This window comes from Tiliqua scincoides, chromosome 13 (genome assembly GCF_035046505.1).
Source record: "Tiliqua scincoides isolate rTilSci1 chromosome 13, rTilSci1.hap2, whole genome shotgun sequence".
Taxonomy (NCBI): domain Eukaryota; kingdom Metazoa; phylum Chordata; class Lepidosauria; order Squamata; family Scincidae; genus Tiliqua; species Tiliqua scincoides.
In genome coordinates this window covers 5,983,017-6,053,428 of record NC_089833.1, presented here as the reverse complement: position 1 = coordinate 6,053,428, position 70,412 = coordinate 5,983,017, and the positions used below count along the sequence as shown (strand labels likewise).

The following is a 70,412-nucleotide window of genomic DNA, read 5'->3' as shown; positions in this document are numbered from 1 at the left end:
ATGGCACACTGACAAGGCAGTTATGTTGTCCCAAAAACTGACGGTGTGCCTTGACAATTGACAAGGTGCACCACACTACCCGCATGGGGCTCACATCTCCCCGTGGTCCTACTAATGCCAAGTCTGAAAACCTTTATTGGCATTAACAGAAACAGTCAGCGACACAAAACAGTAAAGGTCCTTCTAATAAATGGCCCTCCCCCAAATTCCCACAGCAAACCTGTGGACCCAGCATTTCAGGGGAGGAACAGTCACGATGGAGGTGCTGTCCACCAAGCCTCACATCCCTTAACTGCTTCCCAACCCCTAGCGTAGGCGTTTTATGGGCAAGATGTACAGAGCACAGCCGCCCGCACCTTTTTACTGAATGCCGCAAAGTTAATAGAACCGGTGAAGGGAGCGGACTCTGCAATCTGTCCTTCCTCGCTGCTGCCAATGGCAGAGAGTTAATGAGTCGATCAGAGGTTGAAGTTCCACGGTGTGCTTGTAAGACGTGGCTGCAAAGCCCAAATTAATGCGTGGAAGGTCACCTGTGACTTCTGACCAGACTTAATAGCTCATCTTCCCTATCTCCTTATGCAACAAGAACATAAGGCGCTGGACCAAGACGGAGAGGGGGGGGGGGAAAAAGAGAGACCACATGGTTAAGATTTGTAAGAATCAAAAAGTGAGGCACACAATTGGGTTAGGCAGTGGTTCTCAAACTGGGATGTTGCGACCCTGCAGCCAGAGAGCCCTGGCCTCTGCCCCCTTAAGGGGTGGGGGGAGACAGTGACACGATTGCCAGAATCACGTCGCTTTGGAGGGGCGCAGGGGAGCCCCGCGCCAGCCTCCACAAGGCTCCCCAACATGCGGAGAATGCAAAATTAACAATCGTGACCCACTTCCGGGTGATTTTGTGATTGCAAAACCGAAAGTGGTTTGCGATGGTTATTTTGCCTGTCTACGCATCTTGGGGAGCCCTGCGGAGGCTGGTGCGGGGCTCCCCGCACCCCCAGGAGGCTGCTGCAGGCTATGGTAACTCCAGCCAAGCCCCTCCCCCCCCTCCAAAGCGACGCAATCCTGGTGATCACGTCGCTGCCTCCCCCCCTCCCCGCAAGGACTTACAGCGGGGCTCCAACTCCCTGGGAGTTTGAGAACCGCTGACGTAAGGAGTGGGAGGCATCAAGGAATGCCCCAGAACAAAAGGTCTTCCTCCCTCGCTCATCACATTCATTTTAATGGGGGGGGGTCACCCAATGAAACTGATGGGCAGGCAATTTGGGGCAGACAAATGACTTCACATAGAGCAGGGGTATCCAAAGTTTTTGGCAGGAGGGCCACATCGTCTTTCTGACACTGTGTCGGGGGCCGGGGGGGGGAATAATTCACATTTTAAATTTGAATAAATTTACATAAATGAATATATTAAAGATGAACTTATATGAGTGAATGAAGGTCTTGCAATAGCTCAAGGCCTATAAAAGGTCTTGCACAAAGCAAGGCTGGCCTTTCCTTTGCTGCTGCTACTGCATCACTGATGTGAAAGAAGAATCAGTGGAAGGAGCCCTCATCCCACAGCTCACGTGAGAGGTCAAACAGTCACACTCACGCTGAGAGCAGTTGTGTCGGGCCAGTGTGGGCTCCAACAAATCTCTGGAGGGCCAGAGTCTCATTGGAGACTGTGGACTCCCTGAGGGCTGCATTGAGAGGCCTCGAGAGCCGCAAGTGGCCCCAGGGCCGGGGTTTGGGCACCCCTGTTCTAGAAGGATCTCCAAGCCCTCTTGATTGGATGACCTAAGGTAGCAACCCACCTGATGGCATCTGGCCAAGAATCCATGCCTGCTGGACTGCCCTATTTTCAGTGGTCGCACCAGACATTTGCTCCAGGCTGGCGGAGGGCTTGCTTCATTGCTGCTCACCCCACAGCTCACGTCAGAGATCACGTGAGAGATCAAACAGTCACACTCACGCTGAGAGCAGTTGTGTCAGGCCAGTGTGGGCTCCATCAAGTCTCTGGAGGGCCAGAGGATCATTGGAGTCTGGGGGCTCCCTGAGGACCGCATTGAGAGGCCTCGAGGGCCACAAGTGGCCCCAGGGCCAGGGTTTGGGCACCCCTGACACAGAGTGTAATTGCTGGATTTGGCTGCCACAAGATGTGGTGAGGGCCACTAGCTTGGAAGGCTTTAAAGGGAGATTAGATTCATAGAGGAGGTCTTGTGAGGACCATTAGTCACAATAGCAGGGCTGGGCCATCTACAAGAGGAGGTCAAAGGGTGGCTTCAGTAGGAAGGTGGGCACACCCTGTGCCTTTGGGCCACATCCTGAGATGCTCTCATTTGTCCCCATTCACCTTCTCTATTTGCACTCTGCCTTTCCACATTTTGAAATAGAGCAGCACAGCAGGGTTGGAAGGAAGGAGAAGCCCTGCCCCACTTACAAAAGAGGGAGGGAAAGACTCCTTTTGGAAGCGGAGTAGCGCTCTCTTGGCTTCCTTGTTCTGACAAGCTTTTGCCACTCTGTTTCCAAGCAGTGAGAGATGGAGGAGGAAAAAGGCAAGAAGGGACAAGGACTGGCAAGTTGGTGACAGAAGCTCTGCTCCACTGCTGAGGATACCCAAATGGTTGGCAACCTTCAGTCTCGAAAGGACTATGGTATAAGCCTACAGCACCCAGTATTCCCAAGCGGTCTCCCATCCAAGTACTAACCAGGCCTGACTTTGCTTAGCTTCCGAGATCGGGCATGCGCAGGGTAACAGTTGCTGTGTTGACACCATCCCATGGCCACCACTTCTGCTGGTTTCTCTACACTGGTCAGGTGTGTAGGGTGGGGGGACATGGTCAGTTCAGTGGAAACAGCAGTGTGGGTGCAAATGAAGATGCCAATCAATGGGGCATGTGGAATTCAATTGTAGCGTCAGATGTTGTCCAGCTTGGGCTGGGCCCTCATGATGACCGTGTGGAGCCTCCATGTTAAGAGGCAGTATATCATTTGCTGTGGGTAGAGGGTGGGGGTCACAGTAGGGGAGGCCTGCTGCCTTTTTTGCACTGCACATGGGCTTCCCAGAGGTATCAATGGACCTTTGGAGGTCCAGGGTGCACTTTGCTTTGCCGGGGCCCTCAGGCAATGACCCTCGATTTCAAAAGAGGGGTCTGATATATGCAAAGCAGGACAATCTTGAGCATTTGTGAAACGTAGATAAGGTCCCTGTACCGCCACCCTGAAACAGGAAACGGCAGAGGAGCTCAGCTGCAAACAGACTTACTTCTAGGCGAGAGACTTTGGAAAACATCCAAGCAGCCTAACTGTGATCCATCGCTTATCCGGTTCATCTGTAGTTCACGCACGCATGTGCGAGAGTGCATGATACCCTTAAAAGGGAGGACTAAGATGCATTATTTGAAGCCAGAGGAGCTACAAGGCTTAGAGGGAAATCAGGCAAAACACTTATTGCTGCCTTAGTAGCCACTCACTCGGACAAAAGGCTCTTTTGTGGACTTCCTTTCCAAACGGATGCTGGGAGACGTGTCTGCTTGAGAGATCTGGGCAAAGCGGGCAGCTTGCCCCAAACTCAAAGATTCTCAACGCCCACCTTCCCGGCCCCTTGAAGCAGACTTGAAAGACGCCTGCCAAAACTACAGGTCGATCAAGGTTTGGTAGCAAAGGCGGAAACGTGAACTGACAGTCGCGTCTGCGCCTGGATGACAGTGGGCAGGGCCAATGTCAGGGGTTGGCCCTGTGCTTACTTCGGAGCCCTGGGGTTGCGCATGGCGTTTTTGTCCCACTGGTAACTGCCACAGGATCAAAACTCCTTTGTGCTATTTGCCCTCCCTGGTACCAATGGGGCTAAAGGTTAGGGTTATTCTGTTGTATTCTGCTGTATTCTGCCACTAAATTCTGCAGACTTCCTGCGATAGTGCAGAATCACAGACAGCTTCAGAAGCACTGCAATTGGGGTCCAGCTTGCATAGCATTCCCTAGGACTTTCAAGACGAAATACCTCTTTCCACCACCCTATGCACTTAAAATGCAGCCTTCTGCCAAATCAAACCATGCGCCCACTGGTCTATGACAGTGATTCTCAACCTGTATTCCACAAAGGTGCACAGGGGTGCTGTCATGAATATGTACAGTTTAGGCCTAGTAGCATTGCAAAGCCTGAACCAAGCTAAAACAGTAACACAGAAGTGGCTTGCATTTCCTAGCTGCTAGGAATTTACAACTCAATGGAAGGTGATTATGTAGCACCTAGGCAGCCAGAAAGACGCCCATCAAGGATGGAATGGCCCATCAAGGATAGAATGCAGCTGTAGATCTCCAGGGGGGAGGGAAGAGCTGAGAGGGCGAGCTTCCAGCCCCACTTCCAGAGGACAGGGGCTTTGGTTTTTGTCTCTGGGTGAGAGAGGTAGTGGGTGCACATCCTGCCCTGCCAGGACCATGTGGCCATAGGTAAGTGGCCTGAGGATCTACAAAAGAAGCTGACCCAGGTGAGGGTTAGAGAATAATAGAGTTAGCCAGTTAACTTTGTTGTTTTATGCTGATATGTTTCCTAGAGGTTTTTATGCCTCTAGCATTTGCTGCCTTTTGTAACTTTTTGTAACCCTATGTACTTAATAAAGTAAAAATCCTTTTACCATGTTGGTTCATTGTCTGTTGGGGACAAAGGTTCAGAATCCTGCCTAGCCGCTCAGCAAGCTACCAAAAATCCTCATTGTGGACTAGTAACTTGAGGACTGAGACTTTAAGTAAAGAAAGTGCTCAGTGCCTACAAGGGATATAGTTAAGCCTAGAGGGTCTCGGTGTCCCTGGACTGAGACACTGGCTCTTACAGGGTGGTGGCAGTACTACCGAACAGAGGTCTTTGAGGGCTCTAGGGTTCAGAACCAACAACTCTGAGCACCCCAAAACCCTGGAAGTGAGATCAAGTGTACAACAGGTGCCACAAGAGTTTGGTGCATAAAAGTTAAAAAAACTCTTTAGGGTTCTGCGACTCTATTTCTAGGGCAACTGAGCCTGCAGTAACAAATTAGTCTGTCCCTCTTCTTCTACGGGCTGTGCGACAATTTGTTCATACAGGCAGTTGCCCCAGAGGCACAGAACCCATAAGAGTCTCCCGGATGCCGTAAGTGACATCACAAGAGACTAAGACTGGAGGGAAGACCAGAGAGCAGTGGTTCTCAAACTTTTTAGCACCGGGACCCACTTTTTAGAATGACAAATCTGCCAGGACCCACTGGAAGCGATGTCATGGTCAGAAGTGACACCACCAATTTAGACTTCAAACCTAAGCCACAATCAGCCAAAGGTTCCATTGCACCGTGTGCTTGTGTTATTTTGTACAGCTCTGAATTCAAACACGCCAGCTCAGAAGTCAAAGCAAGAAAACAGACTCGGATCCTTCTCCAACCACACAGCCCCCCCTCCTTTCCATCGTCCCATCTTGTCACCTGTTCAGGGCCACCAGCACTCCACCCTGCCCAGCAGTTCGGCACCCTGTATTTTCAATGGCGGCTGAGTAGGCCATTTAGTTATGTGATTTTTCTCTGTAAACCGCTTTGTGAACTTTTAGCTGAAAAGCGGTATATAAATACTGTTTATAATTATATAATTATAATCGGTTCGACGCGACCCACCTGAAACAGGCTCGCGACCCACATTTTGAGAAACGGTGGCATAGAGAACAGAGTGCCAGGAGAAGAAAAACATTAAAAATTGCTGGTCCACGCGAACTGGTGATGGTTTTCCCGAGCCTCCGGCAAGAGACTTCCCACCATTTGGTACCTGATCCTTTTAACTGGAGGGAGTGAACCCAGAGCCTTCTACACACCAAAGCAAGTGCTTTCACCTACAGCTCCTCCACAATGGTCTGACATGTCTTTATCAAATTGGAACACTCTTGATTATGCTCTATAGCAGGGGTGTCCAAACTTTTTGGCAGGAGGGCCACATCATCTCTCTGACACTGTGTTGGGGGCTGGGGAAAAAAGAATTAATTTAAACTTCAAGTCTGAATTCATTTACATAAATTAATATATTAGAAATGGAACTTCTACGAACGAACGAAGGTCTTGCAATAGCTCAAGGCCTATAAAAGGCCTTGTGCAAATCAAGGCCGGTCTTTCCTTCACTGCCAATGCTGCATCACAAATGTGAAATAGCAAGTAGTGGAGGGAGCCCTCAACCCACAGCTCATGCAAGAGGTTGAACAGTCACCCTCATGCTGAGAGCACTCACGTCGGACAAGCATGGGTTCCACCAGCAAGTCTCTGGAGGGCCAGAGTCTCATTGGAGTCTGGGGGCTCCCCAAGGGCCGCACTGGGAGTCCCCCGAGGGCCGCAAGTGGCCCCCAGGCCGGGGTTTGGGCACTCCTGCTCTATAGGGATCATTACCTAACCCAAGACCTAGTGCTTCAGCCACATTACGTAACCAAACAAGTTAATGAAAGGCCAGCGTCCTTCTTTCAAGGAAAGCTGACTTGCAGCCTTTCCTGTTTCAGATACTGCTGTTGCAATTCCATAAAAGCCTGAAAACATTGCTTATCATTCCCAGAACCTGGGCTACAGGAGCCAAAGGTGCGCTTACGAAACCATCATGCCATTTCCCTGATAGACATGGGATCAAGCAAACGGTGTTTGATTGGAACCTCCTGGGGATCCAAGAGGGATATTGCATTTCAGTCAGATGCCGGCAGAGTCTAGAGTTGCGGGGTGCTTCTAAGTTTATCTTGCCTGGAAAGCGAACTCCAGGGAGGTACTTAACATCCTGGAGGGCACTGTTAAAAGAACGTACATGGTCGCTTGTTAAATGCACAGGTCTGTAACATTTCCCCCAATGCGGTCACAGACGCCATGGTAGCATCAAGTTAATCTATTCAAAATAAAATATTGAAATGAATGGGGACCCGGCTGAAATTGGCTGGTGACCCACCGGGTGGGTCCTGACCCACAGTTTGAATAATACAGCTCCTTCTGTCCTGTGGCAGCAGTCTCGCCCGGAAGTCTGTTCTGCAGTAGTGATACCAGGACCCTACAGGCTTTCTCCCAGTAACAACTCAATCCAAAGAAAAGTTCTGTGCTGTGAGCCAAGCAGGGCCTGGGCAGCTTCTGCTGCATCGGGGTATTTATCTCCTTACCCCGGGTAAAGCCCCAGCAGCTTCTATGAGGCTTCTCAGATCCACACCAGAAATAACGCTGGTGCCAATGTAAGCCACCCCGTCAGGGGAAATGGCTCTGGAGGGATACGGCAGAGACCTCCCCTCCATTCCCACCCCTCTCCCAGGCCTGATCCACCCTCCCTGGAATGCTAACCCCTGCCCCCTCTTCACCCCGCCTGCCGGCCAGCACAGCACCTATCTGCTTTGGTGGGTACTAGCCTCTAAATGGCACTGGTAGGCCAGTAGAGGGCTTTCCACTGGTGCCAGGCACATCTGTGACAGCGTGGAGGCCTGCCCTGATGGCAGAGGCCAGCACAGGATTGGGCCATAAGTCTGTTGACAGGTGCATGTTAGGTATGGCTGCAGGTTGACCCATCCACGAGTGAGGTGGGCCCTCTATAGCCTACCCCTTTCCTCCTCACTGTTTCCCACCCATCTCTATTTTTCAAAGCCAAGGAGCTGGAGGACTGGTAGAGGCAGCAGCTGTTGTGCTGCTGGATAAGGGGGGGGGGGGAGGAAGAGAAGCATTTGACCTGCTGTCTCAGGTGCTAGGAGATCTTGGGCCAGCCCTCCAAGGATACACAACATGAGAGTGCTCATTGCATATGCACCCAATGCATTAAAAGGAAAAGGCTGCTTTACCTGAGATCAGAAGAGCCCTGCTGGATCAGGCCAAGGGCCCATCTAGTCCAGCTTCCTGTACCTCCTCATTGTGGCCCACCAGATGCCTCTGAGAGCATACAAGACCCTCCTGTGGCCTCTCCCTTACACCTGGCATTCAGAGGGAGGCCATCTCTAAAAGCCAGACGTTGCATCAAAGCATTGTGACTTGTCACCTGTAATGAGCTCCCCCTCCAACAATTTGTCCAACCCTTTTTTCACAGCATCCCGGCCAGGCGCCATCACAGCATCCTGTGGCAATGAGTTCCACAGATTAATTACATGCTGGGAAAAGATATTGCTTTTGCTTTCCGCCTGTCTAGTCTAATTTTTCTCCCCTCATTAACATGCTTTTAACGGTTGGTGGACGATTAATCTGTATTACGTGATCTGGAGTTCGCACTCTTGCTTAAGGGAACATGGGAAGGATGAAATCAAGGTTCACATAGATCAGGGGTGTCCAAAGTTTTTGGCAGGAGGGCCACATCATCTCTCTGACACTGTGTCAGGGGGCTGGGGGAAGAATTAATTTACATTTCAAATTTGAATAAATTTACATACATTTACATAAATGAATATATTAAAGATGAACTTATATGAATGAATGAAGGTCTTGCAATAGCTCAAGGCCTTTCCTCTTCTGCCACTACTGCATCACAGATGTGAAACAGCAAGCAGTGGAGGAAGCCCTCATCCCACAGATCACACAAGAGGTCAAACAGTTGTCCTCATGCAGAGAGCAGTTGCATCGGCCAGTGTGGGCTCCAACAAATCACTGGAGGGCCAGAGTCTCACTGGGGACTGGGAGCTCCCTGAGGGCCACATTGAGAGGCCTTGAGGGCCGTAAGTGGCCCCAGAGCCAGGATTTGGGCACCCCTGACATAGATCAGCATTGCTTGCAAGAAACTCAGCATCTGCCATCAGTAATTGGCCAAAGCTCGCCTGGCAGACCATGGTTTACCTTTTACCAAACCTTGTTCTAACCTATGTAAACTTATTATGTAATTATAATAAAACAGAATCAGACTAACACTAAAAAATAACACCAAATTGCTTGTCGATCACCAGGGATAAGGACAAAAAGGAAGAACAGAGAGCATAGCAGATGCTTTGCACAGAGGAGATCCCGGGTTCAAGTCCAGGTATCTCAAAGGTTACAGGTATCTCAAAGGTTACAGGGATGAGGAAGACACAGAGCGAGATAGATCAGTGTTGTCAGATTCACTACGGCAGCTCTGAATGCTGAAATGACCATCAAATATTGCATGTTTTATCTTTAACATGACTAAGCACAAACCGGATCAAAGTGCAGTCTTACAAGTTTTATAACACAAGGCTATTAATGTGACTATAGATATGGTTTTATGACACACGGCAAGATCTTTCTAACCTGTGCTGAGTAAAGGGTTCCTTTCTGCAAGTATGCACCCCCCCCCCCAAATGGTTTCAGCCAGACAAGGCAACCTGAGTTGCAAGCAGAAACCTTGTTTACATAAATCTGCTGCCAGAGAGCGACAACAGGGCTCTTCCCATCCGGCCCTGGAAAACAAGATCCCCTTGAAAGCACAAAAAGCATCACAGCAACACTAACCGTACGACTGTCAGTCTTAGAGAAACTGGAGACCTTGATGTTTCTTGCGAGGAGGATCAACATCTACAAAAGCATAGGGAGTTTGGGGGGGGGGATTCACTGACAGTGAGAGAAATCTCGTGGGGGGCCTCGCCGCCCAATGGAGACCCCAGCTGAAGGTGTTGTTTATGGGAAGAAAAACACAAAAGTGGGGAGAGGTGGGGGAATGAAAAGAGGAGAAAGGACACACAGCAAGGAGAGCAGGAGAAAGGACAACATACAGTACTGCCAAAAAGGAGCATTCAAAGGATGGGGTGCCCCACAAGCCCCCTGAATGCCAAAATTGATGGGGAGAGGGTTGGAGGTGGGGGTTAAAATTAATCACCTGCCACATAAAAGTGGGAGCAGTATTGAAATAAGGACTGCAGGTGCTGAGTTTTCTCCTTATCAATATCTCCTTCCTTCCCGCCCCCCAACACAGGAAAATTGATCTTTTTCTGCCAGGAAATAAATAACAGGGAATCCACCCCACCCCCCCTGTGACTGCCATTGCTACAAATGCTCAGTGTCCTACGTTGTCCTATATGCACAAACAACACTGCTAAATAACTAATTCCCCAGATCGAGACATCTACGCTCTCATTTAAAAACAAGCTTCTAGTCCTCAAAATGGAAAAGCAAGTGCGAGAGCAATACCTGAAGATGCTCTTTTTCCAATATAGGGAGCAGAAGAAGCTGAGGCTGGTACGTCAATATCACCAGGTAAGGGGGGGCAGCACCTGGCATGCCTCCTCAGGTGCAGGTGGACCTGGACACTAGCCAGTAGCTCCTTCCTCTGTTCAGTCAATGGCCGTGGATGAAAACCACAATGTATTCAACAAGGATTACCTCTCCTTGTAGATTAAGGGAGAGTTGGGGAGCACACAGGTCATTTTTAATTTTGCATTCCCTAAGGGTTAATTAAACCAGAACTAGAACTGCCTCAGACCTACAAGGCAGTGGGCAGGCCCAGATTCTCATTTGCCTTCATAGAAGGTGATTCATTTACCAGCTACATGGATGTGCAGGGCCATCTCACCTACCTTTACTCAGAAGTGGTGCTGCTGCGTTCAGAGGGCTTTAATCCCAAGTCAGCACAGCTCAGTGCAGGAGCACTTGCTTCACACACAGAAGGCTCCGAGTTCAAGCTCTGGCAGCTTCTCCAAGTAGGGTTGGCCAGGAGCAGAGCTGCCAGTCAGTGTAGGTGATACTGAGCTATGGGTAATAGTCAGTGTGGGCGATACTGACCAATGGGCTCATCTGCTCTACAGCAGCTTCCTAGGTGGGACTGCAGCCCAATTCTGTCCCAGCGCCTGCCTGAACTTGACATTTCTGGGAGGGATGGTGAGGAAGGTCCAAGGAAAAAATGGCTAAAGCTCTCCCATGGCTTTCTGGGGGAAAGCTCTCCCATGGCTTTCAGCACCAGCACTCTATGGGAGGGACACACAGAAATATTTGGAGAAGGGTGCTGGAGATGGGGGGGGGTGCCTGGATGGGTCAGGAGGAGAAACCAGGCAGCTGGGGGGCATGCAGGGGCAATGTGGGAAGACACCCCTGGAATCAGGTGGGTGGGGGGAGAGAGAGACATCCAACATTACTTAAAAAAATGGGATGTGGAGAGGAACAGTAGGAAGGAATCTCCCACAGGTGATGGGCCTGGGGAGAGGATGGTGCATGATGCTGGGACGCAAAATGAGGCAGGGGACAGAGTGGGTTGGTCCCCTGCAGTAAAATGGAGCCCAGTATATAGGCAAACAATGGGGCAACAGAAAGAGATTAGCAGGGGGGTGGGACTGAGTGCCCAGAATGGAACTGGTGAGGATGGAAGGACCAATAAGAGAGGCAGGGGACCCTGGAAAGATGGAGAGGAGGGGTAACAAACCCTGAGCAAGCCCTTCAGGAACTGAATAGGGGTTTAGGAAGAGCCAGATTGAACAGCCCCTCACCCACCCCAGGACAGACAGAGGTGGGTGGGCTTTTCTAAATAGAGAGGGGTGATGTTAAAGACATGGGGGGGGGAGGCAAATAGCGGGTAAGGAGCTGCAGAGCAGGTTGGAGGGGACACACTGATGAGATCACCTTTCCAAATGAGATCAGAGAGAGGGGATGCAATCATGGAAGGGGGGAGATTAGGAAGGGACCCCTAGAACAGGACAGGAAAGGGTGGGTGGGTTAGTACTGCATCGCCTACCAAGATGCAGGGAGACTAAGAGCCCAAGCCGGGGCACGTCTACTGAGAAGTCCCATCATAGTCAATGGGGCTTACTCCCAGGTTAGCGTTGATAGGATTGTGACTCAATGCTCTTAAATTAAAACTACATGCATGTTTCAGAGTGGCTGGTATAAAAGCCTCTCCATCAGGGATCCTTGGAGATTGCAAAGGGGGGGAGGAAAAAGAGCTGCAGCTGCTGCATTCAGACACCCCCCCCCCAATCCCCACTCACCGCCTCTAGGCAATCACCGGCTCGCTCCAGTCTCAGCTACTAGCCTGGGAGAATCCCCTGCCTGCTCTGGGGGGCAGCCAGGCTCACAGAGGGCTCGCTCGCCGAACGCGTCGCAGCCAATGGGGAACGCGTTCTGAAGGCCCCGCTCCGGCGCCGGCCAATGAGAGCCACCGCTGACGACACACCCCCTCCGGAGAGGGGAGGAGTGAGGATAGAGGGGACCGGTTAGGAAGAGCTTGTGCGAGGGGGAGGCAGGGAAGGACTCTACCACCCCAGCATTGGGCTTAGAGTGCTGCAAAAGGCTTTTGGAGAAGGCAGCCTCAATGATGAGCGGATTGGATCTTTGCAATTAATTAAACTGCATTTTTAAACTCCTCTTTGCAACTTTTTTTCATTGCCAACTTTTAATTGCCAACTTACAAACATTGGTGCAGGCAGAGATCAACGTTTAAAGAAAGCGAGTGGGAACTTATGAGATGGTCTGGAACGCGTGCTTCTGTCCTTGCACATGGGCACGGTTATGTTTAACTTTAACCCGGAGCAAAAGGTACTTTGAACTTACTCAGGCTAGCTTCGGGCCCAAACCTATCCAACTTTCCAGCTCTGGTGTAGCCATAATGCAGCCCCCCAAGTTAAGAACGTAAGAACAGCCCCACTGGATCAGGCCATAGGCCCATCTAGTCCAGCTTCCTGTATCTCACAGTGGCCCACCAAATGCCCCAGGGAGCACACCAGATAACAAGAGACCTCATCCTGGTGCCCTCCCTTGCATCTGGCATTCTGACATAGCCCATTTCTAAAATCAAGAGGTTGCACATACACATCATGTCTTGTAACCCATAATGGATTTTTCCTCCAGAAACTTGTCCAATCCCCTTTTAAAGGTGTCCAGGCCAGATGCCATCACCACATACTGTGGCGAGGAGTTCCACAGACCAACCACACCCCGAGTAAAGAAATATTTTCTTTTGTCTGTCCTAACCCGCCCAACACTCAATTTGAGTGGATGTCCCCTGGTTTTGGTGTTATGCGAGAGTGCAAAGAACATCTCTCTATCCACTCTGTCTATCCCCTGCATAATTTTGTATGTCTCAATCATGTCCCCCCTCAAGCGTCTCTTTTCTAGGCTGAAGAGGCCCAAACGCCGTAGCCTTTCCTCACAAGGAAGGTGCCCCAGCCCCGTAATCATCTTAGTTGCTCTCTTTTCCATTTCCACTATGCCCTTTTTGAGATTTGGAGACCAGAACTGGACGCAAAACTCCAGGTGTGGCCTTACCATCAATTTGTACAATGGCATTATAACATTAGCCATTTTGTTCTCAATACCTTTTCTAATGATCCCAAGCATAGAATTGGCCTTCTTCACTGCCGCCGCACTTTGGGAACTGATGTTCCTTTATCTTGAAGAGGCCTTCCAAGACCACTGCCCCCTCACTGCAGGATGCAGTACATGCCCCATTGGCATGGCTGCATTGGCACTGGATTCTCCAATTCTGGTCCAGCTGTGTCAATGGGGTGTGCACTCCTCAAGGTATGAGAATATTTGTTGCCTTGCCCTGGGGCTGCATTGCAGCTGCACCAGTGCTAGAAAGTTGGATAGGATTGGGTCCTTAATGCCTAGATACCAGGGAGACACAGACTGTGATTTGTCTTGTGTGCTCCCTAAAGCACTTGGTGGGCCACTTTGAGATACAGGAAGCTGGACTAGATGGACCTTTGGCCTGATCCACAGGGGCTCTTCTTATGTTCTTTTAGTTGGCAACCTTCAGTCTCAAAAGACTATGGTATCATGCTCTTATGTTCTTAAGCTCTGGCTAACTGACTGGCAGGCACACAAAAGAGGGGACATGAGGCTAATGATTGAGGCTTGGTGATGGGCAAAGGGAGGGGGTTTTATAACAATTCAGCATTCTTACATCACACTGAAATCACCACACTGAAGGCTATTGCGGTGGACTCAACTATGTCCCGTTGCAGCTGATGAGGCTAGAGCAAGCCTTGTAGAGCAAGCCACATGCTTGTCCTTTTGTAACCCTCCCAGCTATTTCTGCTAGGCCCCCTTCCAACGAGGTGTGCAACTGGCCTTGCCCAGAAGATCCTAAGAAAGTCACATGAGAGCAGAACTGAATTTGCTTTGAAAAATCCCCTCCAAATTTATCTTCCCCGTATTTTGACGCTCCTCCCCTTTCCTGAATTCTCAAATACCTTGGAATAATTCACTGAACATTTGATACCTGTTCTTGACATTAAAAATAAAATAGTATTTTGAGACCAGCCTTCCTCCAAGGATCTTGGGGTAGTGTACTTGGCTCCTCCCCCTCATTTTATTCTCATAATAAAGCTAACACTTACTTGGGAGCAAGTCCTACATAACCCAGCACCACTGAGTAGGCGTACGTAGGATTGGGCTCTAAGTGAGCTTCTTTTAATTTCCTTTCCTACTCAGCTCAATTTCTTTGGGCTACTGGAAAAACTTCTGAGACATTTATGCAGTGCTTAAAACTTGGTGTACTTTTCCCAACTTGTGGGTCGTGGACCCACCAGAGGACCCACCTTACAGACCATTCCTCTATAAGGGGTGTACCCCAGATATGGGTCAGCAATTGCAGCACTGCGAGGAACAACAGGGTTTCTTCCTTACCTGGGGGTTCATGCCAGCCTCCAGGAGGGTCCGAGACACTCGCAGCCCCCCTCTGCGGACCACCTCGATGCTCACAATTGCTCCAATCAGCACACTTCTGATCACCGATTAGAGCAATTTTGAGAGAGGTGGGGGGGACGACAGCTGCAAGTCTCCCAGACCCTCCTGCAGGCCGGCATGACCCCCAAGGTAATGAAGAGACCCTGTTGCTTCCAGTGGTGACACGATTGCTGTGGCATCATTGGAGCCTCCCCCCGTTTTTGTCATTTGTTACATTTTTATTAGATATTGACAGCTGCCCTGGACATTTTAAACTGCAAGCTGAGTTTCTACATACATCAAATAAACCAACTGAAACCGAAATGTCAAGGAATTCCCCCCTGCCCTTTCACTGCATGCATGGCACTCTAGCCTCAACAGAATGAAATCTGGGCTTGAGGGGGGGTCCTCTGAAGTGAGTAGGAGGCGTTATTAAGGGTCAAAGTGAGGAAGCTGAGCGCAAGATGGCCAAATATAGCCAAGGCAGGAAGAACAGGAGCCTGAAAAAGAGCACAGCAGGAGGAGAAACACAGCTGGAGTCTTCCGACTGCTGAGGCCGATGAACAAAGAATGACCTAGAAAGCAATACACAGTGGGAATGCCAATCCCGAGAGGGGTCACTTATCACACCAAGGCTGCGGATAAGCTCCATCCTTACTCAGGAGGGATGACCTACACTTAGGCGTGTCCCACATACTTTTATAAACAAGGGAACGCTTTCTGCGGGATCTCGGCCAAATAAGTCTTCTCCCAGCCCCGCCACCGTTTCAACTGGAGATACCAAGGGCCAAACCTGGATCAGGATCTGGGAAACCGTCTTCAGAGTAGCCCAAACTTCTCCACTCCTCTCTGCTTTCTGGAAGAGAAGGAGCAGGTCTCTCTACTACAGGCAAGAAGCTGTGTGTGTCCTATTCTGGTACTGTTCACATGAATGTAGTTCAAAAGCAGAGGTGCATCCCCTCTATTTGAGGATTTGGCACTTAGGGTCCAATCTTAACCCACTTTCTAGCACCGACATAAGGGCAATGCTGCTACGAGGTAAGGGAATTCCCTTACCTTGAGGAGGCCTTCGTGACTGCCCTCCAACTACAGGATGCAGCACATGTCCCATTGGCACAGCTATGTCAGTATGGGAAAGTTGGTTAGGATTTGGACCTGACTATTTGTTAGCAGTATATTGCAATCAGTGACTATGAAGATAATATGAATATGAAGTAAAGGAAACAAGGTTCCCTTACCCCATGTAGAACAAAGGTTCCCTTACCCCCAGAACTCCCAGCAGCTGCTCTGGCCCAGCAGGATACGGTGGTGGCCATTCCGGTGCCACTGTACCATGTGGCATCAGGGCACCATAGGACTGAACAGCCCAACAGATTTATCTAGGATATTTTTGGAAGCTTCTATGTACTGAAACCTCTTTTGAGAGTAGCCTGGCTGAAAAACTTGTCAAAAGAAAATGCTGCCATCTCACACTCAGGATGTACACAAGATAATTTCAGCCCGACTAGCTACCTCTTAGTACAGTGTATCTTCACCATTCTTCTGTGCTTGCAATCTAGCTAGATAAGAAGTGAGGAAAGGGGGGGAACATATGAACCTGCAACCCCAAGTCAAACCATCTAGCTTAGTGGTTCTCAAACTTTTAGCACCGAGATCCAATTTTTAGCATGACAAGGTGTTGGGACCCAAGGGATGTGATGTCATTTAACGTGGAAGTGATGTCATACCTGGAAGGCATATCATCAGTTTAGGTTTCAAACTTAAGCCATGATCAGCCAAAGGTCCCATTACAGCATGTTTGTGCTGTTGTTTTGCGAAGCTCAGAATTCAAACAATCCAGCTTGGAAGTCAAAGCAGAAGGCAGACTTGGATCCTTCTCCAACCACACAGCCCTCCCCCTTTCTAGCATCCCATCCTCCCACCTATGCAGGGCAAAACACCAGGTCTCTCTCTCCCCCCAGGAGCCCATCCTGCCCAGCAGCTCTGGACCCTGTATTTTCTATGTAGAGTGAGCCTGGTGCTTTATGACCCACTTGAAATTGGCTTACTACCTACCTAGCAAGTCCCGACCCAGAGTCTAAGAAATGCTGATCTAGCCCACAATCATCCACTCTGATGGGCAGTGGCTCTCCACAGTTGCAGGCAGAGAGGTCTTTTCCCAGGATCAGACACCAGATCCTTTCTCACCAGAGAGACACTTTCTCACCAAGAGACATTATATGATCGTGGCGCGCTGTATTGTCATTTCAGCTGCACTGGTTGCCCATTTATTTCCGTTCAAGAAATGGATTCCATTCATCTTGAAAGCTATGAAGGGCTATGCAAGTCAGATCATTCCATTCGATCTCCCAGGGAAGCCCTCCTGCAGCATCCAGTGTCTAAGGCTTAGCTCAGGGCTTTTCAAACTGGGGCATCGCGATGTCCCAGCCTGTAAGCCCTGGCCTCTGCCCCCTTAAGGGGCGGGGGGCAGCCTGGTGGCAGGGAGGAGGCAGCAGCCCGATCCCCAGGCTGCAAGTACTTAGTGGCTCTCAAACTCTCCCAGAGAGTTTGAGAACCACTGGCTTAGCTGATGGTGACTTCCACAAGGATTTTTTCTGCGGTGGTCTCTAGGATGAAAAACTCCTTGCTGAGTGAGGTTCCACTGAAGGTTTCCCTGCTGGTGTTTTGATGCAAAATTTAAAACTAAGCTGTTTTGGAAAGCTTGTGCTAGTTCACTGCAAATTCTCCTGCTGCATTTGGCTTTTGTGTTCCTTGTGTGCCCTGCTAATTTATCACTGCTAGTGGGTTATTTTTCCTGGGATTTTAAATCGATTGTCATAAGCAGTCTTGAAACCTCTATGGAAAAAGGTGGGTCATACATTTAGTCTAAATAAATGTAGCCCAGCACTGTCTACGCTGAGGAACAACTGCTCCAGAATCTCACACCGGGGTCCCCTGAACATGCTGCTCGTGATCCTTTCAGCTGGAGATACCAGGGACATGACCGTGGAACCTTCTGCATGTGCTCCGGAATGGAAAAACATCCCCTTCTCCCAGTCTATGCATGCTCAACTTGAATTCTAGGAAGCATTAAGACCACATGGCTACTTTTTATGAGAAGGGGCAGCCCTTCTTTCTTGTTCCTTCTCTCCATGGACCGCTGTGCAGCCATAAAGAGGAGTGGGAGAATCCTTATGCACAAGCAGCCCAGGCCAGTGAACTTTGGCTAGTCTGCAGTGCTCCATCATGATCAGAGTGACATCTAGTGGCAAACCATTAAAACATCTCTGAAAGCTTTGCACATTTTCCCATGGTATGAAGACATGGGCGCATGCTGACAGTGTGATGATCGAAGAATTCAGGTAAGTCACCTCTTTGTAGGGGCATTTCCAAACAATAAAATATCTGAGTAGCCCCCACTGCCCAGGCAGGAACGTTAAAAAGATCATTCAAAAGCAAAACATCTCAAAGTACAGCCAGAAGATGTCAACAAAAATCACCTGCATGATGGTAACTGTATACTTTCATCCTCCAACTGAATTGTGGCATGTTTTTGACAGAGAATGTAGGCAAGTTTGTATATTCAATGACGCCCCCAGTCTGGGCTCTGGCACCAGGCTGCCCTCAGAGACAAATTAAGGGAAGAGAGTTTACTATGTCCACTAAACCCACTTATAACCACTAGCTGAAATTTGGGGTGGGGGTGGGGATTTGCTCATCCTCAGCACACAGCTGAGTAGAAAGACATTAAAGAAATGATTAAAATTTTGCTCTCCAGCCTTGCCTTCCTTCTCCCCCAGTTTATAGCCATTTGATTTCCTCTTTCTGGACATTTTTGAGGCCCATAACCCTATTTCTCTCCAGTAGGATGCCCAGAGAATTCAAGTCATCCCAGAGGTTCCTGATTCAGGGGTGCTTCTTCACAGGAAAGTTGTTGTAGGACAAAGAATTCAGTACTCTTGAGAGTTTTGGCTGGAAGGATGTTTTCCAAGGATGAGTAGATCCAGAGTAAGGCTGAGTAGGAATCCAGGGATGGGCTTTTGATGCCTCACAGGTTCCTTGATCCTCTCCGCATGGAGCAGGAGCAAAATAAGCAAGCCATGCAAGTTTGCTTACAAGTATTCCAGAAGCCTTAGCATTCAGCTTTCCTTGCCTACAAATCTAGGTTACCTTGGACCAGAACTTTGAATTTTTCTCACTGCAGACACGGCTTTAGGTCCAGGTCAGAAAAACAGAATAATGACTTGCAGAGCAGTCTCTGTGCTAGTCCATTGCAGCAAAAACCACGGAGAGTTGTGTGGCTTTTGAAAGTCTAACAGATACACCAGGCACTCAGTCACCAGCTGGAAGCCCATTTTCTGAGTCCCCTTTAAAGGCTTTTCTCCAATGCTGCCAGCCCTCAGCAGGAACGTGCGCCAACAAAACACAAATCAAGTAGAGAGTGGAAACTATTCCTAAGTCACCACTCACCTGAAATTGCTGCTATGCATAATCTGCTTTTAAACACAGACCCGAACTCAGTTTGGTTTCTGCTTCCATTCAGAGGGAGCATTTTGGACAGAACCCTACAGGGAAATTATTCTGTCCAGGAGTCAGTACAAAAACCTTCAGTCTCCAGGGGGCACACTTTCTTCCAAAGCCACATCAGCAGTAATCTTCCACAACTCCTGTAAGCGGAGACAAGATTTTCAGAACTGATTTAGACCTTTTTAATATCAGCAGGATTCTCATCAAAACAGACTATTTACACAGCGAGCACTCCCACAACTTGGGACTCCATAATGAATGCATGACTCATCTTGTGTGTAGAAGTTTCCTTCCATTTCACATTTGCTGTGGGGGCTTTAGGCTTTGGAATTAAAACACAAAGAGCTTAATCTACCTCCTCCTACGAGATCAAGAGAAGTTGGACTTCTCAGTCCGGCAAACTGATTGAAATGAACCACCGTTGCTGTGTCTTCCGCTAACATATCACTGGTTTTCACACAAATCTGTTTTTTTGTGATTTGCAAAGACAGACTTGCAAGGATGTTTGGTTAACAGATGCGGGCTGGAACTCTGAACACCCATACTACGTATGAAGAGTCTTGCTGAATCAGGGCCAAGGCCTATCTAGTCCAGGACATTGTTCCCCAGAGGCAGTCTAGTAGCTGCCTCTGGAAAGCCCAGAAGCAGGAGAGAAAGGCAGACCACTCTCCCACCACTGCTCACAAGCAAGTAACATTCAGTGGTGTACTGTCACTGAACATGGAGGTAGTAGACATAGGCATCATGTGTTGTAACCACAGATAGACTTGTCCTCCCGTAATTTGCCTGGCTCCCTATTAAAGTCACCCAAGCTAGTGGCCATCACATTTTGTGGTGGTCAATTCCATGGATTACTTATATACTCATGAAGCACTTCTTCCTTTTGCCTGTCCAAAATATCCTACCAATCCGTTTCAGGCTGCAATCCTATACACACTTTCCTGGAAGTAAGCCCCACTGAAGACAATGGGACTTACTTCTGAGTAGACAGGTATAGGATTGAGATAAGGGATACAGGCATTTTGGATAAGGCGATACTAAACCTGTACTACTACTATTTTGAATTCAGCCAGGGAGGGGTGCACAGTAACAGAAATTCTTCCGTTCTGATTCTCTGCACGGATTCAATGGTGATCTAATCAGAGGGCAATTAAGTCTGACAGACAGCAGTACCTACCAACTGCTCAACACGCTCATAAACAAGGTGCTGGGGAAAGGAGAGCTGAACAGGCTCCACGGTGTAGCTCACTCTGCCACCTTTGACGTTCACCAGGTCATTCAGGGCTTCTCGAAAGTGACTGTATGCTTCGCAGGCCACATCCATGTGCCTCAATGTGAAGTTGAGCCTGGTAAGGATACATTTCGAGATGTTTTAAATGGACATCACTGCACGTCTTATCTCTACAGGTAGACCCTTGTTATCCACGAGGGTTGCGTTCCTGGACCCCTTGGGGATACCGCACTACGCATGATATCAAATCACATGGATTTTGGGGTCCACTGAGCTCCAAATACGACCAGAGCCTTGCTCCGGTCACATCCAGAGCTGTTCCAGTGCTTCCCCCGAAAGTACTGGAAGGCCTCCGAAACAGGAAGTCACCCTCTGATGCTTTGGGGTGCCTTTCTGAGGCCCGCTGAGGCTGTGCACAGCCCCCACGGGCCTGGAAAGGCCTTTGGAGGTCCTAGAAGGACACCTCTGGTTTTCGGTCAAAAAACAGAAGCGCCCTTCTAGGACTCCAGAAGCCATTCTGAGACCTGTGGAGGCTACACACGACCCCCATGGGCCTTAGAAGAACCTCCGGAGGTGACCAGAGCACAGCTTCAGATTGGAGGCTTCAGTTTGGGCTGAATGTGGTTTAATGGGGGTGCAGAGGACCCGTGCTGAGCCAAATCCTCAGTTCAAAAATCTGCAGACAAATAAGCTCAGCCTGTATTTAATTGAAAAAAACACAAGGGAAGCAACAGCTTTTTCCCTGAGGATGGTAGCAGACGAGTGCCACCTTATCTTCAATATCTTGACCGCAAATGCTTCTCTATACTGGAGTATAGAGGATGAAAGATTTAGTTACAGGTCAGGCTGCCAAAAGGAGGCAGCGTTATGGACTATTTTTCACTGAGATGCTGCAGCCCCACCTACAGAAGTCTTTGCTTGTGGACTGCTCAATGGTTTACACTGTATGGTTTTTTGCACCTTTGTAACAAGCCCTTTCAGTCTAAATATTTTGTGCTGGAAAATCTTGTGAAGGGTTCTTACGAAACAACCTGCAAGCTCCCAGCTTGACAATGTTCCCAGCATTTGCAACAATCAACAGAGAGGAACAACACTTGGTACAGTCTCTAGGTAGAGTTAAAGGCATAGCTCACCTCTTTTCTATTGACAAGTATACAGCGCAAGGGTTTTTCAAGTGGTGGGTGATTCGGTACAGTGTTTTGAAAAAGGCAGTAGTTAAATAATCGTCATAAAACACTGCAATAAAAGAAAAAAGTTATAAGGAAACACTTTGAGTCCATGAATGCACCAACATTTAGCTTCTGAATTAAAGGGACTTTTTTTAAATGTTATACAGCTTGCCTTCTTCAGGATAGGATGGGCTTAGCTTCAAAGTAAATAACAGCGGCAACATTTCACATTTATAAAACACTTCAGAGTCCTCCAGCACTTCACATTCATTAGCTCAGCAGTTTTTATGACAACAGTGAGTTAGGGCAGTATCTTATCTCCATATTGCAGGTGGTGTTGAGGCTGCAAGAACAATGGCTTGCTTGAGGACACCCAGAGTTCATGGCTAAGGTGAGATCTGAACTAGGGACTTGTCTGCTCACACTCTCCCCCCCCCCCCCAAAATGCCTTTCATTTGTGAAAAATTAACATACAGAACTCTTAGCACCAACAGATTGCCACTTCAGGCAAAACATTCTTTTAACCATAAATGAATTGCATGATGGGCAGCCCAAGCCTAACCTTCCCTGGAGCAGGCAGGACAGCTGGCTTGCATTGCATCCAGAGCAGGGTTGGGGCTGGCCATTGTGCAACTCAGGGCAAAGGGAAGCAATTCCCCTTACTCTGACTAATGCAGCAATGGGCCAAATGGGGCTACTCACATCTGTGTCACCTAAATAGGTGGCACAGAACTAAGCAGCCTGGTGTGAGGTTGGGCCGCTCAAGAGGGGAGTTAGGATCTGGCCTAAGTTCCAAACCCTGGTCCTTCCACCCTCCTGGGCCCAGTTCTACCACTGGGCCACCCACTGCCTGCCCTGGAATGCCCTCTCCCGCACTTTTGCAACACCTAGAGGCCATTGCAAGGGGCTTGCACCGGCCCAAGAGCGCCTTAGGACTGCGCTATTAATAAATGGTTAAATAAAAGTATGTGCTGCTTAAAGACAGGGATATGTTCTGCAAAAGCCTGTTCGGCACATCTGCCATTGCTTGGATGACTACTAATGATAGTCGGATCGCATCCCAGAATGCCTTGCAGCAGCCCTGAAACATCCCAGAATGCCTTGGGGGAAGGCAGGAAAAAGGTAACTAGCTGGTAACTAACCCATCCTTGCATATCACTACTTCTGTCTTTCCAAGTGTTTTGTTTTGTTAGAAGTAACACTACTTCTCTTTTCCAAGCGCTATCAGCATCCTTGATGACCACAACAGGCTTGTTCAAAACACACAGACACAGAATGAGCTTTAAGGCTCATTAAGTGAGCTTAATGAGCTCATTAAGGCTCATTTAAGTGCTTCTGAATCCTTGAGTCTTCCATAACGCATCCGGTTGAATTTTCTTACCATCAGCAGCGAGTATCACAGTGGTGAGGCTGTGCAGCTCAGCAATCTCTTGTTCAGACCAATGGTAGGGATTATCAGGATCTATAGCAAATCAATGCAAACAGTACTGTAGGTTGCAGCACTGGTGTTAAAAGAACTGGACAGGTGAAGAGTTAACACACAATTAAACTATGTGCACGTTCCTCTCTTCTGACAGGGTGTGCCTGTATCACCTCACAGGGGTCTCTCTAATTCTCCGTTTTTAAAAAAAACATACCCCTCCAAAGCACAGCATCAACCGCCACAGTTCTGAACACAGAGGGGGTTCTCCTACGTTTGGTCTACACACCTCTCCCCAAACCATAAGGACATAAGGACATAAGAACAGCCCCACTGGATCAGGCCATAGGCCCATCTAGTCCAGCTTCCTGTATCTCACAGCGGCCCACCAAATGCCCCAGGGAACACACCAGATAACAAGAGACCTCATCCTGGTGCCCTCCCTTGCATCTGGTATTATGACATAACCAGCCAACCACATTATAGAATCATAGAGTTGGAATGGACCTAATAGATAATCTAGTCCAGCCCCCTGCCTGTAGCAGGAAATCCTCCTAGAGTATCTCCAACAGGTGCTTATCGAGCCTCTGCTTGAAGATTTCCAGTGAGAGAGAGTCCATCGCCTCCCTCGGCAATCTGTTCCACTGCCAAACCGCCCTGAGGGTCAGGAATTTTTTTCTGATGTCCGATCGAAATCTCTTCTCTTGCAGTTTGTACCATTTAGTTCTGGTTCTACCACACCTTGAGTGTCAATTACTACCTTACATTTTGTACCTGGGCATTGATGCCTTAAGGTCAAACCTCATGTTATGATTAATGGAACAGTTTCATCTGGGATTCTCTCTCTGCTTAAACAGAGAAGCCCAAGCAGATACTTACCAGTACAGAATTCATCTTCTAGCCAGTCCAGCACTCTGACCTTAACTGTACTTCCTAAAAATCAGTAAGTTGTAGAAAGGACAAGTTAACAAGCTGCAAGTGCTCCTCACAGGTCAAATAACAAACCAGATTGTAAACCAGCATCCCTGGAAGGGTGTTACTGCATACTAATTAGGACACTGAAGACATTCTTCTGTTAAGAAGGTGCACACACACACACACACTTCTCCAGAAGCCTAATCAATAAGCCAGGAAAAACAGGAATCCAGGAGTCATGGCTTGGCTCCTGCCAGAGCCCTGCACACTGTAGTCTCGCAAGGCTAGTGTTAGGAATCCCTGACCTTTCACGGAACTACAATTTTCCAGGATTTAATTACAAAATATATTAGATCATCATTCCAGAGGGTTGATTAAAGAAGAAAAGAAAATTTGAATGCACAACTACACGTGAGATGGAGAAGACCAGATAAAATTTCAAAAACTCTCCAGGCAGAAAAACTCTCAGAGATGGAGATATTCTGAAGGTTCTTCAAGTTGTCTCAGGACACTCTAGAATGTAAACATTTAAGATGGTGCCTGCCCAATATTTTGGACTCTAGGGATAGAGGCCCACAGCTCAGCAGGAGAGCACGTGCTATAATATATAAGGTTCAGTCCTTGGTACCTGCAGCTGAAAGGACCAGAACAGGTGGTGGGAAGGACCTGTCTGTTTGAGACCCTGGAGAGCTGCTCCCAGTCCAAGTAGACAACATGAGGGCTTGATGGACAAATGAACTGACACAGTATAAAGTAGCTTCAATGTTATATAATTGATTTTTTGCAATCAAGCTTACAAAAAAACAAAAACCTTTTACCTGCTGGTCCAATGTGGCACGTGTTTAATACTACATTTTGTTCACACATGTCCAGAAGATCTTCACCAACATCTTAAAAATATTTAAGAGGTCGTTATTTGTCACACTTTGAGACAAGACCAATGAAGAAACCAGATCCCCCCCCCCTCAAAAAATGAAGTGGACCAAAATAAAAGAGGTTTCAATTCTTCTCTTAAATATCCCTTTAACACATCTTGACAAGCTACCCTTCCGAGCTTAAAAACAAACCCCAAAGCAAAAGGTAATTGCGTTAAATGGATACCTGTGCAATAAATGGTCTTGGCAACCTTTGCCATGATAATGCTGACAATCCCAGTGCCTCCCCCGAGTTCCAGCACCGTGCGGTCTTTGAAAAAGTCTGGTCTGGAAAGAATGTAGTCCGCGAGTAGAAAGGCTCCTCTCCAGACCTTCAAAACAGGAGGTAAGAGGTAAGACTGAGTAATGTGCAGAGGGCAAAGTACAAAGGGGCAGGGGCAAAACAAAAGCTGCCCACCTGCTTGCCAACATCTTCTAAAGGGGTTGCCATTGTGTGTTCTGGAAAAGTAAAATCAGTTCATGATGCACTTATCTAAAGGCAGCAAATCTATCCTTCACCCTTCCTAGGAGTGCATACGCTCTTTGTTGTTATTGAGGCTATTAGGTGGGGAAGGGGTATCTGGGTCAAGGTGCCAGATAAACACTTTGCCTGCTCAGGCACTGACAACCTGACAAAATTTTGGCACTTTGCTAGTGTGGAGATGGGGACTGATAGCCAACGATTATCCACACACAGCTCTCACATCTCTACTGGAGTAGATGGGCGCAAAAAGAAAAATCTACTGCCTCAGATGGACATGGCGATGCTGCTCTGTGTCTTACAGTGCAATCCTAGGCATGTCCACTCAGGAGTAAGTCCCACTGAGTTCAATGAGATTTACTACCAGGTAAGTGTGTTTGGGGCCTCTGTCACTTCACAACTGGATTACTGCAGATCACTTTACGTGGGGGGTAAAGACCCCCTGAAGACACTTTGAAAGTTTCAACTAGTCCAAACAGGGGCTGCCTCAATCTTGACCGGTTTTATGATCACATTTCCCCTCTGCTGTTGTTCCAGTGGTACCAGCCTGTACCTGGGCATGATTCAAGGTGCTGGTTAGCACATTTAGAGCCCTTTATGGTTCAGACCAGGATACCTGAAGAAGTGCCTTCCTCTATATAATTTATCTGCTAGCACCTGGAAGGGACACTCTTGTTTGTCCCACATCACATCATAGCAGTGATGTGCAAGATGGCATTCTCCGCGGCAACCTCCACCCATTGGAACACCCTTCTATTAAGAGGCACCCCGTCTCCTCCCCGCTACTGCTGGATGTTTGTTTTTTATGGCACAATGTGTACTGATGCTTCTAATTGATTTAGGCGGTGGCAACCTGCTAGTGGTAACCTGCTACGAGTCCCCAGTAGGAGAAAACAGGAGGTATCTTTTTAAAAATAAATCTTCACCCACAACGAGATCAGGATCATGGTACAAAATATGAATTCTGTTTTGTGCTGTAGCCAAATACTATGTCACTGACCTATTTTAATAATATCAGCACACGCGTCTCCCTGTTCTTCCTCTTCTAAGACTTCGCCACCTTTTGTCACAATGATGGGAAACACCTTGTCCCTTGAGCAATAATCTGACTCTGCTTTGTTCAATGAAGGATTCCGGACAACTTCCAAGTCCCCATCTTCATCCAGCAAAGCTGTGATTTCTTTCAGGGCACCTCCTTCCTTTTCAGGTCTGTCTGGAATATCTCGGTCATCGGCACTGCCCTCTGCATTTAATCTTCCAGCACATTTGTCCTGCTGTCCCATGCTTCCATTTTGACAGTCTCTCTCCTCCTCAGGGTTCAAATTGTTTTTGTCCAAAAGGAGTTTGAAATGTGAGAGAAAGACTAAGAAGAAACACAGTGTTGTCTAATAAATGCAGGGTCATCTAATAAACAGAATCACAGTCAATCATTTGTTTTACAAAACCACAACAGATAAACAATGGACTCGCATATTAATACTTCCTAGACATCATTAAAGCTTTCCAAGCTAGATCTTCCTGCAATCTCTAAATAAATGTTTTATTCCCCCAAAATCTGCCTATTCAATACGCTTTGACCTACAATGTCTCTTCTATATGCCTCAATTCTGTATTATGAAAGTAGGATTCAAAATCCCTCTGCTAAATTATCCTGTTTCTCTTCTATTGCTATGACCACTCAAGTCCCTGCCCTGGATCCCCATCAAGCTTCGCAAACAATGCCAAGGTTCTAGTCTATCTCATTCCAACAAAGCAGATGACAGGGATTCACATCCAAAATTAAAGCTTTGCCACAATAGTCTTCCAGTCCCCACTAAACTCAATAAATGCACCTAATGGATGAACATCCCATCTTGGAGCCAGAGCTGTACACAACAGTGCACGTCCATAATGGGATTGGGGCCATTTTCCTTAAATCTTTCCATCTCTGCCATTTTCTCCTCTCATCTCCCCTTTCCATACCTTTAATTTGCACAAGATGATCTGCTATCCTCTACCCTTCACACCTCTGTGGCAAAGCTTGCCTTTGTTTCCACATAATTCTTCTAAGGTAACTATACAACATACACATTACAGTTTTTCCCCTGAGTGAGTCAAACAGAAATAAAAACCAACATACAGATGTTAAGCAGAGATAAGCAACAAAGGAAAACAGTCCTTGAGCCGGGTTCATCTGAGCAAATTGTTCCAAACAGCCTGATGGATTGGTTTCCTTATTTTTCTCCACCCTCAATCTGCCTCCACTTCTACTGCCAAGTGTCCCTCTCATAATCACTACATGTCAGCTTCCAACTCCCCCTACACTGTCTTATTCGTTTTATTACATTTGTAAACCATCCATCCTTCAAGGAACTCAGAGTGTAAGCTACACTGAGAGACAGGAACTTAGGGCTCTGATGGAGGCTTTGTGGCTAGGTGAGGACTTGAACGCAAGCTTCAGTAGCGCTAGTACTACATTTGCTCCCAGTGTGGAAGGGATTGTCACTCCCGAATTGGCCTTTTTAGCCACACTAGACGCTGTTCCAGAACCACTTTTCAGAGCGTGGTACAATAGTCTTCAGAGACTGAAGGATGCCAATGATCAATGCCAATGATGAGTGTGGGGTATTAATTGCAACAGACCCTGGGTAGCAACTAGTTTTATGAGGGGGCCGCTCTCAGAGAGTGAAGCTTAGTGGCCAGGACCCCAAGACCCCTCCCAACTGTGAAGAAGCCCCATTGCCACAGCTTCCTCTACACCCTTCTTTTGCCTCTTCATGGACCAGATCCATGAGGCTCTCAGATGCTAATCTTAGTATAAACTCTCTATAGTAATTGTATTACAAACTCTCTAGGAAGTGATTATCTTTTCTATGTCCTGCACAGCATTATTAGCCAGTGCTAAATCAAGATGAAATATTATGAACCAGTTGTAAAGATCAGGCATTGACTAGGGCCAAACAACTTGCTCTGGGCTGGGAGCCATTTCTCCTCTTCTGTCTATAACCCAGTTTCAAGTGTTATGTCCCACTCCACTGACTTCTGCAAGTAAGAATACTTGAGAGCCTCAATCAGTGGGCAAAGTGTGCTGATGTCACAAGCAAAAAGCGTGAAGGATTCTAGCACGTTCTGCCCACTAATTTGTGGCATTGGTTTCTGCAGGTACTCTTGCCAAAAAGAGATGATTTAGGTAGGCAACCAAGGTGCTCATATCCCAGAAGCTACACAACCATCCTCTGTTGACCTCTGAGGTCTCTCCAACTCCAAAGTTCCTTCCATCTGCTACCCTCCCATTGTGTTGGAAGACAGACACACATGGCCCAAGAGCAATAAATTGCCTGCTCAGGTCATAATAAACTTGTAATGTACAATGACTTAGGGCGCAATCCTAACCAGCTTTCTACCTGTGCCAATGTGGCATGCACTATATCCTGCAGTGGGGAGGCAGTCAAGGAGGCCTCCTCAAGGTAAGGGCATGTTTGTTCCCTTTCCTTGGGGCTACACTCCGGCTAGGTCAGTGCTGGAAAGTTAGTTAGGACTGCTCCCTAAAAGACTGAGCTGCAAACAAGGACATCCCTGCTCCAAATTTCACCTTTGCCATGCAATCACTAGCTGGTTTTAGGCAAGCCACTCCCTCCCAGACTCCTGAATAATACTACTCATTTCTCTTACAAGGTTATTGTCAGGATCACATCAAGATGATATATGCGAAACACTTTGCACACCCAGGAAGTGCAAGACAAATGGTGAGTCGGTTCTAATCCCTATTCAGCCATGTAGCTACCCAGTTGACCTTGGGCCAGTCATTATCTCTCAGCCCAAGCTACCTCACAGGGTTGTTGAGCGCACAAAGAGAAAGAACAGTTCCACATCTATGCTTATGATACACAAAGGACAGGTTAGTTCTTAACAATGTATTACCTGGCTGGCCAACGGCATTCAGCCTGACCATAAGATGCCGCTTGCTTGGGGCATGGAGGTGGACGTCAGACAAGACGGTATCACTTCGTAACGTTACGTCATCCATAGTTTCTCTCTCTGTCCTGCACCTGCTGCAATGTGCTGGTGACACGAGCATCTAGAATGATGGAATCATAGAATTGGAAGGGCCCAACAAAGTCATCTAGTCCAACCCCTGCCTGTCACTTAGATAGAATGACAAGACATTAAACGTTACCTGTTGGCTTACCTGTTTTATTTAAATTAGAGACCTGCAGCATAGCACCTGGCTGCTTTCAATCAGTAGGGCAAATTCAGCATCTCCTATCTTCTGATCACTCAATTTCCCAGATGCTCTCATCAGCCACTGTTCTCATCTGAACCCCAGAAGAAGTTTTAACCAAGCCCTCTCTGCCGCCTTCAAATAGAGATGCCATCTCTCTCTCCGCATGTGTGTGTGTGTGGGGGGGGGGGAGTCTCCTGTGCCTCTAAGACAGCGGTCGCCAAGCTCGTGACCACTGTGTTGTGGTAAAGCAATCCCCATTTGGACAAGCGCTTACTGTTCTGCTGTGCAGCTCAGAAGAAGCCTTTCCAACCTCATCATGCAATGCTCTGGGCAGCTGTGTCTGACCCACTGACCCAGAAGGTTTTGTGCCCAGATTTCTGGGTAGATGTGACTGCCCAGAAATTCATGAGTCAAAGATGGAGGGGCTTCTTGTGAGCAGTACAATAAACGCTGCTCACAGTGAGGAGGGATTCAGTGACATGCTGGATACAGCCCACAGGCTGTGGTTTGATGGATGCTGCTCTAAGAGCTGCAAAACAGGCAGAAATCTAACGGCTGAACTTTTTCCTAACAGAAAAACACAATAACTATGCAAGTTTTGCCCATGTTGACGTGGAATGCAGCTGTTGAATACAAAGGCATTTTGGGAAGGGACCATACCTCCTGGTATGGTGGTACAGCTGCTGCCTGGCATGCAGAAGGAAACATGCAGATTGTGTTTCAATCTTCAGGCAGAGAAACAGTCTTCACTGCAACCCACGAGAGCCACTACCAGTCAGTGTCGACAATACTGAGCTAATCGGATGGACCAGTGGTCCAAGTCAGTATAAGGCAGTGGTCCATGCTAAGCTTTGCTGAACATAGTAGTTAGTCCTCTGGCTTCTCTGCTCACTACACAATCCACCCCTCTGCCATTAGGGTCAAACCTCTTTCAGCATCACAGAGGCTTTGTGCAAGGCTTCCATCACGCTGCTGAACAAACTTTTCAGTTCCCTTGGTGTCTGCGATATTCTACACACTGATCCTTCAGCCTCAGCAACCCAAATATTTAGGACCAGTCTGCAGCAGCTCTGTCAATGACCAGGAGCCTCAGAAGCAACATACTGCTTTTCCGTGTGAATCTCAAGAGAGCCTAACATTGTTAGGATGACTATCAGACCACTGCTCCACAAGAGGAGGGCTCAAAACTTGATGCAGAAGTTCTCATAGAAGCAGGCAGCATCACCGATGGCAGCAGAACCTTCTAAGAAGCCCCCACCAGTGACAGGGAGCAGGCTCTGTCATCAACCCACACAAACTCATTATGGGACAAGGCTGTGTCCATGCAGTCAAATCGTGCCATTAGGAAAGGGATTACACAAGTGAATGACATTCTGGACTGTAACGAGGCAGGCACAACCTGTTCAGCACAGTTAGAGCTCATGAATTTTGGACTTATGCAGGGCCTCAGCAGTGGATTAACTCACTCCCTTTGTTCCTGCATTTCTTATAGCACTATAAGGACAAAAACCAGAGGATCCCTTCCTGGCCATTTTAGGTTTCCATTGGTTTCTGTGGAGGCAAGAGGAAAGGTCATGGGCCCACCCCATTTCACAGGGACAGGATGCAGCTCAATGGCAAAGCCAATGTTCTGACTGCAGTTGCTCCAGTGTTCGATCTCTGGCACCTTCATTCAGATTTCCCTCTGAAATCTGGAGAAAGGCTATCGTCTCAGTCTAAATACAGTGGGCCCCGAAATCCGCAGGCTTGGCATCTGTGGATTCCACCATCCAAAGACGCCAGGCCTGCGCTTTAGAGGGCTTCCAGTGTGATCGCAAGCCATTTCAGCCATGTCCAAGAGGTTTTCTGAGGTGTGGGAAGGCTCACTCCATGGGCCTTCCTTGGTCTCGGGACACCTCTCCAACACAGCCGGAAGACACATCTGGTCCACAGGCGCAACTTCTGGTCCAGGAGGTGTTCCAAGGCTGGGAAAGGCTCGTGGAGTGGGCCGCAGGTCACCCCAAACCTCAGAACACCTCCTAGGTGCAAATGGAAGTCACATCCATGAACTAGAAGTGGCTTCCAGTTGTGTTAGAGAGGAGTACTGACGAGGTGTGAAGGCCCATGGAGTGGGATGCAGCCCCAAGCAATGACAGCACTGCAACCTTCCCATCACAGAAGCCAGTATCCATGGATTTCAGTATCCATGTGGGATCCTGCAATGGATCCCCCCCCCCACAGATACTGAGAGCCCACAGTCCTACAATAGGTGAACCAGTGGTATATCTCAGCATAAGGCTATTTCCTAGATTCATAAGTGACCAACAACAGCTTCCTTTCTTCAGACACACTGAAGCATGCAAATGCCTTATTTTATATTACTATACCAAAGACTTACAGTCCCAGGTTTTGAACCTCACTCCCTACCCCCTGAAAGAGAAAAGGGATGCTGCAATGGAAGATAGATGGGACAGACACACTGGAGTGTCAATCAAAGGTATCATCAGGAGATTAAGGAAGTCATTCTGTGCACACTTTTCTGGGAGTAAGCTCCACTGAAGAGTGGGAATGACCTCAAGGTAAAACTATGTAGGATTAAGCTTTAAGATATGAGCTTGCTTCACTCTCAGGTTGGGCTACTGGGTTGCCATATTTGAGATTAGAAAGAAAAAAAAGGACTAGCTAGCCACACAATGGGGCGGGTCGAACATGCAGACACTCATCAGAAAATGTTCTCCTTGGCCCTGCACAGGCTTTCTTGCAAGAGTCACAGGTAGCTAACAGTTATGTTGGTAATTCTGCCACTGTGCCAAAAGGCTAGATGCTGCCCGTGTTGTGTTGCTGCACAGATCAGGTCTGTGCCTCTTGGTCAATCCTGATCAGTGCAATAGCACAATAGGGGCAGCGCCTTGCCTTGGGGAGGGGTTCCCTCTGCCTAGGGTGGTCCTCCTCTAACTGCCTGACACAGGAAAGCAGAGGAAGCTTTTACAAGCAGAGATAAGTGACTGAAAAGCATCGTCAGTTCCCATATTATAGATTAAGCAGTGCGGCACTCTGTAGATCAGGCCTGCAGCAGCCTGAAAAACCAGCAGCCAGCACTTGTTTGTTTTCTGTCTTCAGCTGGACAAGAACCACTTTGAGAGGTGTTAGCCTGAATATGGTACACTATTAAGGCAAACAAACATAGTATTGTGAACAGATGTGCTGAATACACTGCTTTTTCATGCACATGGTCAGCTAAATCACACTTTTTAGTGACAAGCAGTACATTCTCAAGAACCAAATTCAAAGCCCAAGGAACGCTTCTGAAATGGTGAACTTTGGCCACTTACACAACAATTTATCTGGAAATCTGAAAATTAAACAAAAAAATGATTGGCCATGTCTCTTTTCACCTTAAGCCAGCCATTTTCAATCACTGTGCCATGGCACACTGGTGTACGTGAATGGTCTGCAGGTGTGCCATGGGACTTTGGGGGAGGGTCATTCATTAGTAGGGGCATTGGGGGATTGAGCCCCCCACCAACAGCAAGGTGTGCCTTGTCAAAGGTCAAAAAACAGATGGTGCGGCTTGACAATTTAAGCACCTTATTAGTGTGCAGTGAGATGAAAAATATTGAAAATCCATGCCTTAAGCCATTTCTGCCCAATGTTGCATATACGCCACAGGGATAAGCTGTGTACACCTGTGGGCTGGGCAGAGATGGGTTAAAAACAAAGTTGTTTTCAGCGAACAGGAACTCCCATGCCTCAATTTCTAAAGCGGGTGCAGTGGACACATAAATAGAACTACTGTGTTCTGTCAGTGATTTTCATTTCAGGGCTGTAATCATGTGGGACCACAGCTCAGATGTTTTGCATGCAAAAGGTACTGGGTTCAAATCCAGCCATCTCCAGATAGGGCTGGGAAAGATTCCTGTCTGAGACCTGCAGTGTAGAGTCTGGGCTTGATAGACCAATGGTCTGACTCAGGAGAAAGCAGGAAACAGCCAAAGACCAAAGTTTTAGAACTGCATCTGGTGTTAAACAAAAATGTGATCACATGCTAAGTTTACTACAGAAAATGCTGAGTGAGACATATAGACTAGAGCAGAGGGTCCCAAACTCAGTAGTACTGCAGAGGCCCGTAGAGTGGGTTCCCAGGCTAGGAGAGGCCTCTTGAGGCTCCAGTAAGCAACATAGCTTACTGTGGCTCCTAATTGGAGCCAAACTGATGCAAGAAGTGGGGGGAAGGAGGGCCCAGACTGCAAACCACTGTGTTTGGCCTTGCAACCCACCAGTGGGTCATGAACCACATATTGGGAAGCGATGGTTTAGGGAACATGCAAAATTAAGGGTAGGAGTCATTTCTTGCATTCCTCTGAATGGTATTTTTCAAGCTGCCTTGAGAGCCCTTAAGCAGGGTGGAAAAGCGGTGTATGTATTTATGTATGTAAAAATAAATAAATATAAAGTTATTCTACATACCTTTGAATTGTTGTATTTATCCCCCATTCTCACACAGTCTTTCACCAGATCTGCAAGGTAAACAACACTGATTTATTGAAAAGAAAAAGTTCTCACTGGAAGCAGCATGCTGGGTTAAAGAGTGTTTTTCTCGATTAAATGCACACATGAGGATGACTATCCCGTTAAACCTACTAATACTTCAACATTTTTTATGGGTTAATTTATTATGACCTACCCTTTCTCCAAGCAGTTCAGAGTGAGGTATACTGTATAGTCTGCTTCTCTGCCTCTCCCACCTTCTATCCTTACAACTACCATATGCAGCAACTGGCCCAAGATCAGTAAAGAACTCCACGGCTAAGTGAAACAAGATCCCAGAAATGATCATTATTTCAAATTCTTAAGTGCTGACAGTTTTAGGGTTAGAGCTGTTTGGGAAGGGGCTGCGTTCAGAGCACAATGCTTTCTTTGTGCACAGAAGGCTCCAAATTCGACCTCTAGCAGGATTTCCAAATAAGGCTGGAAAAGACCCACCTGAAATTCTGGAATCTTTATAGGCTATTCTGACCTAAATGGACCACTGGTCCTGCTCAGGAGAAGGCATCTCCTAGGACACAAGCAGGGGTAGTTTTCTGACTCCTGGCCTCTTCAACATGTGGAATAATTATAAGGAGCTCCTCCAATGAGAAGTGATCATACCAAATGTTTACTCAGAAGTAACACCCAATGAGTTCAGTGGGGTCCACTTCCAATTAACCCAGCCCAGCCCCCAGGTGCACCAAGTTGATCCCTGTTGCATATATGCAACGTTGGGCAGAAATGGCTTAAGGCAATCCATACAAATGCAGAGGCGCTTGCTACATAGGCAGCTCCATACATGCACAGAGGCATCCTGTAAACGCCTCTGTGCACCTCGCTACGGAGGTAGCCATACACGTGCAGAGCTGCTCTCTATGCAGGCACCCCGTACAAGCACAGAGGCCCTCCATTCTTGTGGATACACTTCCTGCAGACCCTCTGCACACGCCCAGGGGCCCTCTGCACACACCCAAGGGCCCACTCCACAGAGGCTCTCTGCACACACCCAGGGGCCCACTCCACAGAGGCCCTCTGCACACACCCAGGGGCCCACTCCACAGAGGCCCTCTGCACACACCCAGGGGCCCACTGCACACACCCAGGGCCCACTCCACAAAGGCCCTCTGCACACGCCCAGGGGCCCACTCCACGAAGGCCCTCTGCACACACCCAGGGCCCACTCCACAAAGGCCCTCTGCACACGCCCAGGGGCCCACTCCACAAAGGCCCTCTGTACACGCCCAGGGGCCCACTCCACGAAGGCCCTCTGCACACACCCAGGGGCCCACTCCACGAAGGCCCTCTGCACATGCGCAGAGGCCCTCGGCACGTAAGTCAGCAGACCGACCCGCCAGAAGGCTCCGACGTGGGCGGCAGGACTGGAGCGCCTTCCTACCGGCGGGGCGGGGCGCTGCGTGTCCGCCTCCCCTCCTACTGCGGGCGAGCGGAGGCGCCTGACGGGACCGCCATTTTGCCGAGGCTCGCCCGCCCAACCGCCGTTGCCACGGCAACCGCCCCACCCACTGGCGCTCCAGCGCCTCCCCGGCCGCTGCCGAAGCGCTCAGCGCCCGACCCGACAGGGGACTGCGCGGGCAGAAACGGCGACGGGGGGAAAGTCCCGGATGTGGCGCCCGCTTGGCCAAACTGCCCGTTGCCTGGCAACGGGGCCTGGGCAGAGGCCCAGCCCTGAGCCGCGTGGCTCAGCGCAAGGTCAAGAGGGAGCCCGCTGCCCCTCAGGGCCCTGCTCAGAGCAGGCACGCTGCGGCTGCGCCACGGGCTGTCCGGCTGCCCACACGCCCTGGAGGCCAGGCAGGAGTCCCCTGCAGGCGCTTCACTGCACGAGGGACCCCGAAAGGCGCCCGGGCTCTCTGCACTCTGCACGTGCGCAGAGGTCCCCTTTACACCAACCTTAAAGGTCCCTGTATATGATCAGGAAAAGGAAGTAGAGAAAAGCTCTGCACGAAAGGCACCGGGGCTCTGCACTCTGCACGTGCACAGAGGTCCCCTTTACACCAACCTTAAAGGTCCCTGTATATGATCAGGACCAGGAAGTAGAGAAAAGCTCTGCACGAAAGGCACCTGTGCTCTGCACTCTGCACGTGCACAGAGGTCCCCTTTACACCAACCTTAAAGGTTCCTGTATATGATCAGGACCAGGAAGTAGAGAAAAGCTCTGCACGAAAGGCACCGGGGCTCTGCACTCTGCACGTGCACAGAGGTCCCCTTTATACCAACCTTAAAGGTCCCTGTATATGATCAGGACCAGGAAGTAGAGAAAAGCTCTGCACGAAAGGCACTGGGGCTCTGCACTCTGCACGTGCACAGAGGTCCCCTTTACACCAACCTTAAAGGTCCCTGTATATGATCAGGACCAGGAAGTAGAGAGAAGCTCTGCACGAAAGGCACTGGGGCTCTGCACTCTGCACGTGCACAGAGGTCCCCTTTACACCAACCTTAAAGGTCCCTGTATATGATCAGGACCAGGAAGTAGAGAGAAGCTCTGCACGAAAGGTGCCCGGCTCTGCACTCTGCACGTGCACAGAGGTCCCCTTTACACTAACCTTAAAGGTTCCTGTATATCAGGGGTGTTCAAAGTTTTTGGCGGGAGGGCCACATTATCTCTCTGACACTGTGTTGGGGTGGGGGGAAAAAGAATTAATTTACATTTCAAATTTGAATAAATTTACATAAGTTTACATAAATGAATATATTAAAGATGAACATATATATGAATGAAGGTCTTGCAATAGCTCAAGGCCTATAAAAGGCCTGGCACAAAGCAAGGCCGGCCTTTCCTTTGCTGCCGCTACTGCATCACAGACGTGAAAGAGCAAGCAGTGGAGGAAGCCCTCGTCCCACAGCTCACGCAAGAGGGCAAACAGTCACCCTCACGCTGAGAGCAGTTGCGTCGGGCTAGTGTGGGCTCCAACAAATCTCTGGAGGGCCAGAGGCTCATTGGAGACTGCGGGCTCCCTGAGGGCCTCATTGAGAGGGTTTGGGCACCCTTGCTGTACATGATCAGGACCAAGTAGAGAGAAGCTTTGCCCGAAAGGCACCCGGACTCTGCACGTGCACAGAGGTCCCCTTTACACTAACCTTAAAGGTTCCTGTATATGATCAGGACCAGGAAGTAGAGAAAAGCTCTGAATGAAAGGCACCCAGGCTCTGCACGTGCGCAGAGGTCCCCTTACATATTGTAAATAATCACAAAGAGCATGTAGAGAACCACCATGCTTGGGCACAGGATAGCCCTAAAAAGAGGGTGGGCAGCTTTAGTTTGGGAAGGGGGGGCTGCTCCCCACTAGGAGCAGCAGCATCCCCTCGCCCCCCCCCCAAGGCCTCCCGGCTCCTGTGATCAATTGCTCTGGTGAGGCAAGGCAGTCCCCTCAGGCGCGGGACGAGGTAGGGGGCCTGCCTTAAAGTGAGGCGGTGGCTGCAGACCCTCAAGGCCCTTTGTGCATCCGTCCCCCAATCTCCCTCTCCGATAGATGTCCAGAGCCAGACCGTCAGGCCTTGCCTTGACCTTTTAAGCCACTGCAATAGGGTGCTCAAATCTTGCAGGAACTGGGGGTTGCCCATCATGCGGATGAATGCGTGCTGGCGGGACATGGCTGCTGGTCTCCCCACAGCACACTCTGCACTGGCACGTCGTAGCCCTGGTACACAGCTGCCAGGCTCGGACGGAGGACGGCTCTCCACCGCACAAGGGCACGCCCGAAGGGCACCTGAGTTCTTTGCACTCTGCGCACGTGCAGATGTCCCCTTTATACTAATCTTACAGAAGTTTTGATATGATTATGAAGAGGAGATATACTGCCGCCGGGCTCGGACGGAGAGTGGCTCTCCACTGCACAGGGGCACCCCTGAAAGGCGCCCAAGCTCTCTGCACACGCAGGACTCCCCTGGATTCTGTCCACAGCAGGAGGGGTCCCAGTGACGGCCCTCAGCTTTTGCAGTGCTTCATTTCAAGAACTCCCATTTGCTGCCGTTTCCCGCATGCCCAGAAGCAACCTGCAAGAGATGCTGGACGCACAGTGCAAAATTCTGGTGCAAGCCCAAGCAGCCCTCTGGTAGGCAGTCAGCCTTGGGGAGGGGGAAAAAATGTGGTTGATATCAATATGCCCAGCTCACAATATAGAAATATCCCAAGATGCCCAGTTCACCCACAAGGCTCTTCTCTGACCAAAAGCTATCCCACTCAGAGAACAAGCTGGCTGTGGTATGGGTTCACAAGGGTGAACAGAAAGTCATAAATAAAGGGCAATCAACAAATGAGGATGAAAGGGTTAGGGTAAAAGGGATGAGTTAGAGTACCAGACCCCCTGTAATGGATATCTCTGTAAACAAATTGCCAACGCATATCGAATTGCCCTCCTGATCAACATCCTGAGGATCAAGATGTTGATCTGATAACAATGCCAAATATTGTTTGTGTGCCTGCCTGTATGTTATTTTTCCATGGATGTTTTTCTCTCTCTTTGTGTGCTCTTGTCCCCCCCTCCCTCATCTAAAAGACCCTATAAAACCTGCATCATTGTAATCCTTCAGGGTCCTCCACGTGTGTGTTTGGGGGTCCCGTTTGCAAACGAGTAAACGTTAGAAGTCCTTTGAATTCTCCTGTCATCTGTTGGTTGCCTCTCCAAAAATCCAAAGAACCGTGTGTGCGTTCATGCGGGGTCATGGTGGTAAGCTCTGCTGCCATCCCTGGGCCCCGTCGATAGAGAATAAGGCGTCTGGTGCAAGGTGTGAAGTGAAAATGGTGCAAAAATATCAGTCCCCTGTCTACAAATACCCTTTTGAACTTGTCATGGTGGTAAGTGCCTACTTCTGTCTCTCCTTTGTAGCTCAGGCTGCACAAACTGTCCTTCAGAAGCTTCTGGTTTGTATAGTGTTTGGCATTTGATTTTTTTAAAATGTGGAATGTGTGGTTTTTCAATTCCTAAAAGGTTTGTTTCTGGAGTTGTGGTTGAATCTCCTATATCAGGAAGGCCCAAACCCCAGCCTGGGGGCCTCTTGCAGGAGCTACTTGCGGCCCTTGGGGACTCCCAATCTGTCCCGTGGGGAGCCCCCGGTCTCCAATAAGCCTCTGGCGCTCTGGAGACTTGCCGGAGCCCACGCTGGCCCCATGCAACTGCTCTCAGCGTGAAGGCTTAGAAGGTTTGTCCTCTCGTGTGAGCTGTGGGACGAAAGCTCCCTCCACTGCTTGCTCTTTCACGTCTGTAATGCTGCTGCAGCAGCGAAGGAAAAGCCAGCCTTGCTTTGTGCAAGGACTTTTATAGGCCTTGAGCTATTGCAAGACCTTCAATTCATTCTCTAATATATTCTGAGCTCCATCTCTAATATATTCATTTATGTAAATTTATTCAGATTTGAAATGTAAATTAATTTGGCCCGGACACAGTGTCAGAGAGATGATGTGGTCCTCCTTCCAAAAAGTTTGGACATCCCTGTTCTATATCAACCTGTCATTGGGCCCCTTTTGATTTTGTGCTGTATTTGCACAGCTTTTCACCAAAAATCTACTTCTAACATAGTGCTGAATTGGTCTGTGGCAATTAAGAACATAAGAACAGCCCCACTGGGTCAGGCCATAGGCCCATCTAGTCCAGCTTCCTGTATCTCACAGCGGCCCACCAAATGCCTCAGGGAGCACACCAGACAACAAGAGACCTGCAAGGCCTCCTGGGAATTGTAGTGAACAGCCCCGCTGGATCAGGCCATAGGCCCATCTAGTCCAGCTTCCTGTATCTCACAGCAGCCCACCAAATGCCCCAGGGAGCACACCAGATAATGAGAGACCTGCAAGGCCTCCTGGGAATTGTAGTTAAGAACATAAGAAGAGCCCCACTGGATCAGGCCATAGGCCCATCTAGTCCAGCTTCCTGTATCTCACAGCGGCCCACCAAATGCCCCAGGGAGCACACCAGATAACAAGCGACCTGCAAGGCCTCCTGGGAATTGTAGTTAAGAACATAAGAACAGCCCCACTGGATCAGGTCACAGGCCCATCTAGTCCAGCTTCCTGTATCTCACAGCGGCCCACCAAATGCCCCAGGGAACACACCAGACAACAAGAGACCTCATACTGGTGCCCTCCCTTGCATCTGACATAACCCATTTCTAAAATCAGGAGGTTGCGCATGCACATCATGGCTTGTACCCCGTAATGGATTTTTCCTCCAGAAACTTGTCCAGTCCGAGTATCAGAGGAATATCAGATATCAGAGGAATGGGGGGAAAGATAGATGGTTCTAGCTGGTTTTCACCTTTTGTCTTCTTTAAGCATGTAGTGAAGATGTGAAAATGTTGACCTTCTGTGCTTGAACTGCTACCTCCATACCTGATTTTCAATTCAATAGAAAAGTTTTGTGCCAATTACTAATAAGAATTTTAAATATCTATGAGAGCACCTTGCATAAAAATTGTCTCCACTGAAGCAGAAAAAGTACTGTAGTATTTTCCAGTAACCTCCAGACCTGGAGCCATGTTTTTGTGTTTTCTGGGCAAACACACTTCAGGAGGTGGCGCAAGTCCGAGGAGACCTATAGGGGCTAGCAGCCCTTACCTGTTGCTAAGGGGAAAAGTTTCCCTTTGCCTCTGGCTGAGATGGCCCCTATCTTGTGTTGGATACAGCGCAAGCCTCTTGGCTTGCCTTTTCCAGCGCAGGATAGGATTGTGCCCTTAGTTGCTTAATTAGATTGGATTTTATGGGAGAGGGGTGCAAAAACTTTTCCTGCTTGATGATGTCATTTCCACCCATGACATTGTTTCCAGGTTAATGACATCACTTCTGGTGGGTCCTGACACATTTTCATTCTAAAAAGTGGGTCCCGGTGATTAAAGGTTTGAGAACCACTTGGACCCATCTTCTCATACTGGTTGTTTCAAATGCTGCTGAGGTTTTCTTATTGATTGTGTGTCTTTGTTCCTGTGTCTGTTGTTGAATTCCGATTGGGTTTGGTTGTTGAATAGGCTGCCTTCTGCCACACACACACACACACACAGAGTGGCCAGGTTTATAACTTGGCATTCTATTGTGTAACAAGCACAGTGTGTGAGAGTACTAGATACAACAGAATGGCAGATTCAACAGAACCAGGGCTCAGTGAAACCTAACTGAAGACTCACATCGGCATATCCAACACACATAACAACACCCCCCACCCTCCGTTAAACAATTTCTGCCCAACGTTGCATATACCCAACAGGAATCAAATATGTACATCTGTGGGCTGGGCAGAAATGAGTTTTAATGTAACATAAATCAGGATGGGTTTGTTCTCCAGGATTTTTCATGTGGTCAAGCTGCCTCTTTTAATTACCTGCCTCCCATGTTCTGCTCCCCAGAGTGTTTGAAAAACACATTTGTGGCCATTCTTCATACAGCCTGCTGGGCCATAATTCTTTGAAGAGCCGCTGCTTCCTTGTGGAATCGATGCTCGTTAACTCCGAAGGATGGTTGCCGTAGCAGGGCCCTGACCCTACACTTTCTTTTCCTGTCAGGCTGCTTGCATGCTCCCCAAATATCCCAGTGTAACCAGGCACGACCCCTGCTTTTTCCCCATAACTGCTTCATATCACATTAGCTGCCCAATAATGTACTCCAAATCGTGGTACGTATCTTCTTCTCCCTGCATTCACCTCCCTGTGTTCACTTCCCTGCATTACAATCTCTGCACATGAACTGGAGGTTGTCCATGACTTTGTGCACCTTGGCTCAACGATCTCCGACACTCTTTCTCTCTATACCAAGCTAAACAAACGCATCGGTAAAGCAGCTACCACGTTTTGCAGACTCACAAAGAGAGTCTGGTCCAACAAGAAGCTGACGGAACATACCAAGATCCAGGTCTACAGAGCTTTCGTCCTGAGTACACTTCTGTACTGCAGCGAGTCATGGACTCTTCGCTCACAACAGGAGAGGAAACTGAACGCTTTCCACATGCGCTGCCTCCGACGCATTCTCGGCATCACCTGGCAGGACAGAGTTCCAAACAACACAGTCCTGGAACGTGCTGGAATCCCTAGCATGTATGCACTGCTGAAACAGAGACGCCTGCATTGGCTCGGTCATGTTGTGAGAATGGATGATGGCCGGATCCCAAAGGATCTCCTCTATGGAAAACCCGTGCAAGGAAAGTGCCCTACAGGTAGACCACAGCTGCGATACATCTGCAAGAGGGATCTGAAGGCCTTAGGAGTGGACCTCAACAGGTGGGAAACCCTGGCCTCTGAGCAGCCCGCTTGGAGGCAGGCTGTGCAGCATGGCCTTTCCCAGTTTGAAGAGACACTTGGCCAACAGTCTGAGGCTAAGAGGCAAAGAAGGAAGGCCCATAGCCAGGGAGACAGACCAGGGACAGACTGCACTTGCTCCCGGTGTGGAAGGGATTGTCACTCCCGAATTGGCCTTTTCAGCCCATTCTAGACGCTGTTCAGCCACACTAGACGCTGTTCCAGAACCACCTTTCAGAGTGCGATACCAGAGTCTTTCGAGACTGAAGGTTACCAACAACATCTTCTTCTGACTTCTGACTTTCAGTCTCGCTGGGTACAGGGGTTCACTAGCAGCTTTTCAAGCATTCCCTGCCAATAACACCTTAGCTCCATTTGTGATTTCAGGCCTGATTAGGGGTTCCATGGAGATGGTGGCTTGGTTTGCAATACAGATTCGAACCCAGATTTTGGACAGTCAATGCTGGGCCAGCTCAGATGGCAGATTGGCAAGGGATGGTCACCTTGCCTGCCTGCTTGTCTCCACTCCTCCTCTGTATTGGAAAAGGAAGAAGGGAGCAGAACAAAGGAGGAAGTGTGCAGGAGAGGAAGGTGTTGGGTTAGAGCAACTCTTGTTCTATTGGTTCTATTGGTTCTGTGGGGTTCAGAGTTTGGCTTAGACCAGTGCTTCCCAAACCGTTAGCATCAGGACCCATCTGAAAAAAAGTTTAACTTTACCAACTGCTCAAGCCTGTGCGGCTATAATGGTGATTGAGCAGCATTTCCCCTCCCCCACTAGCAGGTTCTTTAACCCTTGATGCACATGGCCTAATCTACCCTGTCAGTTTTGCAAACCACCAAAAATTGGTGGGCCATGACTCACTGGTGGGCCATGAACCCACAATTTGGGAACTGCTGGTAAGCCATATGGGTCCTCTGATGGGTGTGGGTTTTTTGGCCTCCCCCACTGGTGGCTCTGAGCCTCAAGGGTCTTGAGCCACTTCATCTCCAAAATTCCAATTTCTGTTCAGACTTTGCATTTGTAAAACGTACACAGTATTCAGGTGGTGAGGTAACCATGCACTGGATTATGAAAGTCTCTGGAAATCTGTGCCCAGTTAGCCCAGAAGGACCCTAAATGTATTAATTTGGGGCCCTGTTCCTATTATCATCCATTCTAGTCCTGGAGAACAGAAGCGAGAGATGGAGAAACTCGGAATATGCATCATTAAAAAAAAGATTTTCCCATCAAAATTTGGCCTGACGGAAAAACGGAGGGAGAGATGGTGTCAGTGAAGATACGCAAGTTGAAATTAGCAATTCTAATTTGACTAACCTCCCAACGCCCTTTTTTAAGAACTAAGAAAGTCACAGAGCACTGTACCTCTCCCGCTTCTCCTACCAAGATGTGGCAATTCCAAATAAATTAAATGCTCTCGAAAAAGGTCACTTCACCAGGCAAAGTGTTTCTCTCCATCTCTTACACATACACTTTAGGAAATCATAGGGTTTGGAGGCACTTTAGAGTGAAGATGGGCATTTTGAGAGCAATCACAAATGGTTCTGTGACTATGGTTACAGGAAGCTCAGACAGGGAGCAGATTCTGTGAACAGTTTTATACCCCTTGAAAAGCACCCAATTACTACCAATTGGAGGTGTTGGAAAGGGGTGGAGAAGTGTTTGGAGGGGCAGACTGAAGAAGTGTTGTCCCATTGCCAAGGAAATGGGGTGGGGGTCCTTTTCCTTGGTGGGCAATAAAACTAGGAGGAAGAGAGCTAGCAGTAGTAGGTATAGATAAGAGAATGTGTCATTCATAGATACATAAATATAGTAGATGTGTGAACTGAAAGAACATGGCTGGAAATAGGTAGAGAGACGTCAACATGGATGAAGTGAATTCAACATTTTCAGCTTGGTAAGGCCTGAATAAGGCACCAGGAATACAAACAGGTCTTTGCTTGAAGCCTTTGGAGAGACCTTCATGCTTTCCATTGGGTTTGGCCTCATGACCAACCAGAGACAAGAGAGGATAAAGTGATAATTGATGACTGTTCAAGTTGGAGGGTCATCAAACTGCCCAAGGAAAGGGAAAGAGGTGAGATCAGTTGGCAGGTGGGTGGCATCCAAGAGAACATAAGAACATACGTAGAGCCCTGCTGGATCAGGTTCAGGAGCCATCTAGTCCAGCTTCCTGTATCTCACAGAGGCCCACCAGATGACTTGGGGAGCGCACAAGACCACAAGAGACTTGCATCTCACTGCCACTCCCCTGCATCTGGCATTTTATGTAACTTCACACTCCCCAATGAAGACACCAGACTGTGGTTTGGCTTTAACATGAACCACTTTATGAAACACAAGGGGCCAATTTTTAAAACGCGAAACCTACTGGACACACCATTTCTCCCTCGCCAGGCTGGAGAATGGACTGACAGCCCAATGTTATCCACACTTTCCTGGGAGCAAGCCCCACTGACTCTACTGAGCCTTACTTCTGAGTAGACATGCATAGGATTGGGTTCTGACTCAAGGAACAAGGACCAGTAAACAGGATGGAAAGGGAACCCAAGACAGCGATGACTGGAGATGGCTGGCCAAAAGAATGAGTTGACATGTGAGTATCAGAATTCTTGCCTCAAAGACCCAGCTACCAAGGGCTGGCCAATTCTGGTTGTATGTTTGCGTCAGTATGATTGACTAGGGATGAAATTAGCAACGTAGCTCAGGGACCAGTTAGCAAGCAAATGTAATTAAGGTTATGCCTTTCTATTTCTTTTTTCATTAATCAACTGGATACATTGTGTCTTTGGACTAATTCTCATGCAGTGACTTAGATCTCTTTGAAAAATTCCTGGGCTGAGCTGGGCTGGGCTGGGCTTGGTCACCTCTGGCCCAGCCACAGCAAATCCTGTACAGCCAAGGCATTTCACAAAAAAACACCTTCAAGTGCTTTGCTTAGATCTGCACAAATCTGTCATGTTATCAACAACAACAACAGTATTTATATACCGCTTTTCAACAAAAAGTTCACAAAGTGGTTTACAGAGAAAATCAAATATCTAATGGTTCCCTGTCCGAAAAGGGCTCACAATCTAAAAAGATGCAACACCAGCAGACAGCCACTAGAAAAGACATTGCTGGGGTGAGGTGGGCCAGTTACTCTCCCCCTGCTAAATAAAAGAGGAGCACCCACTGGAAAAGTGCCTCTTAACCAGTTAGCAGGGATTAACCAGTTAGCAGGGGTTAACCAGGTTAGCAGGGGTTATTGTGGGATCCTTTTAATTCAGGGGTGCTCACACTTTTTTGGCTCGAGAGCTACTTTGAAACCCAGCAAGGCCCGGAGATCTACCAGAGTTTTTTTTTACAATGTTCGCGCCATCATAACATATAACATTTATGTGTACAATGTATGTTGGTGTACCTTGAGCCCCACTGAGTATAACAGGACTTACTCCTGAGTAGACATGCCTAGGATTAGGCTGTGAGGCTGCAATCCTAGCCACACTTACCTGGGAGTAAGCCCCATTGAGTACAATGGGCCTTACTCCTGGTGTTTCCTCCCAGAGGCACCTGAAGGGGGGGGTCGGCACTCCGCGATCTACTCATTTTGCCTCGCGATCTACCGGTAGATCACGATCCACCTATTGAGCACCCCTGCTTTAATTGATTGATTTTTTTTTGTATATATACAGCCCTTCCTCCAAAGAGCTCAGGGCAATATACTTGGTTTCCCCCCCCCTTTTGTCCTCACAACAATCCTGTGAGGTGGGTGAGGCTGAGAGTCAATTCTGAGCCCAAACTCACCCAAGAAGCTTCATGGCTGAGCAGGGATTCGAACCCGGATCTTCCGGTCTCAGTCCAGCTCCCAAAGCGCATTCGAATCTATGAATGCTTTAAAACTGTAATACAGGCTCGGGCAATGCAAGAAGAGTGTTTCTCTTGTGTCACGTGTGAAAGTGCGGCTACAACTTCTGGACAGGTCACTCTATCCCCTTGTTGCACAATTTTTCCCCACCTGCTCTGTGCGCGAAAGAGCTCGGAAGACATATCTGTCTCGGGTCGCTGTCTGTGGTGCTAATCTCTGACGCACTCCTCTGCCTCCAGGAGAGATAAAAGCAATATTGCTTGGGAGGGAAGCTGTTTAGCACTTGGATGGAGTGAAGCGCGCAGTACCACTGAGCGAATACCACTCATTACATGTGTTTTTTTTTTTAAAAACTCAGCTGGAGGGTGACTGCTTGAAGTCTGAGGAAGGTAGGAGGCTACGTAATAGTGGTATCTTTTATTCAAAGGAGGTAACTGGGGATGGCTTTCCTCACTGGGGGACAAGAGAGGGGAGGGTATGTAAAGAGAGAAGGACAAATTGGGATTCAGGTTCAACTAATTAGTTATGGGTTGCTCCTACCAGCAGGTTTACACCACCATTGGCATTACAGATCAACCACATTAGAGGAGACCGTGGAAAGTCCAGTGGTTGTGTACCCAAAGGCGACTCTACAGAAGACCGGTCTGGGAGCAAGAGATGAAAGCAGTGGCTTGGCTCTTCTTCCACTCATAGGACCGGCCAGGAGGAGAAGACCACCATGAAGGTGACACTGAACGGCCTCTCCTTGTTTGTGGCCCTGTTTGGCATTTTAAGTTTCACCTTCCTGGTGATCGCCATGGGGACTGACTTTTGGTACCTGATTGATGCTTCCAAACTGGAGAAGCTGAGCAACCACACGGATAGCCTGAGTTCTCATTCGGGGCTCTGGAGGACTTGCCGATGTAAGTAATTCTAAGTTTCTTCTAGGGCTTGGGGGGAGCATTTGTCTTTGCTCTGGGGAAGCAGATTTCAAGTAAAGGGAACTTTTCCTTCCATGGACTGGTTGGGCAGAATGCTGTCTTGCAACTTTGCTATCACGTGCTGCATAAATTGTTTTAATGACTCTCTGGGTGAAAGAAAAAGAAGCAAGTTTCTAGTCCTTATGAGGAGGAAAGTTTCTTGCCTTTCTGCTAAGGCTATAGACCCCATAACTCACACCCACTGCATGTGGGCATATGCACTACAGGGGGCATATACGGTATAATGTCCTCCCAGACATGATTCTATTCGGTGGACAGCCTGAACTTCCATCAGGGCAGCACTGATGGCCTGTAGTAGGAGCAGGAGAAGCGTGCCATAGTTAAGTCGCCCACTGAGCAGCAGGAAGGCATTTTGGGGTGGGGGAGAGCAGGGGTAGATGGGGACGGGGGCAAAGTGGGCAGGGGAGGGCAGACTGGAGGGCAATCTAGGCCCTGGAGGGGTTGGTGACAGCGACAGAGGTTGCCATTGTATCCTATCTCCCCTGCAGAGCCTTGGAACCTGACACTGGTCTTCTTGTTTCTGCACCAGCTAAACAGATCCATTGGGGCTCCAAGATCCATTGGGGCTCCAAGATCCATTGGGGCTCCAAGTAGATTCATTGGGGCTGCCGGGGCTTTACCAGGGAACAAATGTTCCCTTTCCCTGGGGAGACCTTTGGCTGCTTCTCTGGCTCCGCAGGATACAGCGGTGGCCATTTTGATGCTGCCGTACCACGTGGCACTAGCTGTACATAGGATTGGGCCCTTAGGTATCATCAGAACACATTCCCCAAATCTGTTGGTGCCACCAACATTTGAAGCACTAGCGACATTTGATGCGCTAGCAGTGACGAGACCCCCTGGGAAGCATCAACATTTCAGTGTGTATTTATCTGTACGTTGGCTTTTCTCTTGTAAACATCCCTAAATGTTTTCCTTCCTCCAAGGAGCTCAGAATGGCATTTTAGTCTCAGGACAAGATGATGGATCAAGCCAAGAGCTTGAGACATGGGACCTGAATCCTCTTGTCTGTGGTCAGCACAATGGTGGACTGGCTTATTATTCTCACTTTGAGCCCGACCCTATGCATGTCTACTCAGAATCAAGTCCCAATGAGTTTAGTGGGACGTATTCCCAGATAAGTGTGTACAGGATTGCAGCCTTTGTCCGCTGAAACTGGATGAAATCTGAATGCTTTATCCATTAGTTGGAAGCCTATTGTCATCAAAGAGATGGTTGCTTGAGTGTTTCACAAAGGACCCCCAATATCACTCCCCTGATCTATATTTTGTTTAACAGACTGTACCCCCACTCAGGGGGGTTCTTTGCCCCTATATTGTTATGGCTGCCAAAGGAAGCATGACCTTTAGTGCCCAATCCTATCCAACTTTTCAGCGCTGATGCAGTCATGCCAACGGGATGTGCGCTGCATCCTTTGTTGGTGGGGTAATCATGGAGGCCTCCTCAAAGTACAGGAACATTTGTTCCCTTACTTTGGGGCTGCATTGTGGTTGCATCGGCACAGGAAAGTTGGACAGGATTGGGCCCTTAATCTTTTTTTTCCGGAGAGCATAGGTAAAGAGGTTTTAGAAAAAAAATGACTGGTGACTGCTAGTTACTGTACAATCTTTCCCCACGTCTGCTCGGGCCAGAGAGATACTATTTAGCTGTTTGGTTGTGGCTTGGAGAGGAGACAGAAGTTTGAATTCTTTCGTCTGATTTTGAAGGAAGAGGCGTGGAGAGACTCCAAGGACATGTGCTTGGTTTTTGGGGGGACTGCTTTAAAGACTCACAGGCTTCATTGGGGTACTTGCCACCTCCCCTGTGCTCAGCTTGTACATTTGTACAGAACTTAGCCGAGAATGGTCACTAGATAAACTTTACCGAGTGTCGGAGATTGTGTCTGTTGTTGTACTTCGTGAGCTGCGGCCCTGCCGGATGTCCACGCGGTGGGAGCTGAGCCTCTCATTTCCAATGTGTTTGCTTCTGAGAGCGGCTTCTTATCTCATGCCTGCCTTTTCAAGTGGACCCTGGCACCTTTACCTACTCCTGAGTAAACGTGCACATGTGACCCACCAAAAATCAAGTCACAACCCTCTGGCGGGTCCTGACCCACAGTTTGGGAAACCCTTGCCCCACGGCCAAGATCCTTCTACAGTGTTTCCTGACAAATAAGACCCCTTCGGGAAAAGTCCCTGACAATATCAATTAAGCACTAGAAACGAGTTTTAAAAAATAAATTAAAACTGACTGCTTGCATGGGTTTTTTAGAACCACAAATTCTACCCGCGTTTGAAAGCCAAATGAATCCTGTGGCTCCCATCAGCACTGCTGTAAAGCCTGCAGGAACCCACTTTCTGCTACGCTTCCCCCCTTGTAGTGTCACAGAAGTCAAACATAATGTTGCTGGTTAATTAGTGTAAATGAATTGTCCACTTTAATAAGATGGTCCACTTTAATAAGATGGTTTAATAACATGGTCCACTTTATTAAGATGCTTTTCGACCAAAAAAAGTTCTCAAAGTGGTTTACACTGCTAAATTAAATTAAAAAAAAAGAAAGAAAGATTTATGGTCTTGCTAGACTATGCTCATGGTTTGTGGGGGAACTGAAGCTGCTTTAAAGACTCACAGGGTCCATCAGGGTACTCGCCAGCAATCCTGTGGTCGGCTTTTACATTTGTATAGAACAGGGGTGTCCAAACTTTTTGGCGAGAGGGCCACATCATCTCTCTAGCACTGTGTTGGGGGCCGGGAAAAAAGAATTAATTTACATTTCCAATTTGAATAAATTTACATAAATTAATATATTAGAGATCGAACTTCTATGAATGAATGAAGGTCTTGCAATAGCTCAAGGCCTATAAAAGGCCTTGCACAAAGCGAGGCTGGTCTTTCTTTTGTTGCCACTGCTGCATCACAAATGTGAAACAGCAAGTAGTGGAGGGAGCCCTCATCCCACAGCTCATGTGAGAGGTTGAACAGTCACCTGTAAGCACTCGCGTTGGGCAAGCATGGGCTCCAGCAAGTCTCTGGAGGGCCAGAGTCTCATTGGAGACTGGGGGCTCCCCGCGGGCCGCATTGGGAGTCCCCGAGGGCCGCAAGTGGCCCCCGGGCCGGGGTTTGGGCACCCCTGGTATAGAACTTAGCAGAGGACAGTCACTAGATAAACTTTACATAGTGTCAGAGATTGAGATACCAGCAACAGGTACTGGAAAATACTGGGATTAACTGGGAGAGTAAATATGAGACAGCCACAGCTTCTTTGGTTCGCAGGGATGAATCAGGGTTTAATCAGATCGTTAATCAAGTGTAATTATTAATTTTAACATTAATGGATTTGTCAGAGGTGGTCAGAGTGGAAAATGGAGCTGTGGACAGTCCATTTTAATGTCGTAACGTCCTCTCTCTTTTTCCTCTTTTGTCTCTTACTCCCCAGTTGAAGGCAGCTGCTTTCCTTTGGTCAATCCTTTTGGGTCAGAGAGAGCAAACATCACTGCGTCACATAAGCAGCTCTTAAGTGAGTAATTTTTCCATCCAAGCAATTCTGAGGCCCACTCCGGGCAGCATGTTCAGTGTTGCTGGGTCAGGGGCATCGTTCATCTCCAGGGCAGTGAGGATTTAACAGGCTGTTTATACTATGCGGCATTCTTACCCTATTTGATGTAAGTCAAGAGTTAAAGGTATAGATGGGAAAAGGGGCCTGATCTGGGGCCAGGGACTGCCATAAAGTCCCTGGCCCCAGGGGCTCATCCATTGAGATCTTCAGAAGGGGAGGCTCCATCCAGGAGCCATAAATGGGCTCATCCATTGAGATCTTCAAAAGGGGAGGCTCCATCCAGGAGCCATAAATGGGCTCATCCATTGAGATCTTCAGAAGGGGGTCTTTCTTGGGTGCACCCCTTGATTGAAGCAAGTGGGGCAACAGTGAGAGTAAGAGACCCTTACATGGGAGGGGGTCATCTTTAAATTTCTACACCCTAACAAACACACATTCCATGTAGTTACCTGAGAATTGGTGGGATCCCGAAACTCACTTTTTCTATGGCTTCGACACCTTGGCATCCCCTGCAGCTGTAGATCGCCACATAAATTTTTTAATCAACAGCTGGATTTTGTTCAAGGTTTGCTGGAGGATCCGCAGCCAATAAAATAAATAGAAAATTAGGTCACAGCCTTACAGTGATCACTGCCATTCTTTGTAATCAAGATATCTGAAGTTGATTCCCTGTTTTTGAGATCACTCTCCCCCTTTGGAAGCAGGGAAAAGAAAAGAGTTTCCCTTCAATTTAGCAGTGCCTTGATGTCAGCTTTGTCAACAATGTGGAGATCAGATTTATGAGCTCTCTCAGAGGATACTCAAGAGTCCACCCACGCCCGAATTAGGCTCTCAGGCTGACACAATTTGAAGTTCATTCATGATTAATTTTTTCAATGCAGGCTGCAATTCTGTCTGCACTGCTATAGTTCCATTGACTGTAATGAGACTTACTTTTGAGTAGACATGTACAAGATTGGGATCACATTCAAATCCCCCATCTTATTATATTATCATAAGACAGAGGTTCTCAAACTGTGAGCCGTGACTCCCCAGGGAGCTTTGGAAACCAGCCAGGGGAGCTGTGGAATCCTGGTGAAAACCCACCTCACTATACGGTGTATAGGACTGTAGCCCTAATGGGGAGCCATGGCCAATAACCCAGTAGGTCAAGGGAGCCACTTGGAAACCCCTGTCATTACAGGTGGGGCCACTTTTTTCCACTGATTTGCCTCACCCTGGACAGGATCCCCCAGATCACCCCCTTGAAGACCTCCTAGACACGATTGGAACTTTGTTCTGGTTGCGTGTGGGAGGCTTTCTGAGCCTTGGACCACTGTGCGCGGCCTCTCCAAGGCTCAAAATTACACATGCAGTGTTTTTTCAATGACTTCCAGTTAAATGGGAAGTCGTCGGCAAACCATTCTGGGTGCCTTTCTGAGTCTTGGAGAGGTGGAGTGCCACCAGTTTTAGAACAAGTTCCGGTTTAACCAGAGGTGCTCTAAAACCGGTGGCACATGGTTTTAAAATTAAAGTTGCTCTTAAAAAACACACACACACACACACACAAAACCACTCCAGGTATCATTCTGAGCCTCAGAGAGGCCTCGTGATGGCGCAGTCTGTTCAAGGCTCAGAATGACTCTGGATGTGACTGGAGCAAAGCTCTGGTAGTGTTTGGAGCTCAGGTGGGCTTCGAAAACCACGGATTTCGTTATCTGCAGTTTTTGGTATCCACGGGGGCTGTGTGTCAGGGAACAGATCGCTCGCATATTCTGAGGCCTCACCTATGTATTATAGTAGGGGTGCTCAATAGGTGGATCGTGATCTACCGGTAGATCGCGAGGCAAAATGAGTAGACCGCGGAGTGCCAACCCCCCCTTCAGGTGCCTCTGGGAGGAAACGCCAGGAGTAAGGCCCATTGTACTCAATGGGGCTTACTCCCAGGTAAGTGTGGCTAGGATTGCAGCCTCACAGCCTAATCCTAGGCATGTCTACTCAGGAGTAAGTCCTGTTATACTCAGTGGGGCTCAAGGTACACCAACATACACTGTACACATAAATGTTATATGTTATGATGGCACGAACATTGTAAAAAAAACTCTGGTAGATCTCCGGGCCTTGCTGGGTTTCAAAGTAGCTCTTGAGCCAAAAAAGTGTGAGCACCCCTGTATTATAGGATATAGCATCATTAGAGGATGCTGACTAGTATAAAGGTTCTCATCAGCCTCTTGGTGGGCTGAAATCGTAGCAGAACTTCTTATTTGGGCCAAATGCACTAATACACTGAAGCAAACATCCCTGTCATTTTGTTGAATGAGCATCATAGCATAATAGCATGCATGGTTATGGCTTGAATTTGAATTGTTTCATTAGTTTCCAGAGCTGCATTGAAAGACTAGGAGGGGAGACAAGGGTGTGTGTCCCCCCCCCTCCAAACACTGACAGTTTGTATTGAAGAGAAGCAAAGTGACTATTAAGGAGTCTTGGTGTGGAATAAAAAATTCCAATCACCTCCTTAAAAAGCTTTCCAAAAAACACCTTCAAGGGTATTTTGAATGCAAGTTTCTTGTCCTCATGGAGGAAAATCCAGAATGTGCACTGCCAAAGATCATAAGGTGGAATTGCATGTTGCAAAGAATGTAGGGCTGCGGTGTAGCTATGACAATATGCAAAACGGTAAAATGGGGCGAATCCATGAGAAATAGCTTTGCAGTTGGTATCTGCACAAAAAACGGATCCTTCTTTGCAGGGCTGGCTGCTGCCGGGTGGTTTTGGCAGATCAATATACACAGGGTCACCCCATCTTTTAGCAGTGGCAACTTGAAACTGTTTGTACGCCCCCCCCCCCCCAAAAAAAAACCTGGCCTGTTTCCGGCTTTATTAGTGCAAGAGGAATGAAAGGGTGGAGATAGAAGCCCCGGGTCAGTTGCAATTTAGAAGATGAAACAGGGAAGGATAAGCCCTAAGAGAGCACTGGGCAACGCTCTGTTTATGCAGCTGCTGGAGAGATAGCCCTGTTGGAAAAGGTCAGAAAAGACAAATTGAAACCCTATCACACCAGCAAAAAAACAAGCGATAAGGGCCCAGCTCAGCCAAAATCTCCTAGGGAGCCACTGAGAACTTCAAGGAATTTGAGTTATCCATTAGCCTGCTATACAAAAAAAAAAACTTAGGGGAAAAAAGGCAGTTCCCTTCAGCAAGCAAGCATGGCTGGGATTTGTAGCAGGGAACAGTCCAATCCTAAACATGTTTACTCAGAGGTAAACTATAGTGACTATAGGGCTGCAATCACAGGGTTCTTATTGACCACCCAAATTGAGCCTGGCAGGAGAGATTAGATAGCCCAATGTCCTTTTTCCCCCCCGAAAAGTTGCAAAGATACATTCGTGATTTCAGTGGGCCCTTTGGCACTCAAGACAATAGGCCTGCATCCTGTTGCTGCTCCCTTGCACCCGCCATTCAGAGAGAGGCTACCTCTGCAACCCAGAGTCTGGAGTCTTCAGTCATCGTGACCTGCCACCTGAGATGGATTTTTCCTCCATCAATGGGTCCCATCCCTTTTTGAAGGCATTGAGGCTATGTGACATGTCCTTTGGCAAGGGTCGCCCTCAGAGATGGAGCACGGGCACCCAGGAGCGCTGCTGGGAGGCAGCGTCTTGGTGCCGACTGGGCCGCTCTCCCTCCCTTCCTCCTTTATAGGAGGAGATGAGATGGGTGCCCTAGAGTGTCAGTGCCTCTCTAGGGCACCTGTCTCCTATCCTCCTATAAAGGAGAAGGGGAGGGGGGTGGCTCAGTTAGTGCTGAGGCACTGACGGAGAGGCAGCAAGCTGCCTCTCCGCAGCGCTCCTAGGCGCTCCTCACAGGCAGGGGCGGGGTCTGAGAGGCGCCCCTGGAGGTCGGTGCTCGGGGTATTTGCCCCATTTGCCCCCCTCTAGGACCGCCAGTGGCTACATGTGTCCTTTGGCACATGTGTCATTTGGCCTTTGGCACATGTGTCCTTTGGCGAGGAGTTCCACAGATTATGTGCAGGGTAAAGAAAGAGTCCATGAAAAGTGTTGTCGTAATAATGCAGTCGGTCTTGACAGTTTCTTGAAAACAAAAACCTCAATGACATGTGAGTGACTTTGTCTTTCTCTGTTCCTCTCCAGACATGCATGGAACCTTTTTGATCCTCCTGCCTCTCAGCCTCTTCTTCCTGATCTTTGGTGGGATTACTGGCTTCATCAGTATACTTGCACAGTGTTACTTTCTCCTTTGGTTCAGTGGCCTACTTTTCCTCTCGGGAGGTACACCATGGAACTGACATTGGTGTGATTGTGCAGGGTTCGAACCCCTCTCTCCCCTAAGTGTAATTTCAAACCCAGCGAATGCTCTCGCATCTCATCCCTTAAGCCAGCGATTTTCAACCTTTCTCATCTCATGGCACACTGGGAAGGCCCTCAAATGTTCACGGCACACCATCAATCTTTTGACAATTAACAGGGCACCCCACACTGCTGGTGGGGAGTGCACATCCCCCAGTGGCCCTACTAAAAATAACCCTCTCCCAAATTCCTGCAGCACACCTGGAGACCATTTGCAGCACACCAGTGTGCCACGGCACAGTGGTTGAAAAAGGCTGCCCTAAGCAGTGGTGTAGCTATGCCATCAGGAGCATAATTTTTTTAACACCCCCCCCTAAAGGCACTTCTGGTTTTCGGCAAAAACCAGAAGTGCCTTTCTAAGGCCTCTGACAGGCCTTCTGAGACGGTTCAAGGCTTGAGAAGGCCACACATGTCCTTCTTGGGGTTAAGAAGTCCTCAGAAAAATCACCCCCTGGTACCCCCAAGGTGTGGCACCCGGGGCAATTGACCCCTGCAACTATGCCACTGTCCCAGAGTGTAATTTCAAACACGGGGAACACTCTCCCATCTCATCACTTCATGGCTGCTCTTGTCTCTTTTAGCTCTCATCACACTGATCGGGGTTAGTGTCTACATTGCCTACTCCATGGCTGCCTTCAGGGAAGCCATATTTCTTCTGGGCAAGAAGGACCTCCTGGACAACCTCAACATCCACTTTGGCTGGTCGCTGGTGCTTGCGTGGCTCTCCTTTGTGACTGCGGTCCTCACAGGGCTGGCGTTTCTGCTGGCTGCTAGGATGGTAGACCTGAAGCGAAGACAGGATCGCTCAATATGATACCATTCTGACAGTGATGCTATGAGTCTAATGTTGGGGCCCGCTTGGGTCAACAAGTGTCTACACCTTTGGGTTCCAGCCCTTATTTCCGTGACTTTTGAGCAGGGCTAACCCAAGCCCTGGTTCCTGTGGTGGTGAGTCGTCACTGCCCCGTATTGTTACACCCACCTGCTCCCTACTTTTCCCTTAGTGATTGTTCCTCCTTCTCTTCCTATTGTGGAAGATTAAGAAAGAAGAGTACAGTAGGAGAGACTGCCACTCTAGGCCACCACCACTCTTCTCTCCTCACTTCCTCTTCTGCAGAAGGAACAGCAGCTAAAAGAAATTCTCCCCCCCCCCGCCAAATTCCTCCTCCTATCATTAACCACACCCTTTGCACTTGTTTTTCTTCATTTGCATAATTTATCCCACTTTTTTTTACAGTTGAGCATCATTTATTTGATTCTGCTCCTCCTGGAGGGGGGAAAAAGAGCTGGGTGAGGCAGGGACTGAAATGTATTCAGCCACTCTTTTTGTTTTTCAGATTTGAGCAGCTGTGTGTGTGAGATTTCAGTGTGGATAGGATTGCAGCCTAGGATGGTTAAAAATGTTCCTGCGTGATGATGTCACTTTGGTCGTGACATTACTTCTGATGGGTCTTGACAGATTCTCATTCTAAAAAGTGGGTCCCGGTGCTAAATGTGTGAGAACTACTGTTTTATCCCACTGAATCGCATCATGCACGCTGCCCAGGTGTTATGGAAAGAGGTTCTATTTATGAGCTAAACAGCTCATCATTCTACAACCCAGATCATTTTCAGAGGTCAAAATTTCTGCACTTCTGCGAGTAGATGGTCAGTGGTCTCAGAATGCGAAAGGCAGGGTGTGAGTGCTGGATGGGTGAGGAACATGGGCAGCAACTGTTACCCTGCACATCCAAGCAGGGTCAGGCCTGGTTAGTACTTGGATGGGAGACCGCCTGGGAACACCGGGTGCTGTAGGCTGATACCATAGTCTTTCGAGACTGAAGGTTGCCAACCATCTCCCTATACTGAACACTATCTCCTGATCTCATCTGATCTCGGAAGCTAAGCAGGGTCAGGCCTGGTTAGGACTTGGATGGGAGACCGCCTGGGAATACCGGGTGCTGTAGGCTGATACCATAGTCTTTCGAGACTGAAGGTTGCCAACCATCTCCCTATACTGAACACTATCTCCTGATCTCATCTGATCTCGGAAGCTAAGCAGGGTCAGGCCTGGTTAGGACTTGGATGGGAGACCGCCTGGGAACACCGGGTGCTGTAGGCTGATACCATAGTCTTTCGAGACTGAAGGTTGCCAACCATCTCCCTATACTGAACACTATCTCCTGATCTCATCTGATCTCGGAAGCTAAGCAGGGTCAGGCCTGCTTAGTTCTTGGATGGGAGACCGCCTGGGAATACCGGGTGCTGTAGGCTTATACCATAGTCTTTGGCAGCAACTGTTACCCTGCACATGCCCGATCTTGTCTGATCTTGGAAGCTAAGCAGGGTCAAGCCTGGTTAGTACTTGGATGGGAGACCGCCTGGGAATTCCGGGTGCTGTAGGCTTATGCCATAGTCTTTCAAGACTGAAGGTTGCCAACCATAAAACATGTTATGCTCATGCACCCACAACTTGGGGAGATAAATCCAGTCCAGTCTAGCCTAGTGAGGATTCATTACATTGCATTCATTTCCATATATGAATCCTTTCTATCAAGAGCATTTATCTGCTGCTTTTCAACAAAGATGTTCAGGGAGCCGTTTACATAATAATGGCATGCTTGAGAAATTGGTTCCCTGCCCCAAAGCAACTCCCAGTCTAAGGCGGAGGCCTAAGGAAGATGCAAGTCACAGCCACCAGATGGGATGTGATGCTGGGACGAATGGAGATGGTTGCTGTTCCCCTGATCAATTTCAGGGGTGCATCACCCTGTTCATTAGGCAGGTAGACACCTTCTAACAGCAGTGATGTATATAAAGCTGAACCCCAGTATTTGTGAGTCCAGCATCCATGGTTTTGATTCACCTCAGATGCCATCTGTGGTTTGGATTCACTGAGGGTGCCAGTGGATTCCGGAGTCCAAATTTAAATCCCTTTCAAAACGAAAAAAAAGCACCAACGTTTCCAAGAGCAATTTCCAAGACTGTACAGCTGTTTTTAGGACTGAAAGACCACTTCCGGGTCACGCTGAGGTTCCTTTCTTCTCCCAATCTTGCCCCAGAATACATTGCAATAAGTTTGGCCTCAAAAAGGTAGGAACCTCAATTTTGGAGCTTTTCTGGAGCCCCAATTTTCGAGCTTTGGAGTTTTTAAAGGGGTTTAAATTTGGTATCCACAAGAGCTGGGGGTATTCCGGAATGGAACTGCTTGTGGCTACTGCGGTCCGACAGTATTTATCTAAAGAGCCTCAGATCCTGCAGAGGAGACACACAGCTTGAACTTGGCTTCACTGTTTATCCCTGGTTTCAGCACTGGAAGTAGTTTTGAATGAAGAACTGTGGTCTCTGCTGACATCTCGTGGCAGAACCGAGGCACTGAGTAGCTCAGAAGGCAAAAGAGGGGTCCCAAGCACTGCTACAAGGCAAGATCAGCTGCAGGCCAGTTCAATTTCTGTGGCCTCTCTTTAATCCTAACCTTTTGAACAGGAGCCTTTGCGGCGTAGACTGGGCCTGTCCAAGCACCAGTGAAAGCGAGACAAGAAAACCGTGTTTCGTTCATTCAACGAGTTCATTCATTCTAGTGTTGCCAAACTTTCCATGCATACAACCTGCCACAACGCAAACTAGCCAAAGTTTTTACGGCGTGCTAACTTAACCAAACCGACGCCATATTTCAAAGGCCTGGTATTGCCACATTCCAGACGCGAGGGGACGCAAGAGCCCCTGTGGCCTTCTCTTGGTCAATCAAAGTCTGTCACTTGGCAGCAGACAGTTCTAAATCCCCTTCTTTTTGCTAGCTAACTTGACTCTGTGTTGGGTGGATGGGTGTAAGTTGGGGGGGTACATGCAGTGGCGTTCCTGGGGGTCCCTGCGCCTGGGGCAACCCCCAGTTTTCCAACCCCCACCCTGTTTCACCCCCCTTCTCCGCCCCCCCACACCTGACCCGGAAGAAATTGTGGTGACGTCATCATCACCGCAATGCCTTCCGCACACCTGCCTCCTCCGTTCCCCCTTTGAAAACAAGGGGGAATGGAGGAGGCAACAGAGGCCCCCACGGAGCCTTCCGCGCCGCTTGCAAGCAGTGCGGAAGGCTCTGTGGGGGCCTGGGAAGCGGCATGCATCTCCTCCGAATGGAGGAGGCACTTGCCGCTTCCCCTCCACCTCTGAGGGTCACCCTCAGAGACGGAGCACGGGCACCCAGGAGCGCTGCTGGGAGGCAGCGTCTTGGTGCCGACTGGGCCGCTCCCCCTCCCCTCCTCCTTTATAGGAGGAGACGAGATGGGCGGCCTAGAGTGTCAGTGCCTCTCTAGGGCGCCTGTCTCCTATCCTCCTATAAAGGAGAAGGGGAGGGGGGTGGCTCAGTTAGTGCTGAGGCACTGATGGAGAAGCAGCAAGCTGCCTCTCCGCAGCGCTCCTAGGTGCTCCTCACAGGCAGGGGTCCGAGAGGCGCCCCTGGAGGGTCGGCGCTCGGGGCATTTGCCCCATTTGCCCCCCTCTAGGACCGCCAGTGGGTACATGTGCACACCTGTTTCCTGTTTCAGCGCAGGGCTTGGTTCGCAAGACCAGGTTATAAAACAGGTGGGGCACATCTGCAGATGAAGCCGCCCCCCCCCACATTTAAATACTTTCCTGTGCTTAGTGAGCTTCCACTCTCTCTCATGGGTTGGTGTCTCAGTCCTCCCTGTGATCATTTAGAGGAGTTCTCAAACCCTGGGAAGAGTCAAGCAGAGAGTGATTCTTTTGCCTGAGCCCAAATAGTCCCATATAAGTCAGAGCAAGGCAGTTTGGTGTACTGGTTAGATTGTCGGGCCCGATCACGAGTCAGTTCTCTACTTCAGGCCACTTTCTGCTGCAAGGATGTAGCCTTCACCCTGCTGAGGATGAGGTAGACAAAGGACAGTTTTCTGCAATCAAATATCTTTGAACAACCCTCTTAATTGGTCACCAGTCCAGACAGTGAAGGGAAATGTCAAAAGAAATTGTGTGCTTTCCTGCTTGTGCCTTTTTGTTGTTATTTTTAAAAAAAAATGTTTAATGCCTTGTAAACTCTGATTCCCTTAATCAATTCAATAAAATTCAATTTTACTTGTTCATTATCTCCTTGCTTGATGAGTATACAGTCATTTGAACTGTATCATTAACAGCACAATCCAAACACCCCCCCCCCCCCCCGCACAAGAAAAGCACATTCTCGATCACTTCAGAGGATAGGCCAGCACATGTCCATGCGCTGGCCTTGCAGAGCCAGCCCTGCGCCTGGAGGTGGTGGGTTTGTGGCTGCCCAGGCAGAACGGCATAGGAGGTGAGAGAGGGCAGAGGGAGGGAGGAATGGAAATGGGGAGGGGGCGTTCCTGGGTGGAGGGAGGGCAGGGGCAGATTGGGCCTGGCCGCAGCACTGCAGACTGGATCCCAACTCCTGTCCCCAACCCCACACCGCACCTGTGGGTGCAGATCCGAGCAGCCCCATAGAGCTTCCTGGGGCATTTCTCAGGGTAAAGGGAAGTTTGGTCTACCCCAGCCTGTGCCAAGCCCGTGCTGGATACAAGTTCCAGTGCAGGTTAGAATTGCGCCCCGAGAGTGCAAACCTCTGCACGTCTGTTTAGAAGGAAATCACATTTTGTTCAATGAGACTTGCACCCAGGAAAGGGGGTCAAGATTTGCAGCCTAGGGCAGGTCATTTCCAAGCTTATTGGGGAGTGCTTTTGCTTGTCTTTAAAAAGAGGATTGGAGACAAGTGTCTTGAATTCTCTAGGGTGGGGTCAGTTGTCCTGAAGTCTGTACAGGTCTGGGGGCTTTGTGGCAACCGTGGAAAATCTAGGGGGTTCCGGAGCCCCCGGTTGACCACCAACTCACTTTTGATTTTATTTATTGACCAAGTGGACTTGGCCCACTGGTAAGGCCCTCACATATCTGCTTACATAAGAACATAAGAACAGCCCCGCTGGATCAGGCCATAGGCCCATCTAGTCCAGCTTCCTGTATCTCACAGCGACCCACCAAATGCCCCAGGGAGCACACCAGATAACAAGAGACCTGCAAGGCTTCCTGGGAATTGTAGTTAAGAACATAAGAACAGCCCCACTGGATCAGGCCATAGGCCCATCTAGTCCAGCTTCCTGTATCTCACAGCGACCCACCAAATGCCCCAGGGAGCGCACCAGATAACAAGAGACCTGCAAGGCTTCCTGGGAATTGTAGTTAAGAACATAAGAACAGCCCCACTGGATCAGGCCATAGGCCCATCTAGTCCAGCTTCCTGTATCTCACAGCGACCCACCAAATGCCCCAGGGAGCACACCAGATAACAAGAGACCTGCAAGGCTTCCTGGGAATTGTAGTTAAGAACATAAGAACAGCCCCACTGGATCAGGCCATAGGCCCATCTAGTCCAGCTTCCTGTATCTCACAGCGACCCACCAAATGCCCCAGGGAGCACACCAGATAACAAGAGACCTGCAAGGCTTCCTGGGAATTGTAGTTAAGAACATAAGAACAGCCCCACTGGATCAGGCCATAGGCCCATCTAGTCCAGCTTCCTGTATCTCACAGCGACCCACCAAATGCCCCAGGGAGCACACCAGATAACAAGAGACCTGCAAGGCCTCCTGGGAATTGTAGTTAAGAACATAAGAACAGCCCCACTGGATCAGGCCATAGGCCCATCTAGTCCAGCTTCCTGTATCTCACAGCGACCCACCAAATGCCCCAGGGAGCACACCAGATAACAAGAGACCTCATCCTGGTGCCCTCCCTTGCATCTGGCATTCTGACGTAGCCCATTTCTAAAATCAGGAGGTTGCGCATACACATCATGGCTTGTACCCCGTAATGGATTTTTCCTCCAGAAACTTGTCCAATCCCCTTTTAAAGGCGTCCAGGCCAGTCGCCATCACCACATCTTGTGGCAAGGAGTTCCACAGACCGACCACACGCTGAGTAAAGAAATATTTTCTTTTGTCTGTCCTAACCCGCCCAACACTCAATTTGAGTGGATGTCCCCTGGTTCTGGTGTTATGTGAGAGTGTAAAGAGCGTCTCCCTATCCACTCTGTTCATCCCCTGCATAATTTTGTATGTCTCAATCATCTGATCATCCTCCTCTTCTAGTTTTTCATGTGCAGAGAGGGACCTTTTCCTTTGTAGGGGAGCATTCAAACGTGCAACCCTCCCCCCCCACCCACCCTGGGAAAGCCTGATTCAGTCCAGAAGACATTCTGCTGCTTGATTCTGCCAGTGGTATAAATTGGCACCAGGTCTTTGGGAATGAAACAGGTAGGGGCAGGGGAAAGAATGATTGGCTCATTAACTGAGCATCAGGACACCAAGAAAAGATGGTCTTGACGTCTGTCAGATATGAACTGTGGGGTACCTGATGGGAAAGATCTGCCGGAGTGTTGATTTTATTTTTTTAAAAGGCATTTTTCTTCCCCTTTTGTTTGAGCCTAGATTTCTGTTTAAATAACGCCAGGCTGGGCGTCATGATCTTTCAGCATCAGTCGTGGCTTTTTCCCAGAAGCGAGCATAATTTCTTTGACGACAGCGACTGCTGGGACACCCACATCTGGCTACTAAAGGATCACCTTTCTTCCTCCCCCCCCCCGGCCCCAACCTGGCCTCCTCAAATATTTAAAAGGCAATATTGTCTCATGCGCATGCAGGGTGCAGAGCAAATAAATGGTCCCGCACTGCAGAGCAGGCGCGTCTCGCTAAGCACTTTGGAATTGGCTGCACCAGCATGGGGAGATGAGCAGACATCTAATCTTTCTTTTATTGCCCTGATCCTCGCTCGGCTCGCGTCGTGTTAAGATGCAACTTAATTATGGGGGAAAAAATAAAAAGAAACGCGTTCTAATAAAATTTCCAGCCCCGTCCAAAAGCAGCCGGCTTTGGAAGGATGCTCAAGGAAAAGGATGCTCAAGACATACCAATTGACCTCCGGTTCCTTGAGCAAATCGCTATTTCCCATCATGCAGCCGGCAATTGTCTTTAAGAATTAGCAGCCCATTCTCTGCTGTTGCCATTCTGAATTTATTGCCATCGCCCCATTGATGCGTACGTCCTTTCGCGATGTGCAAGAAAAGTCTCTGCCCCAAGGAGCTTATAATAAAAAATGGGCGTACAGGGGGTATTGTGGGAGATGTCGCAAAATGCAGAGAACATTATTTTGGGGGGGGGGGTATTTGTGTGGCAGCAGTGATGGTGATTCGCTCCTTTATTTTTTTAAACCAAGCAGCACCAGAAAATTCCAACCAGTGCATGTGACAACCATAATTCTTTCCCCCAGACAGTGGTTCTCAAGCTTTTAGCACCAGGACCCACTTTTTAGAATGAGAATCTGCTGAGACCCACCAGAAGTGATGTCATGACCGGATGTGACATCATCAAACAGGAAAATTTTTAACAATCTTAGGCTGCAATCCTACCCACACTTTCCCAAGAGTAAGTCCCACTATCATTGTTAAAAGTATATAATAATATTAATAACAACAACAACAACAACAACAAGGTATTTATATACTGCCTTTCTGTTCATCGGATTACTCCTCTGACTTTATTCAAGATGGTTTACATAGGCAGGCATTTCTTAATCCCTCAAGGGGATTTTTTACAATCATAGAGGTTCTCTCTTTCAAGAACCAACCACATTTCAGAATGGATCTTCCTGGTTTGGTCTCACATAGTGTATATATATATACATAGTATATACATACATACATAGTACACATATATACATAGCAGCCTGTTCAAAGTACAGATCTGTCACATTTCCCCAAATGCAGTCACATACCATAGTAGCATCAAGTCTAATACATTAAAAACAAAATATTGAAATGAATGGGGACCCACCTGAAATCGGCTCACGACTCACCTAGTGGGTCCTGACCCACATTCTGAGAAACACTGCCCTGGCTGCAGCAGCAGTTTGGATAGGGCACTCCATTTCAGTACTTTCTTAAGCGGAAAAAATACTTGCAAACCAAACTTCAGTATAGGAGTCAACAGAGAAAGACATAGGGAATCAGATTAGGGATCAACAGAGAGTAGAAAAGGCAGTTATTTCTGCTGTGCAGAGAGCTGACTGATATGTATCTTTTGACCACTAGATCAGTGGTTCTCAAACTTTTAGCACTAGGACCCACTTTTTAGAATGATAATCTGTCAGGACCCACCAGAAGTGATGTCATGACCAGGAGCGACATCATCAAGCAGGGAAATTTTTAACAATCCTAGGGTGCAATCCTACCCACACTTACCCAGGAGTAAGTCCCGTTGACTGGCATTGTTAAAAGAATATACATACAGGTCTGTCGCATTTGCCCAAATGCAGTCATATACTAGGGTAGCATCAAGTCTAATATATTAAAAATAAGATATTGAAATGAATGGGGACCCACCTGAAATGGGCTTGCGACCCAAATAGTGGGTCCCGACCCACAGTTTGAGCAACACTGCTCTAGAGCAATACTCTGGCTCCTAAGATTTCCCCAGTAGGAGCTAGAAACTTGCTCCCCCCCCCCCTCAGAACAAATGACAGGGGAGCTTCTTTGGAGACAGACCTTTGCACCCTGTGTAACGTTCGGTGAGAAACAAACACCTTTGTTCAGTTCCTTATCAGACCGCCCTCTGTAGTGGGCTCTGTCTGTCTGTCTGTCTGTCTGTCTGTGTTGAGTGGGGTGGGCATTCTGGGTCAGCAAACATAAAAGATATTAGATATCTATTTCAATGAGTTTTGATCCAGGTCAGCAACAACAGGAGAACAGGAGAACATAAGAAGGATCTGGCCAAGGGCATGCTTAGTTCAGCTTCCTGGATCTCACAGCAGCCCATCAGAAGCTTCCAGGAGCACCCAAAACCACAAGAGACCTGTATCCCATTGCCCACTCCTTTGTATCTGGCATTCAGAGACAGGTCCCTCTAAAACCCGGAGGTTACGTACCGTCATCGTGACTCTGTCACCTGTGATGGACTTGTCCTCAATCTCTCCTCCCCTTTTCAAGGCATCTAGGCCAGATGCCATCCCCACATCCAGTGGCAGGGAGTTCCACTGTGCACAGTAAAGAAGCACTTTTTTAATGCCCTGTTTGTGGGCTTCCTGGAGCCACCTGGTTGGCTAATGTGGGCAACAGGATGAAGGCATAGATGGGGTATGGCTGGATCCAGCAGCCAGGGTCTTCTTGCATGCAGGTTTGAGCCCAAGACACCCAAGACAGCCCACTCCATCCAACCCAGCAATAATGGGTAAAGCTATGAACACATGACCCCCCCCCCCCAATCTTGCCACCTATGCAGTAACATGGCAGCCGTTGTAAAACACTCATATTAATTTTTGGCCTGTTTAGTTTCAAAGGAGTTGATCTCATTAATGCACTATAGGGTTATCTTGTTCAATGTTAATTGGATGTGTAAACAGGCCCTACAATTTTACTGTTGTTGTTTTTGAAATATGTTAAGTGGGGGTGCGAGTGGGGTAAGGGGGGAAAAATGTAATGCGTGTGTTCGGGGCTCGCGTCATTCCAAATTAACTACATGACAGCTGGGGGTTTATCCTGGCCCCAACTTGAGAACCTTCGAATAAGTAGTCTTTCAAGAATAAATTGATATTTAATTAATAGGTACTGGCAGTCCCATTTAATCTAAATGAGTTATTTCAGCAAGTTCAAGTGCTGTTGAAAGATGGGGGGAGAGAGAGGGGGGGAGGATGTATCTCAGCCTAAGTTGATTTCACATGCGGTTCCTCTTGGGTAGCACTAGAGGGAGACTTTGGAAAAGCTGAGAATCAGGTCCAGGAATAAAATTTCTATTCATATGCCTTTGCCATTAATGTTAAAGCAGGCCATGTCATGGATGGTCAGCAGATCTTGATGGGAAAGCAAAGGCTGGATTTTATGAACTCAGCCCCAAAGCCGAGACTCCGTCCTGAAAGATGCAAAGCGCTCAGTAAAAGAGGGCTTCTGAACATGTGCAAAGTGCCTCCCCCTTCCTCACCAGGGCTGGCCATAGGAGCTGCGGGGCCCAATTAGAAACATTTTTTGGGTAGGGCCCCAGTTTCTCAACCAAGGTCTAGAGAACCTTAGTGACATAAATAACATTTGGGATAGACTATGGCTGCAATCCTTACCACTCTTTCCTGAGAGTAAGCCCCATTGAACAAAATAGGACTTACTTCTGAGTAGACCCGGTTAGGCTTGTGCCCTTAATGTCTGTTTGGCAGAATGGAAAGCCATCAAAATGTGTGCTTAAAAAAAGTGCCAAATGGATCAAATAGATCTAAGCACATTTTATGTTAGTGTGGGGCCTTAGGTGTGGGGCCCACTTGGAAGCAATTGGTCCAGTTGGTTTAAAACTGTCCCTGTCCCCCCATCACTACTCCAGTTAATGCTTCTATTCTATGTTATATGATCCCTGCTTCTGAATAGATTTTTAGAGAAATGTTTGAATTCTAATTAATTCCCCGTTGCCTTATTTTATTCCCGTTAATGACATCAAAAGAATGGACTGATGTTATTTCTTAATTAGAATCATTTTTGCTTGATCTTTTATGGGATCACACCTTTCTGAAAAAAGATTTGTAAGCTTTCATGGGCGTTATTTGATGGTATGGTGGGGGCTGACATTCCTATGATCTATCCGTTATACATTTATGAACATAACAAGACATAAATAAGGCTGCAATCCTAACCACGCTTTCCTGAGAGTAAGCCCCAATGAACAAAACAGGACTTCTGAGTAGACCTGGTTAGGCTTGTGCCCTAAGTAAATCCAGCTGTTTCAGGATGGGTGAGAGACACCATCACTGGACCGCTGCAGTCATCAAGGGATGAATCTGCTGGGGAAAGCAGTTCCACAGGACACTGGTGAGGCAGAGTGAAATGGCCACCACAAGTAGTGGATGGGCAGGGGCCAGCCCCTCCACACTGCTAAGCAGACAAAGCTCGATGTCTGAGCTATGACCCTGCTCCCTTTTAAATCCATCTAAGCCAGGGGTGCTCAATAGGTGGATCGCGATCTACCGGTAGATCGCAAGGCAAAATGAGTAGATTGCGGAGTGCCGACCCCCCCTTCAGGTGCCTCTGGGAGGAAACGCCAGGACTAAGTCCCATTGTACTCAATGGGGCTTACTCCCAGGTAAGTGTGGCTAGGATTGCAGCCTCACAGCCTAATCCTAGGCATGTCTACTCAGGAGTAAGTCCTGTTATACTCGGTGGGGCTCAAGGTACACCAACATACACTGTACACATAAATGTTATATGTTATGATGGCGCGAACATTGTAACAAAAACTCTGGTAGATCTCCGGGCCTTGCTGGGTTTCAAAGTAGCTCTCGAGCCAAAAAAGTGTGAGCACCCCTGATCTAAGCCATTGGTCATCACACAAAAGCCAATTCCAAGCGCTAATGGTGCACAGTGTGAAGAAGCGTCTTTGCTGTGCCTTAAACCTACTTTGATGCTAGGACTATCTCCACCAGACGGATGGTGCACCTGTGTTTGATTCGGGAACGCCTGTCTCCAGACTCCGGAGGTGCAAGTGGATTGATTTTAACAATACTGGAGTCCACTGTTCAACAGCCAGCTTTCATCTCTCTCCCCCCCCCATGTCCTGCCTGTCGCTTTGAAAAGACAGGCCCTGAACGCTGCTGAGACGCACCAAATGTTTGACACAAATCCGAACCTGAATCTCCTTACAGGAATTGATTGCGTTGCTTTGGGAAGTCCTATAGACTTGCTGCTCGGGTGACAGAACTATAGACCTACAGGAAGGTCTATAGAAGGAAGGTCTATAGAAGGTCTATAGGTCTATAGAAGATCTATAGAAGGAAGGTCTATAGAAGGTCTATAGACAGAACTATAGACCTATAGGAAGTCCTATAGACTTGCTGCTCGGGCGACAGACAGAATACTTCCCTTGAAGGGATGTGCTCATCTCTCCGGGACCGTCAGTTCTGGGAATGCTCTCCCCATTTTTTGAGGAGTATTGCCAACTCAGCATGGAAAGGTCGGTGTCCCCAGCTCAGCAGCGGACCTAGTGCTGGGCAAACAGGCGCTGAGCCCACTCAACTCTAGGATGGTGTGGGAAGCCTTCTGAGGCTCCAGCATGGTTGGAAACTGCACTTCTGGTTTTCTGGAAGTGCAATTTAAGACGGTGGGGAAGCTTCCGAAGGCTTCCCCAGTTGGCCCTATGTTTGTGTGAGGCTCTGCCATGCTTGAAAGTTGGGGGGGCAGCAAAGTGGTCCTTTGCCCTGGGAGCGGAGAGGGTAAGTCCACCACTGCCTTAACCCCCAAGTGGCCAGCCAATGTTTAAGGTTGAAAGGGAAAGGTTCTGAGGCGTGGAGATGTGTGTGGGGCTGGCTGTAGCAATGCTGACTCCTACTGAGTCCCAAGAACATAAGAAGAGCCCTGCTGGATCAGGCCAAGGGCCCATCTAGTCCAGCTTCCGGTATCTTACAGTGGCCCACTAGATAAGTCGCTGGGGGCCCTGGGACAAAGCAATTTCCCAGGCTTACCGGTTGTGGGTAGCAAGGGAAGTTCCTTCTACTCTCCCCAGGGGGGCAGCATCTGCAGCAACTGACTGGTAGAAGAGGGATCAGGGGTTTGGCCTGGCTAGGTGCTTCCTCCTATGGGTGGGACTTTTGGCTGTTGCCCAACCTGAACAACCACCCACCAATTCTGTGGCTGATTCATACCACAAAACCAAAAAGACACTGTAGCGCACGCACTCATGGACGAGGGTGTGGTGGGGGGAATTATCAACCTCGATCAAATGACTGGGGAAGCAAAAAAGTCTTTGCTGTGCATCAAAAGCTCAACTTTGAGGGCTGGTGGGCCTCTCTGGGCAGGGCGTTTCATAATCTGGGTTACGGACGATGAAATGTGGTTGCTGGTGTGTTGCTAGCCACATGGCGACAATTGCGGTGTGACCACAAGGAGGGAAACTTCTGTTTTGAAGCCCTTAAAAAAAAAATCAATGTTGTCGCCAAGAAGTTTTGTTTGAAGACAGCGCCCCCTAGAGCACAGCTGCGTGGCGCAAATCGGCAGACCCCATCTGCTTACGGAGAGATAGATGCGCCGAGATGTACACTGATGTTCTGCCTCATCCCCTTGTGTCACCTGAAATCTATCATCTCGCTACGATGCCGCTGCAAAGCCGGAGATGGGACACACCTGGCGCGCATCCTTTAGAGAGACGATAGGTGATCTGTCAAGTGAGCAGATAAATATGGGCATTGACTCTGGGGGTGTTCCCTATAAATCTGCCCCTTCCGCCGCACTGCAGCATATGCGCCGTCTCTTCCTTAAACACGAAAGCATTAATTACGCCCAATTGTTTGGCAGTAATGGGGCACTGGCTGCCGGGGCCTTGCCAAAACCTTAATTTTAACCATAAATCTAGGGGAGTGGAGATAGATGAAGATAAAGCTGGAGGCAATTTATATCGCTGTGGAGTTGCCGGCAGGAGGGACGGTGTGCATCTCAGGAAGTCTAGCCACTGAGATGGGCTTGCCTCACCTTGCTTTCTGGGTCCACAAGAAAAAGAAAAGGCCTTGCTTGGCTGGGCCTGTAGTGCAGTAGTAAAACATTTGGGCGCATGGAGAATGTTCTACGATCATTCTGGTAGATAGATGTTCTATGATCATTCTGGTAGATACCAGGAGTATCTCCTGGTAGAGGTGGGAAAGATCCCTTGTCTGAAACCCTGGAGAGATGCAACTAGGCAATGTAGACAGCAGGGGACTCAGTTGTGGGCAGGTCCTTATGGAAACTGGATGGTGGCCACCACCTGGCAAGGCCACACAGGTACTCATTGCTGCTTAAAAGTTGTGAAGGAGTCAGTCTGGGATTGACCATCCTTGCAACCAACTCGTTAAGCCTCTCTGATAGTGCTAGAGTTGTCACTAATTTGTTCTTCCTTGCTCAGAAATACATGTCTCAAGGACTTGCACATAGGAGAGGAAGGGGGGGGGGGACTTTTCCTAGACATACACATGCCCGATCTTGTCTGATCTTGGAAGCTAAGCAGAGTCAGGCCTGGTTAGTACTTGGATGGGAGGCCGCCTGGGAATACCGGGTGTTGTAGGCTTATACCATTTCGAGACTGAAGGATGCCAACCATTCATCATAAATTCACATGCAACAGCTGGTAGGCAGGAGCTAGTCACTACTCGGAAGGAGGATTGTTCCAGGTCAAGAGAATTCTTCTAGGCCAGGGTGCTCCAAACCCTCTCCTGCAGGCTGGATCCGGCACACAGCCAGCTGCTTCCAGGGTCAGTTGCCCCAGCAGGCTTTGAGCCTGGAGTTCCTGGCAGAAGTGGCTGGCCCACATGCAGTTTGGGGTAGATCCATGGCAAGGTAAGGAGGTTCCCCAGTGGAATGGAGCATTTCGTTTGCACCGGGGAAGCCTTTTCCAGGATGCGGCGGTCTCTAGTTTGGAGACCAATGTTCTAGGCTAGTGATTCTCACACATTTAGCACCGGGACCCACTTTTTAGAAAGATAATCTGTCAGGGACCCACCGGAAGTGATGTCAGGACCGGAAGTGACATCATTAAGCAGGAACATTTTTAACAATCCTAGGCTGAAATCCTACCCACACTTACCCACAAGAAGGTCCCATTGACTATCATTGTGA

The 70,412-nt window shown here is 48.5% G+C and overlaps 3 protein-coding genes and 1 pseudogene across 8 annotated transcripts in view; 2 read left to right on the top strand and 2 right to left on the bottom strand.

The window, feature by feature from the left end:
* ABAT (4-aminobutyrate aminotransferase) overlaps window positions 1–11,938 on the bottom strand; it is a 51,040-nt gene extending 39,102 nt beyond the window's left edge. The window contains exon 1 of one of the 2 annotated variants that reach the window (XM_066640437.1): window positions 11,846–11,938. The gene's annotated coding sequence lies outside the window, so the exon portion shown is untranslated. The remainder of the gene's footprint in view (window positions 1–11,845) is intronic. The other variant, XM_066640436.1, reaches the window with a different exon arrangement.
* Window positions 11,939–16,761: 4,823 nt separating this feature from the next.
* On the bottom strand, window positions 16,762–35,420 carry METTL22 (methyltransferase 22, Kin17 lysine). Of its 4 annotated transcripts, none has more exons than XM_066640605.1 (13): window positions 35,220–35,420; window positions 33,812–33,861; window positions 32,677–32,696; window positions 29,062–29,218; window positions 26,162–26,524; window positions 25,099–25,139; window positions 24,868–25,012; window positions 24,585–24,656; window positions 23,731–23,784; window positions 22,813–22,893; window positions 21,396–21,498; window positions 20,209–20,377; window positions 16,762–19,171 (listed from the first exon to the last, which is right to left on the bottom strand). In XM_066640605.1, the coding sequence occupies exons 4-13, from the start codon at window positions 29,216–29,218 to the stop codon at window positions 19,112–19,114; spliced, it is 1,245 nt and encodes a 414-aa protein (XP_066496702.1). In that variant the 5' UTR covers window positions 32,677–32,696; window positions 33,812–33,861; window positions 35,220–35,420; the 3' UTR covers window positions 16,762–19,111. The 4 variants fall into 4 exon arrangements, with proteins under 4 accessions (XP_066496702.1, XP_066496703.1, XP_066496699.1 ...); XM_066640606.1 differs by having other exon boundaries at window positions 35,268–35,420; XM_066640602.1 differs by lacking the exon at window positions 32,677–32,696.
* An 11,246-nt stretch (window positions 35,421–46,666) lies between these two features.
* TMEM114 (transmembrane protein 114) lies at window positions 46,667–55,625 on the top strand. 2 transcript variants are annotated; one of them, XM_066609471.1, is made up of 4 exons: window positions 46,667–46,850; window positions 50,346–50,426; window positions 54,596–54,733; window positions 55,393–55,625. In XM_066609471.1, the coding sequence occupies exons 1-4, from the start codon at window positions 46,667–46,669 to the stop codon at window positions 55,623–55,625; spliced, it is 636 nt and encodes a 211-aa protein (XP_066465568.1). The 2 variants fall into 2 exon arrangements, with proteins under 2 accessions (XP_066465568.1, XP_066465569.1); XM_066609472.1 differs by lacking the exon at window positions 54,596–54,733.
* A 1,454-nt stretch (window positions 55,626–57,079) lies between these two features.
* On the top strand, window positions 57,080–57,196 carry LOC136633813 (5S ribosomal RNA; annotated as a pseudogene).
* Window positions 57,197–70,412: the final 13,216 nt, after the last annotated feature.

Excerpts from the sequence above, each read along its gene's own strand:
- METTL22 (XM_066640602.1), bottom strand. The coding sequence starts at position 33,838 with ATGGGGGATAAATACAACAATTCAAAG. Across the intron at positions 26,525-29,061 it reads GAATGCCGTTGGCCAGCCAG|TCTTTCTCTCACATTTCAAA; the intron begins GTAATACATTGT and ends GTTTCTTCTTAG. Across the intron at positions 19,172-20,208 it reads ATGAGCGTGTTGAGCAGTTG|GAGTTGTGGAAGATTACTGC; the intron begins GTAGGTACTGCT and ends CTCCGCTTACAG.
- TMEM114 (XM_066609471.1), top strand. The coding sequence starts at position 46,667 with ATGAAGGTGACACTGAACGGCCTCTCCTTGTTTGTGGCCCTGTTTGGC. Across the intron at positions 46,851-50,345 it reads GCTCTGGAGGACTTGCCGAT|TTGAAGGCAGCTGCTTTCCT; the intron begins GTAAGTAATTCT and ends CTTACTCCCCAG. Across the intron at positions 54,734-55,392 it reads CCTACTTTTCCTCTCGGGAG|CTCTCATCACACTGATCGGG; the intron begins GTACACCATGGA and ends TGTCTCTTTTAG.